The sequence below is a fragment of the Gallinula chloropus genome (genome assembly GCF_964237585.1).
Source record: "Gallinula chloropus genome assembly, chromosome: 16".
In the NCBI taxonomy this organism is placed as follows: Eukaryota; Metazoa; Chordata; class Aves; order Gruiformes; family Rallidae; genus Gallinula; species Gallinula chloropus.
The window spans coordinates 15,714,410-15,782,079 of record NC_140101.1 but is presented as its reverse complement, the minus strand read 5'-3'; the positions used below and the strand labels follow the sequence as shown (position 1 = coordinate 15,782,079).

The 67,670-nt window shown below is 58.1% G+C and overlaps 3 protein-coding genes across 3 annotated transcripts; 1 reads left to right on the top strand and 2 right to left on the bottom strand.

Moving 5' to 3' along the window:
• Positions 1-20,308: 20,308 nt before the first annotated feature.
• On the bottom strand, positions 20,309-39,351 carry GGT7 (gamma-glutamyltransferase 7; the record flags this gene model as incomplete). Its single annotated transcript, XM_084271634.1, has 15 exons — positions 39,164-39,351; positions 36,048-36,274; positions 34,954-35,105; positions 33,572-33,686; positions 32,999-33,066; positions 31,943-32,016; positions 31,320-31,513; positions 29,039-29,126; positions 28,217-28,344; positions 25,539-25,627; positions 24,683-24,835; positions 24,070-24,187; positions 22,982-23,119; positions 21,991-22,090; positions 20,309-20,472 (listed from the first exon to the last, which is right to left on the bottom strand). Exons 1-15 carry the CDS (start codon positions 39,342-39,344, stop codon positions 20,309-20,311), a joined length of 1,989 nt encoding a protein of 662 aa, XP_084127760.1. The 5' UTR covers positions 39,345-39,351.
• Positions 39,352-42,579: 3,228 nt separating this feature from the next.
• Positions 42,580-51,704, bottom strand: RAB5IF (RAB5 interacting factor). Its single transcript, XM_084271666.1, has 4 exons — positions 51,555-51,704; positions 47,689-47,792; positions 45,682-45,811; positions 42,580-44,297 (listed from the first exon to the last, which is right to left on the bottom strand). The coding sequence occupies exons 1-4, from the start codon at positions 51,684-51,686 to the stop codon at positions 44,256-44,258; spliced, it is 408 nt and encodes a 135-aa protein (XP_084127792.1). The 5' UTR covers positions 51,687-51,704; the 3' UTR covers positions 42,580-44,255.
• Positions 51,705-55,813: 4,109 nt separating this feature from the next.
• On the top strand, positions 55,814-64,433 carry MYL9 (myosin light chain 9). The gene is made up of 5 exons (XM_084271575.1): positions 55,814-55,888; positions 57,318-57,391; positions 62,175-62,378; positions 63,416-63,577; positions 63,759-64,433. The coding sequence occupies exons 3-5, from the start codon at positions 62,195-62,197 to the stop codon at positions 63,929-63,931; spliced, it is 519 nt and encodes a 172-aa protein (XP_084127701.1). The 5' UTR covers positions 55,814-55,888; positions 57,318-57,391; positions 62,175-62,194; the 3' UTR covers positions 63,932-64,433.
• Positions 64,434-67,670: the final 3,237 nt, after the last annotated feature.

Sequence of the window (67,670 nt, the reverse complement as noted above, 5' to 3'; positions counted from 1 at the left end):
TGAACCTCATCTGGTCTCTCCCTGCCCAGCTCTCCAGCCTGTCCAGGTCTCTCTGGATGGCAGCGCAGTGTCCTGCGTGTCAGCCACTCCTCCCAGCTCTGTACCATCGGGTACTTGCTGAGGGTGGATGCTATTTCAGCTGCTTACACACATTACAACCTGAAATTCGCTGCCAGCCTGTAACTCCCTGACACCCATGCCGAGCTCAGGCAAGGAGGGACCCAGCACAGCAAGCCACACAGCCCATGGGTTCACTTTATAAGGTGTCTAGACTTTGCAAGACATTTCACTTGACATTATGATCATCTAAGTTGTAACACATACAGAAGTACAACCTACAACAAGTTATCCTGACATCTTCAGTGAACACCACCAATGTTCATACACCTTCCCCTCCAGCACAAGAGACACAAGGGCTGCAGCACTAACTGCTCCAGGCAAGACCTCTATTCCCACACTCAGTGCTGTGCAAGCATCACTACATGATTAAAACCATCTACACCAACAGCCAAAGCTGATGTCAAAAGCTAAAAAAAAAAGGGCCCTGCTGCTGAGCACCACTGTCAAAACCAAATCAGTTCCACAGCCAGCACTGTCAAGACCTTGTAACTCCAGAGCTGTCGGTATTCGGCACGACCCACTCACAAGGTTTAGTGTGGGATGACATCCCCTTGAATGGGATCCAGATTGGGGTTCTGGCTGAGGTTCAAGTTCCCAACACAAATTAAAAGCACAACTCTGAGACTGAAGGTGAGCTGTGGACACCAGCCAGGAAGCAGCCCTTTTTAATAAAAAGCCCTAACTAGGTTAGCCAAGCTGACACTCAGCTCCACGCTGCTCTCCCCTGGCTGAAGGGACAGCATTCCAAAGGAAACAATACAGCCCCAAAGTACCCTGGGCTTCTGGTCAGGTCTCCACAGGCACACTACTCACTGTGGCTGCACAGAACGTTGGGGGGGGTCTCTCCCTTCCAGCCCCACACCAGGCAGGCTGCACAGCCCGATGGAAACCCCCCCTGGCTTACACAGCTCCCCTCTTCCCTCTGCAGCACCAGCCTTGGCTCCCAAACACACCCCAAACCTCAGGTTAGAAACAACACTACCTTTGTCTCACAAGCTCTTCAGCAGCCCTGCAACAGGACGCAGGTAAAAGCAGCTCTCAGTCACTGATCTAGCCCCACAGTGCTCTCAGAAGTTACTCACTGCCATGGGAATTCTGAAGATGAGGAATAGAGACAGAGATTTTAACTGGGTGAACACAGAGACAATGAAACCTTCTTCCCCCCCAGACTCCTCACCCCTCAGCCCTGTATCTGAATTACAGGTAGGAGTGTTTGGCCCCTCCATTAAGTTAAGCTGCACCTTCATGTCAGGTGCCCCAACACTGAGAAGGACAATTAATAAACATCCCTGAAAAGCAGGTTTAATTTAGTTTCACACATTATTTCTCAAACAGGGAAGGCCCTTACCAGAGCTGGCTTCACACCAGCCAGGAGAGGATTTCTTCTCCTTCTGTGACAGGACATCACTCATTGCACACACAGACTTCAGGGAGAAGGGAGCTGGGAGCCCCCACAACAGGTATTCTTACCAACCAAGCACAGCCACTCTGTGCACTGAGGTGAGCACCCAGTGAAGTGTAAGCACTACACTTGGAAGAAAATTACACTGAACATTATTTATCTGAAAATCTTGAGCATGTTTTTGAGGGAGAGAAAGCTCAGCTCAACATACTGGCTCCTTGGTGTTGAAAAAGCACAGTTACTTGGAGGGGATGGGGTGTTCCACCTGCAGCAAGAAACATGAGTGCTTCTGATAATCCCTGACAGCAGAGAGATAAAAAGTGCACTGCAGAACATCACTTCAAATCTTTTTTGGAATGGAAGTGCCTGAGGTGTTCACCTTCTCAGCCAAGGACTGCCTACCTGTGGGTTTAGAGACTTCATGAAAAGGCTGCAGCTTCGACCAGATTCACCAACCCCTCACCTCAAAGAGCCAGAATCTGAAGGGGTCTGTTGGAATTACAGCCCTTCAAGAACACTATTAAAACCAGAGTTTGCTCCACCCCAAAGGGCCACAAGCCTTGTTTCATCTGACTCAGAAAATCACAGGACCACAGGGAGAGTCTGAACCAAGAAAAACCCAAACCAACCCAGAACACAGGACTGAGTTTGAAATGTTACTTTCTGTACCTACAGCTCCCTTTGCATTTTTTTTTGCCCACATTATGCTCCTCAAGGATCTGTGCAACATCCATCTTCCCTCTCTGCCTCTCAGATGGAGTTTAATCTGTTCCTATATTCAGGTATAATTTATCTCTGGTATGACAGGAGGAAGTAATGATTTGGGAAATCTTCCTCTTCAGGCAGAGCACAGCATGCCATCCATCTCAGAACAAATGAATCCCAGCTGCATCCTTTGCCCTAACAAATTCTGTAATCTCCTGGTTACAGGGTTGACTTCCATAAATCAGGAGCCAGCACAAGCCCACCATTAGCTCAGCACTCTTCCACATAGCACAAAAAGCCTTTGGCATGAGGCTACACAGGTGAAACTGATCCCTCAATTCCTGTAACAGGATGAACTCCCAGCAGGCTACAGACAACTTAGATCCCTACCTGAACTCATCTGCATAATCCCCTAATCATCTCCCTAGCTCTCAACAAAGGGCTGTGAAGATGCTGAGGGGACTAGAATCTCTCTCTTAGGAACAGCACCTGTCTGGGAAATTGCTTATTCTCTCAGAGTAGGGCTCTGCATGGAGCTCCCTGTCCCCCAAACCTCTCTGTGCCCTAGGGGTTACTGGGGATAGTTCTGTGGGTGCATCTGTGACCTGATCTTCTCAGCAGCTCGGTTCTCCTGTCAGTGGTGACCTTTGGCAGGCCCAATGCCAAGTCTGCACCAGAGAATCTGACCCCCACATGAGCTCCTCTGCTCTGAGCAACCCCTTCTGCACAGAGAGCCTGGTGAAGATGCTGCTTTGTACCCCTTGCTCCAGCAGCACGAGGAACCTGACTGAATGGTCCTCTCTGGGGAGCCTGGACAGTCTCCTCCTTCCCCTGTGGCTCCCAGCAGGTCACTCTTGCTGGTGAGGGATGGGATCGTCCAGCTCTGGCACAGGCTGGGCAGGAGCAGCTCCCGGGGTGACCAGTCTCTGGTGGGGCTGGATTTCTGCTTGGTTCTTCCCTGGCTGCTGCAAAACTGAAGGATGCACTGGGCTGGGTCAAGAGAAGTGTCTCCAGCAGGTCAGGGAGGTTCTCCTGCCCCTCTGCTCTGCCCTGGTGGGGCCTCATCTGGAATGTTGTGTGTGGTGCTGGGCGCCCTGGTTTAAGGACAGGGAGCTACTGGAGAGGGGACAGAAAGGGGCTCTGGGGATGCTGAGGGGACCAGAACATCTCTCTTAGAAAGGACTTGGGACTGTTTAGCCCAGAGAAGACAAGACTGAGGGGGGATCTTATCAATGCCGATAAACCCTTGAGGGGTGGGGTCAGGAGGATGGGTCAGTCTGTGGTCAGGGGTGTCCAGGGACAGGACAAGGGGCTGTGGGCACAAACTGGAGCAGAGGAAAGTCCACCTAAGCCTGAGGAGGAACTTCTTTGCTGGGAGGGTGGCAGAGCCCTGGGCCAGGCTGCCCAGAGAGGTTGGGGAGTCTCCATCTCTGGAGACATCCCAACCCTGTGATCCTGGGCACTGTCCTGTGCAGCCTGCTCAAGGGGACCCTGCTCTGGGGGTGGGACTGGGTGGTCTCCAGAGGGCCCCCATCGTTCTGTGAATCAAAGCACATTTCCTGAACTTGAGCATCCATGCTCATGTGGCAGCACAAAAGGGTCTCTGAACACCCTCCTCCTTTCATAGAACACGTGTGGGGTCCCTCCTGCCCTGGATCCTGTTGATTTGAAGATTCCAACTGACTATTTCCTATTACATAATTGTTTCTGGAATCTCAGAGCCAGTCCCCAAACCACCTACCCACAACCATGGCCTGGGACAGGCTGCAGCAGCACAAGAAGTGTTAGGCCTGTTTATTATAAACTTGGTCTAATTACTAACTGGGGAGCAGCTGAACACCAGAGAGCGTGCAGGCTCTGGAGCACCTGCACCACCAGAGGGAAGTGCTGCTCAGGGGGTTAAACAAGAAGTGACCTGGGTTTGGCTACAATCAACACCCTTGGGGAATCCAGAACTGAGAGCAAAGAGAAAAACTCTTTGATAGCAGGAGCAGGGTAATTCCAAAAGGATCCAGAATCCTCCTTGTTCCTGTCCCCATTGAAAAATGGGTTTAAAGCATGTTACTGGGGGGAGAGGGGAAAGCATGTCTTGAAAAATGCACTTTTTATTGTTTCCTCTGCTTTAGGTGCCAGTGAGAAAAGATGTAAAGGGATTTACCACGACTTTCAGGATGGGGACAGAGGAGATTCAGCATTGCTAGAACGCTGCTGAGAAGACAGCTGTCTTTTAATACACACATGCAGCCACACAGACATGCTTTTACTGTGTACCACCTATAAAACCCAGACACACTCTGGCCATAGCACTGGTTTTGTTGCAGATTTGTTAATAAGAATGTACCACCTTCTTGTGACTGTTTCACCCAGTTTGCTGCACAGCATAGTGATCCTGGAGCTCCTTACATCCGACCCACGAATAAACCTACATGCACACAGCCATTCTGTGATACAAAGACTGAAATGACCTGGCTGTTTTGGGGGAAAACACACACACACATAAAAAATTTTAAAGATACTCCAGACAAGTGCCATACTGTTATATAAGGAGTTAAAATAAAGTGAAATAATCACTGTTATAACGTGGAAGAACAACTAAAAACAGAATAATAGAATCAAAGAATCGTCAAGGCTGGAAAAGACCCTCAAGATCATCAAGTCCAACTGTCAGCCCTTCACCACTGTAACCATTGAACCATCTCCCAAAGGCCCTCATCTGCCTGTTTTTTGAACATCCCCAGGGACAGCAACTCCACCCCTCCCTGGGCAGCCTGTTCTGATGTTTCACCACTCTTTCCATGAAGAAATCTTTCCTAAGCTCCAAACTGAACCTCCCACCTCCCCTGGTGCAGCTTGAACACATTCCCTCTTGTCCTATCACTAGTGACTAGGGAGAAGAGGCCAAGCCCACCTCACTACACCCTCCTTTCAGGCAGCTGTAGAGTGTGATCAGGTCTCCCTCAGCCTCCTCTTCTCCAGGCTGAGCAGCCCCTGCTTCCTCAGCCTCTCCTCATGTGACCTCTTCTCCAGACCCCCAACCAGCCTGGTTGTCCTTCTCCACACCTCGCTGGTCACTGCTCCTGACACAGGCCAGGACACTGCTGGCCTTCTTGGCTCCCCAGGCACACTGCTGGCTCGTGCTCAGCTGAGTGGCAACCAACCCCCCTCCCTCTCTGCTGGGCAGCTCTCCAGCCGCCCTGCCTCACGCCTGTAGCGCTGCCAGGGGGTGTTCCAGATGAAGTGCAGGACCCGGCACTTGGCCTTGATGAAACAGGTCCCTGGGCAGAGCCTCCCTGCCCTCAGGGATCCACAGTTCCATCCAGCTTAGTGTGGTCTGCACCCTTAGTAAGGGTGCACTCTATCCCCTCATCCTGATCTCCAATACAGATGTTAAACTGGAGCAGGCCCAGCACCAGTCCCTGGGCCACACCGCTCTGACCGGGTTGAACTCCATTAAACACAACAAACACAATGAAACATGCAGTAAAATCTCCTCTGAAACACCTGAGCCTCTTACAGGAATTGGCAACTTCAAACTTTGGCATTAAGAAGTGAGAACACCACAAAAACATCTCAACTCTCTTCTTTGGGAGGAAAGTCTGAGAACAGCTCCAAAGCCAACAGCAAACACCCGTAAGCCCCTACAGCAGCCTGGGCAGCGGGCTCTGGAGACAGCCCTTCACACAGGCACCAGAGACTGGGTCTTACTAGCTGGACAGCTAGGAGGAGTATATATAAGAACAAGAGATATTCAATCCACCATGTGTTTCTTTTACCTACCAAAACCAAACTCCACAACTTCAGTACCTCTTGGCGTGCATCAGGTCTTCAAGTCGTTCCAGACTGGCAAACATGGTAAAACAGCAACTGCCACAAACGTAATCCTGAAAGGAAACCATCACATCTCATCAGCTGGGAATGCAAAGGAGCAGAAATCCTGAACACAACAGTCTATGCCTCGATTTTTAACACAGAGTTTGGCACCAAATCCAAATCCCTCCTCCCTAATGTATAAAGCACACGTTACTGTGTTCCAATGTTGGCAGCAAAGCCCCAGGATCTGGAAAAACCAACTTTTCAATACAGGCACAACACTGGATACTCCCTTTGGCTGGAAAGAACATTTTATTCTTCTAAACAGAGCGAGTTTTATCTAGAAAATGTATTTATCTAAGATAAAATGTATTTATCTAAGTCTTCAAGATAAACTCTTCTTGATTAAGTCCATCTTCCCCCAAACTGGGGAAGCAGGGGAGGGCAGAGCAGTCAAAGACAAAGCAGCCAGTAGCTATCTTCTATCCAGACAACACAGTGAATAGCTTTCAAAGCCTCAGCATTGCACCACTGCCTTTGTGCTTCTGCCTGCACAGCAACTAGACAGAAAGGGAAGAGTTTTCACATTAAATCTGACCATACATGCCTGTAGTGCTCTTCAGGGTCACCTAACACTTTTCAACCTCCTCTTGTATTTCTAAATAAGCACTGTAACCCAAGAAGTGCTGTAGTACCATGGAGAAGACCTGAACAGCTAAATCTTAAGTGATAACTTTGCTGTTTCCAGCCTGAATACCAAGGCAGACACCAAGCCAACAGGCAAAACCAAATCCTGAAACAGGAATGTTAATATCATTGACAAAGCATAAGCCAAAACTAAACCCACTTTCCATGTTCTACAGCAGACAGCACAGGCATTCTATGGTTTCACCCTTTCTATGGAAGGATGTTCCATGGAGTCACGTAACAAACTGGCTTGTTATCTCCAAAGCCATGAAGGGACAGTCCTTCCTTGTGCAGCAGAAGCTGGTTTTAAGAAGGCCTCAAAGCTGGCAGAAGTCAGCCCCTGCTCAGGCTTGGCAAGGCTGGGCTAAGAGCTGACATTTGGCTGAACGGTGGCAAACTGGAGGGGAAATCATCTGAACTCTGGTGCAAGGGAATGGGGGGCTTTTTGTTCCTCCAATTTTCCCTTCCAAGGGGGAGGGTGACCCTCCCTCACCATGGGGGCAGAGTACCAGATGGTCTGCAGGCAGCCAAGTGCTCCAAAGAAGAGAGAGGGCTGGGAAAGATGGACTGTCCTAGCCAAGCTCCAGTAAGACACTGAGGATGGTCAGCCCCAGCTATGTGAAGAACAACAGTTAACTGCTGCTGTATGCACGAGGCAACACCAAATTCAGTTAAAGAAAATAACTAATCAACATCAGTTCCTTAACTCCAGGGCTTCCATTACAGTAAATTATCTGATAGAGACCTTGGAAATGCCATGGGACTGAACACAGTGAGGAATCCATGAAACCACCCTGTGAAGCAGGTCACCTACTCCAAGTTTGTTTAGAGCTTCTGCCTTCCCAAACGTCAAGGAAAAGCCACGAGTCAGGCTCAGCTCCCTCAGCCTGACACAGACCCATGGCCACCCTTCCTGCTGTTCTGCTGTGCTCCTGTGGCTCCTAAACCTGAGTGTTTCCCACAAGGAGAACATTACAGCTTGTTGTAACACACCACCTCATGCAGGGACTCCTTGGCAGCGGGTTTAACGCAACACTGCCCTGTTAAACTTTCATCCAGTTTGTTGTAACCCCACAGCTCATGCCAAGCTGCACTGGACACGTCTCAGCTGAGCCATTTGTCTTTATTTCAACACAGTCTGACTGTCAAGATCATCAGAGCTGCTTTAGAAAGCACGATGGGCACTCCAGCAGGAGTCTGGGCTGCAGCAGTTAGCCAGGCAGGAATTCCCACCCTCGGCAGCTGAGGCACCAGCACAAGGAAGGCAGCTGCCTCTCTCCTTCTCAGCCACATGTGAACTCAGAATCAGGGATTTTCTTGGAAGCTGAGGCCTACACAGAGCAATACTTATCAACCAGTTCCCATTACCTGAATTAGTGCTTTCACACAGGAAGGGTATTTCCACACAGAAACACACACAGAGCTGCGACAGAGCAGTGGTGGGACAGAGCTTCACACAGTGGAGTCTTCCACAAAGCCCCACCGACGCCACCAGCAAGAAGCACAGTGAGATGCTGTTTAAAATCAGAGGCATCTTGACAAGCCCCTACGCTTTATCTTGCCTCCCAAAGGCCAGGAGAAAACTCCTTGTCCAATCCCACTCTATCCATCGTTTGTGGTGTGAGAAGCTTTTTATTTCTGGTTGAATGTAGCTGCTACCAAACCTCTGCAGGCTGATGTGCCCCATGGGGACTCCTCTGTCACCAAACACTCACAGAGCTCCATGACTGCCAACATAAATAGTCCAGGTATTCCTGTGATTACCAGTCCTGAACTGAGGTTTGACTGAACAGCACACTGCTGGTTTCCTGCAATATTCTTCCTTATATAGCAGGAGTCTAGGAAGCTTGCAGGAGGAAATGGGCAGCTCCTTTTCAGTGACTGTGGGGACAGGACAAGGGGCAATGGCTGCAAGTTGGAGCACAGGAAGTTCCACACTAACATGGGGAAGAACTTTTCCCCAGTGAGGGTGAGGGAGCCCTGGGACAGGCTGCCCAGGGGGTGTGGAGTCTCCTTCTCTGGAGAGATTCCAGCCCCATCTGGACACCAACATGTGTGACCTGTCCCAGGGACCCTGCTTTGGCAGGGGATTGGATCCCATGGGCTCTGGAGGGCCCTTCCAACCCTTGTGATTCTATGAAACTTCACTCCAGTTTTTAAATTCTGAAATGTTACAGAATGTGACGAAAAGACTGAAGCTAAAACAACCAGCTTGCACCTAATTCCTTTACTGGGGGCACTCACTATGAAGGAGACTCTTCCCAGACTGAAAAAACCACACTACACATCTAACTTCACACAGAAGTAGGTGTAGTTTTTCTTAAAATCAAGATTGTTCTGGGAGTTTCCTGACTGTACAAAAACTTACAGCTTATTTTGTGCTGCCCTGGAACAGTCCCATTTCAAAGCGTTCTTCACTGTCACTTACTGCTATTAAGAACCACATTACACAGGGGTCAACTTAGCACCTTTGGTAAAACTAGGATGCAATTGGAGTAGAGAGCAACTTCCACGGATAGGAAGAGCACTCCATAAGCCCCTCAGAAGGAAGGAACACTTTCCCATGCTGCAACCAAAGGATGAGACACGATTTCTTGCCCTGTGCTCCTGTTAGCTGAGCTTCACTTCAAGAAACAAACCCAAACTGGCAATGGTTTTGCCTTGGGAGGTTCAGCTCCTACACCCACAGTCTCAACACTCACTAACTCCTCGACCCATCACCGATGGCAGAGGACACACTGGGCAGAAAGTGACCCCCAAAGGGCCAAGAAAAATCAGAATCACTCACTTTGACCCATTGGAGTGACCAGCACGAGCCTTGTATCACATCTCTGACACACTGTCCACTCACTGCCGGGGTGAAACAATGTTATTACAGACACCAAAACTTCCAAGTTTGTCAGGAACGAAGGTGGAAATAACTCCTCACATTTTCCTCATGTCATCCAGCAAGGAAGAAGGCTTGTGAGAGTCTACACCTACCCCAGCCACTAGAAGCACTACCCACGATGAGCAGCTCAGTCTCACACCGGCTGCACAGCCTTGCCAGGTCATTGAATTTTAAAAGAATAAAATTCATAACACTAAAATCCTCTGCAAAGGACTGAGAGAATTTACTAGCATGCTTCCTTTGGTGGGAAAGGCTAGCTGGCTCCCTTTCATAGATCAAACCTAACGTAGGGCTCAGGCTCCCACACGCGCGACGCGGCATCAGCAACTTCCTGTCCCACGTGAGGGGTTTACGTGATGACAAGTGAACTCAGATAGGGCATCACTTGTCTCCTGTACCCAATTTCCACACAAATCTGATCCAAACCCCTGGCTGTGCTTCAAGACTGTCATTCAAACTGGAGAAGCAGGCGACTGTTCTCTCAGCTGCAAAATGATGATGGCTCTCAGGAGCTGTGAGCCCCCCGTGCCCCCGCTCCCAAACCAGCTGCACCCTGCCATGCACCCCTTGCATGTTTCTCCCCACGTACATGAAGCAGGGTCATTTACTGCAGCTCAACCTCAAGGCCCCAGTAAATACACACCAGGACTCGTTTGTTGGTTCTGCTATTAATGACAACAAGAGCAAGTGTTGATGTGCAGGAGGCCACTCCACTGGCAGAGAACACGCTGGGCAGAAAGTGACCCCCAAAGGACTGAGAGACATCCCAGGCTCCTGGACCTCTGCAAAACTTCCACTACTACCCTTCTGTGCCATCCAAAGCTTAGGTGAACTTTCAACTCCAGCAGCATCAACAAAAAGACTTTTTTTCTTCCTCCTAATGAGCCAGGACACCAGACGCCCCGAGTCCCGCACGCCACCTTGAGCCAAACCTTTGGCTACCCCCATGTAACAACAAGGGGCACGCTGACTACATGGCTGAAGTGCTCTGTGCGTGGGTGTTTCCTCCTGAAGACCACCCATGACCCGCTCTGGAGGGGACAGCAGACTTCCTAACAGTGCCAAGGCGAAACACAAACCACCCCTGGCTTCCCTGTGCCATGGGGAGCTGCTCGCCTGGCTGATGGATGGAAAGTACCTCACCTGGAGTTCAACCACGCAATGTCCCTGCCCCCAGGATGACTTCTCCTTCCCTTTCCACCCTGTAACTCTTCCCAACCCTATGCCTTGCCTCCCATCACCTCCATTCCAGTCCAGAGCTAAGGAACATGCTTATGGCTGAGCACAGTTTGGAGCACTCAGGGCGAGCCGTGCTGTTCAGCGCTCTGTGTCCCAACGGGTCCTGCTCACCCCACAGCCTCTCCACACCACCACCACCACCACCACTGTATTTCTCACTAGAGACCACACTGTTTTGGAAGACGCCTCCATCACACCTTCTGCCCTTCAGAGGTCCACCAGCCACCTATAAAACTTCCTTACTCCCGCTGCAATCAAACTATTACAGCCGTGTTAGCTCTTTGGTATCTTCACCTGCACACCCTTCACGACTGCAAAGCTATGACATGTGTCCACATAGCTCAGCTGCACCTCCAGCTTCCACCCAAAAGCACTCAATATGGGATTGGGAAACAAAAATACACTGTGGAGGTTTAAGTTATCAGGCTGAAATACTTGGCAGCAATCTCTGGCAGCATCATGCAGAACGAAGAGTGGCATTAAAATGAAAATTTACCTCTACAACCCTGTATTGTCAAGTATTTAAGCCATTGAAAAATGACAGCAGGTGTAGTTTAGAGATGCAGGGCAGGGTTGGGTTTCTCAGGCATGCACACCTGCAGTTGCTTTTTAAGGAAGCACCAATTTTTCAACTAGAATAGCGTAGAATTCCCACAGCAGTTGGAAGCCTGTTGTAAAAACAGAATGAATCACAGAATGACAGGGGTTGGAAGGGACCTCTGGAGATCCTCCTCCCTCCAAGTCCCACAGAAGATCAGGCCTTCAGGAGGGATCGGCTGGAGAGCACTGGAAGCAGTCTCCCCAGCCAAAACCTGCGACCTGACAGAGGAATGCCCTTGCTGTAGGTTGCAAATATTAAGAAACACCATTTCCCAACAGAAGATCAGGTCTGTGTGCAGCCTCCTCCATTTTCCTTCTATTTTTTCCCTCACAGGCGCAGCAGGATACCCTGTTACTGGGGAAAATTTCCCAGTAAAGCCAGTTAACATTCAGAGGAAGCCACGTGGCTCAGGGAACATCTGAAGAAAGTCTGAATTTCTAGCAAACACCTTGCTGCAGGTCACACGTTTAGCCTGGCAGCTCTGGGACCTGGCTGTTTTGGATAGGTGCCTGCAGACCTTTGTTTCTCTCTCTCTCTCTCTCTCCAAGGTACATAGCCAGGAATGTTTGCTATAGCCAGGGAAAGAGCTGCTCCCTCCAAAGTTGAAGCCACCACACTCAGCAACCCGATTTGAAGCTACCAAATGAGTTCCCTGTGGCTTTCTCACCTGGGGAATAACTGAAACAGGCTGTAGGCAAAGAACCAGGCTCCAGCACAGGAGAATCACACAGATAAACACCAACAAGATGCACCCTCTTTCCTCTGGTGAAGTTCAGATGGTTCACCAGAGGTTTCGGTCCAGGGGAAGGGGCACAAATGTGCGTGTCCAGAGGCTGAGGGGTTACGAGGAGCCAAAGCTCACCAAGCCCCAGCCTCAGCCAGCCTGGGGAGCCAGGGCAGCGCCGTGGGCGACAGGAAGGCTCTCTGCTCCCCGTGCCCCGGGAAGGGGAAGGAATCAGAACCCTGAGCTTCCCAGAGACGTCCTAGGGGCTGATGAAATTCAGAGAAACGCAGAAATGAAGCCGAGGGCGTGAGGGGAGAAGCCTTTCTCCGAGGATGTTGAGCGGTTAGCGAGGAGCTCAAACAAAAGCTTGGGTTTCAAGAAGCGTCAGCGCATCCTCTCTGACATCCTAGGGAGACGTCAGCGCCCGCATGAGGTCAGGGCTGAGAAACTCAAACCAGAAACAACGTTCCCAAGCCGGGCAGCAGCTCCCGCGGCTGACAGCACCCCCCGGCCGCGCTCCGCGCCGGCTCCACACGCTCCCTGCCCCGGGCACCGGCATAAAGAGGGCGCAGCGCCGGGCCGCCGGCCGCTCGACTGCCCGGGGCCGCTCTCGGCGTTTCGCAGGTTGGATCGGAGCGCCGGGAGGAGAGGGTCCGGCCCTACACGCCGCCGGCGGAGCGAGGCACGGCAGGCCGCGGCCGAGCGGGCTGCCCCGGCGCCGGGGCGCCAGGCCGCGGCCCCTTCCCCCCCGCGGCACGCTGACAGGGCCCGGCAGAACACCCCCCACCCCCCCCCCGCCCCCTTCCTCCCGCGGCCTGCGCGGCCCGGCTCGGCGGGGCGCTCCCCCGGCGGCGGGACCGGGCCCGCCAGGCCCCGGCTGCCCCTTCCCGCCGCGCCGCCTGCCCCGCCCGCGCCCGCCGCGCCGCTTCCGCGGGCCCGGCGCGCTCCGCCGCCGCTTCCGCCCCGCCGCCTCTGTCACGCCCGCCGCCGCCGCCGGTCCCCGCGGGCGGCCGAGAGGCCCGGCCGAAGGGCCCGCCCCGCCCTCACCTGGCGCTGCCGCCGCTGGTGGCGGCCGCGGTGGCGTCGCCGCTGCCGCCTCCGCCACCACCGCCGCCGCGCCCGCGCGCAGGAGGGCGGGGGCCGCCTCGGCGAGCGGGGGCGGGGAAAGGGGTGGGGGGGAGGGGGAGGAGGGGGTCGCGCTGGGCCCGGGGACGCCCGGGACACCCCGCGCAAGGCCGGCGCCGCTCCGCCTCCCGCTGCCGCCGCGGCACGTGACCCGGCCCGCCCCGCGCGCGCCTGCGTCCGAGCGCGCGGAGCTGGGGCGGCGGGGGGGGAGCGGCGCCGGTGCGCGGGCGGGGCGTGTGTCGCCTGTGTCGTGTCGTGTCGTGAGCCGGGGCCGGGGCCTCCGCTCCTCCTCGGGGGAGGGGGGCCCGGCTCCGCTTCCGCGGGAGGCAGGAAGATCCCCGCCCCGAGCAGCCGCCGCTCCCGCGGGCACGTCGCGCCGGTCCGCCCTGCTCGGCCCCGCGGAAGCGGAGCCCTTGCCCGCCGCGGGGAGGCCGGGCCGGGTCCCCGGGGAGGGGGTCCCGGCGGCGGGAGCGCTCGAGGGAGCCCGCACTCGCGGGAGCGCCGGGGCCGGGCCGTGCCGCTGGAGCCCGCGGCGAGCGAGGCCCGTTTCCTCGGCCGGGAACTTCCCACCGGGAGGTTTCGCATCGTGACCCCAGCGAACGGCGCCTCGTCCCGCCGGGGAAGCGGCGAAGAGCCCGGAGCCGGGCGGCCCCGCGGCTGGGTTACCGGAGCGGAGCCCGGGGCGCCCGGAGAACCCCCGCGCGGTGCCGGGCCCGGTGCCTGAGCGGCGGCTGTTACCGGAACGGAACGGTGCTGGCGGCCGCACGGCGCCCGGGAGCCCTTAGCGGGGGGGGGGGGGGGGCAGGGCTCTGCCCCTGCCGCAGCCCGGCCGGGCTCCGCGGGGCTGCGCCGCGGGTCGGCCCCCCCGGGCCGGGGGGAGCGGGGAAACAGCCGGGTTGCGGTGCGGAACCTCTTCCCGACGGCAACCCCGCACCTCGCTGGGGCTCCCGGCACATGGAGAACGTGTTTAAACGGGCGGAAAACCGCCTTCTGTTACCCAAACCCCCCAAACGGCATCGTCAGTGTGTGACCTGGCACAGCGGTTGCTGTGGGTGCGTGGCAGGCGCAGGCCGAGGGCTTGTTCCCTCCGCTCCCGCCGGCACACACACACCCAGTGACTCCCAACGGAACTTCCCCGGGTTCTGGGGCAGGGACCCCACCCCCAGCACCTCCCCTGTGTGCTCCCTCAAGCCCCAGGGGATCCTCGGAGGTGTCAGAGGCGGAGATGGGGCATCAATCACAAGGAGCATCCGCTATGCCTGACTGCCGAGTGTCTGTCTGCGGCAGTGTGGATGTTTCCCCTGCTTTGCCTTCCTCTGCTCGGGCCTTTTGAGATGGGTGGGAAGCACGAGGAGCCTGTGAGAAGACACCCCAGCTCCTGAGGATTACCTCTCTTCCCTGCCTGGCTCTGTGCTTTCCTTTATCTCAGGAGTGGCTTCCTCACCCCAGCCCGTTTCACTCTTCCTCCTCCAGCTGGACCCCCCACCAAAGCCGAGTGTGTTTCCCACTCCAGCCCAGTTAGGTCAGCACAGTGCTTGTCCTGCCAGACTGTCCTCAGGGGGTTGTCTGAATCCTAGAATTCATAGAATCATAGAATGGTCTGGGTTGGAAGGGACCCCAAGGATCACAGAGCCCCCTGCCACAGGCAGGAACACCAACCTCCAGGCCTGGAGCTACACAATCTGCTTGGCCTTGTACATGTTTCCCGCACGGACAGGGGACACACCTCACACGCCACAGCCAACAAGGAGCTCGTGGTGTCCCAACCTGGGTTTTTGGGAAGCACGATGCTGAGGTATCTCGCCAAGACCTGCTCCAGCCGCCTGAGCGCTGTCACCTCCCCACTGGGTCTGGGGGGTCCCACACGGGTGATGTCCCTGTGCCTAATCGCACCTGGGGGGTGCAGACGAGCCCTTCCTTTGTGAGCAGCTTTGTAGCACCCTGGGGCACGCTCCTTCTGAGGGGTTTTCCACGTGTCTGCTCACAGCTGGGATGGGCCCGAGCTGGCACAGCTCTGTGTGATCAACATCAGCCGTCGCTCTCGCAAAGCAGCTTGGCCACAAGTGCAGGAAGTCAAGGGAAGGGAGAGCTGAGGGGACACCAGGGGGACAGGACAGGACCAAGGACTCTCCTGGGGCATCTTCGCTTCAGGGGGTGGTCGGGGGGGCCCTGGGTGGGTCTGCCATCCAGCACAGAGCAGCTAGTGAAAGGTGTGCGGCTCACTGGCCGCCGCCGTGTGCGGTGGGAGACTGACAGGCCCTTGGCAGCGCCGAATCGGGATGCAATGGCTGGGAGAGGAAGCAGTGCAGGACCACCACCCCAGGGAGATCTCCAGGGCTGAGGCCACTGCGCCGCCCGGATCCTCGTGGGGCAGCTTAACTCATCCCCTGCACACCATAACCAGGACAAGGAATTTTGGGGGGCTAGCTCTATCCTGAGGTCCTGTGTTTGTGGAGCCCCTCCATGAGCAGACCCTGTTTCAGTTTGGATTCTGCACATACTAAGGCAGCTTTGCCTGGGTTGGAGAGCTGCCTCAGCAGGCAGGGACAGCAGGGTGAGCTGCTTCATCATCTGCAAATGGAACAGAGGAACACACTGGAGACCACAACCACCAGAACTGGGGTTCTATTTACACCCACCTTCCTCTGGCAGCATTTCCAAAGGACAGGTATTACACTGAGGAAGTAGGAGGCTTGTGACCAGCTTCAGATTTTGCCAAACTTCAATGATGACTTGAGCAAAAGAATCTCTCCTCCAGACCTGGTGCGATGCTGGCTTAGGGAGAGGGACGGGAGACCAGCGGCGCTGCAGCCGCTGTCACTTGTCCTGGGGAATTTTGTTCAATGTGGCAAGGAGGAGAGAGGTGGGAAATGGGCTGCAGGAGCCATCCTCTCTCTCCTCCTTGGCCCCAGAGAGATCTCAAGGTGTGAGCTGGTGGTGGGGAGCCCCAGACAGTCCTGAGGGGGACAGGTCACGGCTGCCCAGTGCCTGTGGCCTGATGGGATGTTCTCCCGGCAGCAGGGTTGTCTCTGCCAGCACAACCTGAACCTCAGACGTGCTGCAGCACTGGAGAGCCCTTCTTGGGCAGCCTGGTGCAGCGCTGGGATGCTCTGCCCTCCACACAGATATGTTTCCTGCCCCTCAGAGAGCCTGCCCTGCCCCTCAGAGTTCCCCGTTCCCTGGCTACTGCGACCGTGTCTGTCCCTGAAGAGTGGAACATCTTTCCAAAACCTCTGTGAAGAAAACACGTGGGGGCTGCCAGAGTTCCTCCCACTCCATCAGATTCTTTCCCAAACCTTGCAAAATCTTCAGTGAGCAGGATTCATCTCCTGGTGTTCACCAGGGCCAGAAGTCAGTGTCTGGGGTCAGCCCATGGAAGCCACTCAGGATGTGTAGTGCTGGGAGGGGGCTCTGAGATGCTCCAGCCAGAGGGAACCCACAGCCACCCGAGGGTTCAGCTCCCCGCTGGAGCCAGCCTCTGGCTGACACTGAACAGGCACCTTTGGACTTGCTGTCCCAGTGGAAGGATGCCTCAGAGAGACACCAGGATTGCTGGAGCAGCGCTGTAGGACATTGTTTGTCATCCCCAGATGCTGGGGCCTGTGCTCGCTGCCCTGGCAGCGGCTGTGCTCTGCCCTCACCTGCCCCTGGCAGCCCTGGTGCCCTGAGGCATGGAGGGAGGCACGCTGCTGGAGCTGCTGCTGCAGTGCAGAAACACACGGTGTGGCCAGGGCCGCCCTTTGGCTGATGTCACACATGTGCCCAGGGACAGAAGGGGACTCCCAGCCCTTCCTGTGCCAGGTGCTGTGCTGAGCCATGCCGGCAGCGTGGCTCTAACCACCCCAGCAGTGGGGACAGGGCAGCCTGCAGCCCCTCGGTGTCTGTGCGCTGAGCGGGACACTGGTGGGCACAAAGTGCCAGACACGCAGGCCAGAGCATCCTCGTCCCCAGGCGCAGAGTGGCAGCGCCAAAGTCCTCCTCTCCCCCCCTGAGGCGTTCCTACTTGGTGACCAATGCTCAGCACAATGCTGCTCGTTCCCTGTGCTCACCCACACATTGAGCCTGTGGAGAAATGCTGGAGTGAGGGAGGACAGAGCCCATCTCTGGCTCACCCCAGTGTCCAAACCCGCGTACGGTGATGGGGAGCGCTGGTGGGCAGAGACCAGCCGACCGTGTTCCAGATCCCAACAGTCCCATTTGGCAAAGGCCTCTTTTGTTTTTCATTCGTTTGGGCTGAGTTTGTTCCTTCCGAGTGTCTCTTGTTTTTCTCAGCCACTTGGTATTTCGTGACCTGAGCTCCTCACTGACACTTTCCCGACGGGGAGAGCGTTGGGACAGCTTCTGCCTCAGGGCTGTCAGATGTCCGTAAGAGCGGGGCTGTAAGCAGTGCAGCTGCTCTGCACCCCCCTGTGCAGAATGCGGCCCTTCGGTTCGCAGGCCTCGCTCAGCCGCGCAGGAGGAAACACCAGCTGTTTCTCGGTACCTCACGCTGAACTCATCAGGTCTCACCGGGACAGACAGACTCTCAGAGGTGCTGGGCCGATCGGCAGGCCAGAGGTTTCCATCCTCAATGTGTCTGGGCCGTAGTGGTGCCATTTTTAAACAGGGAAAATGGGAACTGCCTCACCAGGCCTTTACTTCTCGTAGCCCTGGCTGAGGGGCCCGAGGCCCAGCTCCCACTTGTTTAAAGTTGTCTCTTTTCTTGCAACAGAGGCCAGGATCCAGCAGAGCACTGAAGAACATGCTTTATTTGAAGATTTTTCAGTAATTGCTGTGAAATTGTACCTTGGGGCGTGTGAGTGCCCTTTTGAATCCAGACCAGAGTCTCTAACTCCCAAACGAACACACAGCTCCCAGCATCAGAAGCGAGTCGGTGAATTCAGTCAATAAGGAGGACATTTTATCCTTCAGAGTGTTTTGTGATACCCCATGCAGAGTACTGAAGCGACAATGGCTTGACCACTTATTCTGTGCACAGTAAAACCGCCACTCCCGAGAGACGGATCACTGCTGTCCCACCCCCTAAAACCCCAGAGTTCCACCAGCGAGACTCAACACTCAGGCTGGCACCCTTCCCCTTCCCCCTCCCCTTCCCCTTCCCCCTCCCCTTCCCCTTCCCCCTCCCCTTCCCTCCCCCCTTCCCCTTCCCTTTCCCCTTCCCCTTCCTTTTCCCCTTCCCCTTCCTTTTCTCCTTCCCTTTCCCCTTTCCCCTTCCCACGAGACCTGAGGAGGTTTGCTCCAAGACACAAAGTTTTATGGATGCTTTGACTTTGGGCAGTGACTGACTCCAGTGCTGATGACAGAAAAAGAGATAGCTTTGCTGCTGCTGCGGTGAAGAATGTCTCTTCTTGTGCCATGGGCAGTGTGATGGTCCAGAAGACAACTTCCCAAAGACAACGCTGTGCTTCCTGTCTCAGCTGAGGCTGCTGATGCATTTGTAACAGAAAACACCACTCCTGTTCCCATCTGCTCGGTAGCTTGGTCTCCTCATGGGTGGCTGTGCCTCAGCAGAGCATAAAGGCATCTCTGTCCTTCTTGGTGCAGCCTGGAATGCTTCATGTAAGGTGCTTTGAGATCCTCAGCTGGTGGGTTGCAGGAACTGTTGGTCCGATCAGCTGCCGCAGCGCCCTGACCCCCCCAGAGCAACCAAACAGATGGGAGTTAGGGGGTCCCTCGGGAGCGAGGGTAGGGGTCACCGGTGTAACTGTCACATGAAAGCCCCAGACACTGGTCAGCAGACACAGATGTAAGATGTACAGTGGCCATGGGTGCCCTGGCACCACGAAGGAGATCGTGCCCTTCCAGACCGCAGCCAGTGATCCCATTTCCACAGTGTTCAGTGCCGGGTCTCAGCCTGACCTGGGTGTGGACCAGGCAGAGGCAGCGGGGGCTGGCAGAGCGGCGCCTGCCGGGGCAGCCTCTCTGCTCCACTCAGGAGAGATGCAGCTGTATCCTCTCATTGTAAGCTGGGCAGGAGGTTCTCTCAGCAGCACCGGGTCTGGTTTGTGCACCTCTTCTCTCACTCTCTTCAGCCTTTCTGACAGAGCCCCCACCATCAGAACACAGGGCAGCAGCACCGCCGTGGATTCAGGACGCAGGAAATCCCAAAGCTCCCCAGGGGTGGCAGGGCTTTTGGAGCAGACTGGGCTGAGGCAGCGTGAGGAAAGTCCTGGACCTACCCATATGCTGTGTGGTTTTCCATCCATGGTCTGTGGATTTTCACAAGTCTGTGGAGCACTCTCCAAAAGAGCAGCAAAGACAGTTACACCCACCACCACCAAGCTCAGATTCACCACAGAGGAGGCTGAACCTCTGTAAGAAAAATATCAGGGGGGTCCATGAGTTGTCCCAAGTTGAAAACTGTTGCTCCAGTTGCAAAATCAGAGCGCTGGGGAACCTGTGCAGTGACTTGACTCAAATATTTGCTCCCAGATCCAAGGTGTGTGTGAAGAGGAACTAACACAAGAGGCTGCACCATGGGAGAAGCCAGCTGGCCCACGTGGAGGACTCCCCGATACTCCGGCCACAGGCTCCTCTGAACACTGTGTCAGGCTGTGTTAATGACTGGTTTGCACAAGAGGCAAAGAATGAACTTGGGAAAAACCAGGAAAGAAGATGACAGCAGCAGCAGCAGCTGCTGTTGTCCTCAGTGAGGTTCCTGCTCACTAAAGTGAAGATGCTGCCTAGAGCTGGGCTGCTGAACTGACCGGAATCGTGAGCAAGACTCTGCTGGAAGCTCCCTGTGCTCCTGCAACAGGCCTGAGCCCCCTGCAGTTCACATGGCTTAAAACTCAAATAAATTAGAAAAACCTAAACCAGAGTGCTGGGTGCAGGTGGTGCCGAGCGCTCCGGTGCCGCCAGGGGTGAGGAACGTGGGGAGTCTACTCAGCGGTGCGTACGCGGGGCGCCCGCCCCGGGGATGGAGAAGGGGCCACATCAGAACATGCACGTCACTGGGGTTGGTCTCTCTACGTCTCGCTCAGTGAACAGGGCGTCTGGGGGGTGCTACAAGATCGTGGCTCCGGCAGCGTCCGCGCTCCTGGGGTCCTTCACACCAATGATGAAACTGTTGGTTCTCCTGGCTCCGTGAACCACAGACACCACTTGGACTTTGTCCACTTGATGGCCCCTGGTGACGAGAAGCTCAACGTCCTCCTCAGGGAACTCACCTGTGGGGATTGCAAAGGAAGAGCCCGTGACCCAAAACTGAGCCACCTTGGGTGCAAAACTCCCTCCTGACCCTGCCAGGACCTGCCCTGTGGAGGGAACTGCCCTCAGCCTCCTTGGAAGGGCGAGCCCAGTGCTTGGGGTCTGGCTCAGCGCCCGGCACCAAGGGCTCTCCCAAGCTGGGCAGCGCTCTGCTGCTGGGGAAACGAGGGGATCCCAAAGACCACCGAAAGGTGGGGAAGAGCCTCCTCTTTGGGAAAGGGGGAAAACGGTGTGGGCACCCTGTGGCAGTTGTTGCAGAGCACGGGGCTGTCCCTGCCTGAGTTGGTCAGCTGTGAGCTGTGGCACAGGTACCAGTACTAACGGCTCTCAGTCAAAACAGATGCAAAGCAGCTCAGAACAAGCTATAGGAAAAAGAAGTTGCCAGGCAATAAATTTGGGCTCCCAGCAATGTTTCTTGCTCTTCCAGCCAGCCACCTTAGGTTGGCTGTTCTTCTGCTTTGATTTTGTTCCTCTGATGTGTGTGATTTCTGTGTGAAGAAGCGCGTGTGTGCCAGGGCTGGGGGTGCAGCTGGGCAGGCCCAGAGGGTGCAGGGAGCCCCTTGCAGTTGTTTCAGCTACGTACATCCCAGATGTGGCTGAACACACAGTGTGTGATGGCAAATGTCCAAACCCACAGACTGGGACCTTCTGAAGCTTTGGATTTCTTTTAATTACATTCCAGTTCCCAAGTCTGCAGGTCACACGCCACAGACAGTTTTAGATTCTCCTCTGGACTGGGAGGGAACTTTGAACTGGAAACTGTGGCTACTTTGTGAGACATGAGAACGAGAGGTCACTTCTGGTTCACTCTGGTAGGGTTTGGGGCTTTGGGAAAAACACCAAACAGACCACAGCTTGTAATAACAAGGGCAGGAGCTGGCAATAGAGTCTCCTCAGTGTAAGCATTGGGGCTACCTTCCCAGCACTGCCAAGCAATGAGCTTTGCCATAGTCCTTCTGCTGGTGGAGTTAAGGGACATGCACTGGGAACTGGAAGAGTATCGTTTATGGTAGTGGCACTAAAGTGCAGGAAGCTCCACTGGCTTTGGGGACCTGTCCAGGTGAAGCTGTGGTCGTTGTCTTGTTTATCTGGTATCAATGGTATCAATGATACCATGGTATCAATGGTATCAATGGTATCAGATCCCCAAAAGGTTTTAAGGACAGGACAAGCCTGCTACCAGGGGGTGTGCTGGGGCAGAGCCTGGGGAGAAGCACCTCAAGGAGTTTGGACAGGTGGTATTGGAGGGCCAAGAGAGAGGGATGAGGGAGAGGGGCTCAGCAAGGGCTCCAAGCTTTGGCAAAGCGAGGGTGCCACTCTTAGTCTTCCCCAAAACCCTCCACACCCCCTGGGGACCCTAAAACCCACTGAGCTGTGTTCTGGGCTGTTGCACCTCCACGTGGTGTGCCAGGAAAGCCCCGCTCCTCCTCCCAGCCTGCAAGATCCGTGGCTGCAGCACAGCCTGTGCTCATACTCACTGTCGACCTGCAAGGTGTTGGACTGAAGCTGTGGGTGAAGTCGGCCAAGTGACAAACTTTCACTCAGATTCTTGTTAAAAGTCAAAACGTTTACCAGGACCTGCATTAGAACAGAAGATCCTCAATAATTACAAAACCCCCAACTGACCAACCAAAACCCAAAACAATGAGAAAGAGGAGAAGCACCTTCCTGAGCATCCCCCTATTTGGTGGCTCCAACATCTGCAGGCAAAGTGAATTCTGAACCATTGACCAAACTGAGTGACCCAATGCAGGGTGCTGGGCACACAAAGGGGCCCTTGAAACACGGCTGGTACATTGCTGGTGGAAAAGTGGTACCTGCTCAGGACTGCATGGGCTTTCTGTCACACAGCTCCTGCGAAATGAGGAGAGGCTGTGTCTGGGACATGAGGTAATCTCTAAATACATGTTGGCCACACATGTAAATTCAGGATGGGACTTCTCCAACAAAGCATTAGGAAGCAATCACAGAGTCCCAGAATCACCAGGTTGGAAAAGCCCTTTAAGCCCATCGAGTCCAACCGTCCCTGTCCTGTGCTGACCCAGATCCCTGAGCACCTCATCTCCCCTCTGTTAAACACACCCAGGGGTGGGGACTCAGCCCCTCCCTGGGCAGCCTGTGCCACAGCCCCACAACTCTGCCAGGGAAGAACTTCTCCCTCCCATCTGCTCTGACCCTGCCCTGGCACAGCTTGAGCCCATTGCCCCTTGTCCCATCTCCTGCCACATGGGCAAAGGGACCAACCCCCCACCTCTCTGCACCTTCCCTTAAGGCAGCTGTAGGTGATGATACATTTAGCACAGGACAGGGACGGTTGGACTCAATGGTCTTTAAAGGGCTTTTCCAACCTGGCGATTCTGGGATTCTGGGACATTAGGAAGGGAGTGTCTGTGCTGCAGGAGAAGACCCTACTCAGTATTGAGCTCAACAGCTGCTCTGAGGGGGAGGATGCTGGGATGCTGCACTGACCTGGACGATGCCGCTCAGGGCTCTGTCCCCGTGGTCTGCTCCCAGACACAGGTACGTCCCGCACAGCCCCTCCGAGGGCCTCACGATCGTGGGCAGTAGGAAAGACAGGGGTCGTTTCCGAGGCTGAATCAGATTTTCCTGCAGTTGAAGACACACCAACACATTGCACTGAGCTGGAGGAAGCTCTGTGGCTGCCCCAGTCGCACAGGTTCACTTCCCACTTGTTTTGCTCCAGCCAGAGATCGCAGCTGTGCAGGCTGATGGGGCTGACGTGTGATCACGCTGTCTGATGCTAACAGGAGCCATCCCATCCCATGCTGTGGCTCCCTTATGGAAAGAACACAGAGCCATTCACCCACTGAAGGCCACCCCAGCAAAGTGGGATGTTTTTCCAACACAGAATCACAGAATCATAGGGGTTGGAAGGGACCTTGAGAGCTCATTGGGTCCAACCCCCCTGCCAGAGCAGCTCCCCAGCTCATACTGCACAGACAGGCATCCAGACGGGGCTGGAATCTCTCCAGAGAAGGAGACTCCACACCCCCTGGGCAGCCTGTCCCAGGGCTCCCTCACCCTCACTGGGGAAAAGTTCTTCCCCATGTTGGTGTGGAACTCCCTGTGCTCCAACTTGCAGCCACTGCCCCTTGTCGTGTCCCCACAGACACTGAGAAGGGGCTGGCCAATTCCCCCTGCATTCCATGCTGAAGATACTTATAGACATGAGCAGAGGAAGCGACATGGGAGCACTGGGAGCCACCCGCCCTGCTCTGTAACTGTTTCTTTCTGAGACCCAAAGAGTTGTTTCTCTGCTGTGACTTCCAGACCCACCAAGCAGCCCTGGATATGACAAGAGACCCTGACCCCTGACACTTGAAAGCATCTGGACTGCGGCGACTCACGCAGCCATCGGTAACCCGCATCATCACGGTAACCTTGAAGGTAAGGAAAAACCCAGGAGCTTTCTACAGGCTGCTGTTGCTCAGGTATTAACAAGGTTTTACAGAGCCTCCCTGTTGTGTAGGAGAGAACAAAACTGTAGAGAATGGTACAGGCAGCTGGAATGAAGACTTTGTCACGTCATTCCTTACCGGCCTGGGAATGGAGTGGTTCATTGTTTTATTCTGCCAGGAGAAGTCCAACATCTGGCTGTTCAGGAGGACTCCAGAGGGTGTCATTATTCCACTGCCAAAGGGACGGTTCAAAGAACTGAAAAGAAACGTGAGGAAATCTCATGAAAGTCCCCCCAGGGATTTCTGTACACCTTGAGGCTTTCAGGGCTTCAACTTTCCATCCTGTCTTAGTTTGACAGAGAATTCATGGTGGTTCTTTAGTGCTGGTAAGGCACAAGGAGTGAAAGGCTCCATGAACTCAGGAGCAGCAACCCTGTGGGTAATAGCAGCCCTGTCCCTCCCTATGTTTAAAGGCTCCTCTCCAGGTGACCCAGGTCTTCATACCCCCACCAGACCTCAAATCTGGCCATCACCTCTTCTCCACAGAGCAGATTCAGGCCAATCCAGACACGTTTTACTGCCAGGGTGCTGTAGGACCACACAGGGCAGAGCAGCACCAGCTCACACACCTCCACCCAGTCTCCCCCTTCCTCCTGTGCAGGACTAAGTGGGACAGAGCAGCCCAAAGTGCCTTTGTCTCTCTGCTCCCACACTCTGAGTACATCTTGGAGGGAAGCACTAAATCCTTTACCTTACAACTGCAACAATGAAGTCATCAGGTCCCATGACCAGGACCTGGCTGGCAGCGGGTCCGCTCTCCACGGAGAAATGGGGCATGGGGAGCTCAGAGGAGAAGGACTGGGAGTCATTGATCAGCTGGCGCAGGGAATTGGCTTCGGATTTACTTCAGTGATGAGGGAAAGAGGAAAGAAAGCAGTGAGCAGCCTGGGGAGTGGAGCACTGCTGGGTGTACACCTCTGGGGGGGTACACCTAATGCAGCTACAGCGGTGTCTCCTGAGCAGCAGGCACTGGGGACAGGGAGCTGCTTCAGGTCACCCAAGGGAAGGAGATGAGATGGCTCAGTCTGCACAGAGAGGCAGCACTGTGGGGGGACCCCCAGCTCTGTCTGCCCATCCCAGGGACAAGGGATGGCACCACCCAGCTGGACACCAGCCCCCCAGCTGGCAAGTCAGGGCCAGCTCTGGCCACCGACCGTGGCTAAACCCAGCTTGGAGGTGGGAGGCTGGGCTGAGACCCCAGGCTAGGCTGCTCCCACCCAGCTGGGTGCTCTGCCAAGGTGGGGACAGGAAAGACAGACATGACACATGTGGTCAGGACCACGTGGACAGCCCTTTGTCCCACCTGCTGAGAAGGGATATTTAGAGGGGTGAGAAAGAGGGAGGAACCTGCCAGATCAAGCTGGCTCCAGGCAACCCCTGGGTGAGGACATCCCAGGACCCATCTCAGAGCCCCGTGGTTGCTCGAGGACTGACCTCAGTAAAACAGAGGTACCTAAACCCCTGGTTCCCCTGTGCACTGAGAGAGGGAATGCAGGGAAGAAATCCAACCACACACCTGTCACCACACCTGTCAGCCTCAGACCTACCTCACCATGCCTTCTGCTGCACGAGTGACAGACACATCATCGGACGGGTCTCCCAGGCTGCTAGCCAGGCTCAGGGCTATTTTCAATGTCTACATTGAACAAAGAGAGAAAGGAAGAGTTAGCCAGCCCTGGAAAGGCAACTTCTGACACTCCAAATGGGAACAGGTATCTGCTCTCCTGACATGTTGGCTAAAACCTATGAAGGAAATGTCTGGAAGCCTGGTCCTGGGACTACCCCAGCATGAGGGGCTGCCACACATGGGTGTGAAGACCAAAGGGCATTGCAAACTGTGTGCTGGGGAGCTGAGCACATCCAGCAGTGTTTGCACAAGGTGGAACACACCTGGCAGGAGCTGGGCAGCTGGCTCAGCCCAGCTCAGCAGCACAGCTGCACTGCTGGTGGCAGAGAGGGTCACCAGGATGCCACTTAATCTGTGTTCCCGTTCCCAAGCGGTCCTAACAGCAGAGAACACGCTGAATCCCAGTGGGACAGTGGGTCTGGGGCTCACCATTGCCTCTGGATGGCAGCTCCACTGGCACAGCACCTCTGCCAAGCAGAAGTGAGCTATGCCACCCACCAGCAGCTACCCACAGCCCCAGCTGTAAGTCATCCAGACAGAAAGCATCAGTCCCAGCACATCTCAGGGAACGATGGTGTCAGGAGAAGAAGGGATCTGGTCTCTTGCACATGAACCCTGCCTAAGCCATCCATCAAAATGGGAAGAAGCAATGTCAGAAGACACTGTTCATCCAGTTTCACAGTGCTGAACCAGAGGAGAGCCACAGGGAGAAAGCTGCTCTTCCATCCCACCAGCCTGTGCCCAGCAGCACACCAGACATCCCACTCTCAGGTCATGCCAATTTAACCCCAGGTTCAAGAGTGCAGGCAGACATCTAGGCCTGGCTTCTCTTCCAATACACACCACACTTCAACATCTCCTGGAGTGCCACCCCAGTCTCCTGATGCACAGTGTAGAACACAACTGACTTGTGAAACAAGAGGACCACATCCACCCCACTGGCACAGTCTGGGGACGGCTGTAGCAGGGCTGGACTATCCGGTGCTGACCTGGTGCTGAATCTCAGCCACAGGCTCAGCTGTGTGATGCCAAGTTATGAGGGTTACACACCTTCTGAAGCCCTTTCCCTGGAGGCTGCTGCTCCTCAGAGCTGGGACCCGATCACCAACAGGTGAAACTCCTGGGCTGGTGCAAGCACAGAGCAAACAGCTTCTCCCAAAGCCTCCTGAAGAGAGCTCAAAAGTACCTCCAGTGAGTCAGGCTCTCTGCCTCTGCACAGGCCTGGCAATGAGTTTACACCTCCAGTTGTTGCACTTCTGCTGAGAGGCCACAACTTCCAAGCACCCACTGCCCTGTGGTTACATCCTTGTTTGGAGCTCCAGCTGGTGAGACCCAGCTCTGGTTCTGTTACACAGCCAAGAAGAGAACTGCTTATGGAGCAGGAAACAGAGCACTTGTTTGGCTTCCTGGGCAGCTGCAATGTTTTGGTAGGGCTGTCAGCACTAGATACTGGAAGAGTCATGATCTGGACCACTGAAATCACGAGATGGGCTAAACTGGTGGATGAGAAACTCCCCATGAGCCAGCAGTGGCTCTTGCAGCTCGGAAGGTTAATGGTATCCTGGGCTCTATCAGCAGAGGGGTGGCAGCAGGGACAGGGAGGGGATTGTCCCTCTCTGCTCTGCCCTCGTGAGGCCCCAGCTGGTGTCCTGTGTCCAGAGCTGGGGCCCCAGTACAAGGAAGATGTGGGGCTGTTGGAAAGGGGTCAGAGGAGCCACGGAGATGATCAGAGGGCTGGAGCAGCTCCCCTATGAAGAGAGGCTGAGGGAGCTGGGCTGGTTCAGCCTGGAGAAGAGAAGGCTGTGGGGGGAACCTCACTGCGGCCTTCCAGTACCTGAAGGGAGCTTATAAGCAGGAGGGGATTCAACTTTTTCAAAGGATAGACAATAGCAGGACAAGGGGGAATGGATTAAAACTAAAGGAAGGAATGTTTAGATTAGACATTAGGGGAAAGTTTTTTACAGAAAGAGTGGTGAGGGGCTGGAACAGGCTGCCCAGAGAGGGGGTGAATGCCCCATCCCTGGGGGTGTTCAAGGCCAGGTTGGATGGGGCCCTGGGCAACCTTGTGTAGCTCCAGGCCTGGAGGTTGGTGTCCCTGCCTGTGGCAGGGGGTTGGAACTCTGTGATCCTTGGGGTCCTTTCCAACCCATGCCATTCTATGATTCTATGAAAATGTAAAGATTTAAAAAGTCTATAAAGCATGGGGTCAGTTTTCCTTCTCACCCCCATGCACAGGGCTTTGCTTGCAGCATCCCACTGCTGACTCCCCATGCAGTGACCCAGCAGCACTCTAGTATGGCTGGAGCCACTGGAGCTGGAGGGAGCAGATGGGACCACCCTCAGCTGCTGGAGAGCATTCTGAAGAGACAATCAAGTATGAGAAAGGGGCAAACCCCACAGGCTGTTCTTCTGAAAAAGCTCTGCCTAAGCAAGAGAAAGCTCAGCTGAGCAGGAGGCTCCAGCACCTGCACCTACCTGAGGCAGCAGCAGAGCTCAGACTTACACCTTAGCAGTGTATTTGCTCATTCTCCTCTGGGAATGAACCACAAACATCCCTGTAGCAGCAGAAATCCAGCCAAAGGTGAAACCTCCTCTTACCTCTGCCATCCAGTGCAGGATATTCCCCCTGGGTGCTTGACTCGTGATGTTGAAGCCCTCGAGGATGTTGAGCGCTGTGAGCAGCGCGGGACCCGCGTGCGGCGGCGGGGGACTGAACACAAGGTGACCTGGGAAAGGCAGAGGGGAGGAATGAAGCTGCTTTGGTCAGAAACTGTCCAGTTATAAGACTTGCCCCTAAGGAGGGAAACCTTCCAGATTTGAGGGAAATAATGGAAAGCAAGATGATGTGAGGAGGATCTCCCAAAAGGCTCCTGTTGTTTCTCTCTGTTTGTTTATGGGGGGGTGAAGGGAGCCCAAAGGGGGATGGGTTTTTACACCCCAAATTCTGTTCTTGTTGGTTGGCTGGTTGGTCTCTGGGCCACAGGAGGAATGGAGATAAAATGGGTTTGCAACATGACAGCTGTTAGGGAGAGTGAACACAGGGATTTCTGGAAAAGAATGACATTTCAGAAACCTTCTGCAGAGAGTAAGGTGTTGTCCCTTGTAGGTCAGCTCTGGGAGCTGTGCTCAGATGTAGAAACTAGCCCATGGACCAGCTTCCATCCAACATCATCATGCAATCTTGCTGCATCTTTCCACTCTAACACCATCAAAACACCCCTGCTCACCACCCAGGCCACCACTTCAAAGTGCTGAGAGCCTCCTGAGCTGCCTGTGAAGTGCCAGTGCCAGCAGGCAGCACTGGGAAGCTCCTGGAGGGCTCTTCTGCAGACACCTCAGTGCAGCTCCAACACTGACTCCTGGTAAACGCTGCCAGCACCTCTTGCCAGATGAAGCAGACCTGTGAGGGGTCAGGTTTACCTCGATACACCGTGTGGACAGGATCCTCCACTGTGACGCTGTAATTGCTGAAGTCTTCCTCCACCAGGACTCCTCCATGGTTGTGAACCTGTGTAGGGGAGAGATGTGGCACACACAGATAAAGCTGGGTCAAGGCTTTTGGTGTTCCTGGTGCTGGCCTGGGTGGACACGCTGTCAGGTGACACTGGAATTCCTGAGCTAAGTGCCAGGTTCCTTGGGATCCCCTGAAAATCCATGCTCTCCTGGCCTTGGAATCACAAGGCTGGAAAAGACCCTCAAGATCATCAAGTCCAACTGCCAGCCCTTCACCACTGTAACCACTGAACCATCTCCCAAAGGCCCTCGTCTGCCTGTTTTTTGAACATCCCCAGGGACAGCAACTCCACCCCTCCCTGGGCAGCCTGTTCTGATGCTTCACCAGTCTTTCCATGAAGAAATTTTTCCTAAGGTCCAATCTGAACCTCCCTTGGTGCAACTTGAACCCGTTCCCTCTTGTCCTATCACTAGTGACTAGGGAGAAGAGGCCAAGCCCACCTCACTACACCCTCCTTTCAGGCAGCTGTAGAGTGTGGTCAGGTCTCCCTCAGCCTCCTCTTCTCCAGGCTGAGCAGCCCCAGCTCCCTCAGCCTCTCCACTACATGTCTTCCACCACTGGGACTTGATGGAGATAAGGTAAGAGCATCATAACTGCACTCTGCTGATCTTAAAATCCCCTGCAGTAGGTAATGCTCTCAGGCAGCACACAGGCATGACTGTGCTCATGGGCCAAATCTTCCCTTCCACGCAGGAGAAGCCACACAACCTAGTGAGAGGTTCTGCTGGGTGAACTGCTGCTACCAGTGCCTCTGGTTCTCCATCCAAAACTGGGCAAGGACGTATAGTGTGCTCTGATTTCTACCCCAGCCAGCTGACTTGGCATGAAAAACCCTTCTCTGGCAGAATTGGATGAATGGCTGGAGCACACTGAGGGGGGAAGCACACCAAGCCTCCCCAGAGCTGCAAGAGGTGATGTGTCCCCTGCTTGGGATCCCTGCTGCCTTCCCAAAGCAGTCCCAGGCCAGGTTGAACCCAGTGGCTGCGATGAGCAGGCAGGTGCCTGTGCCAGGGCTCCCTGGAGCCCAGCCAGTGGAAAGTCCCAGCGAAGCAGCGGGGAGGGGACAGGAGCTCGATGTCCCCGAAGGGGACAGCCCTGGCCAGCCACACACTGTGGGCACCGTCTCAAATTCCCCAGAGAGCACCTTGTGCCCCCATGCCTCCCCCCGCCAGGGGATGGAAACAAAGGGCAGGGTGTTTGGAGCTCTGCTGGATTTCCCCATATCCATGTCCTCCTGGTGCTGGACAATACCCTGGGTGTGGGAAGCCAGCGCTTCGCCCTGCAACCAGAGCCGGAATTGCGCACTCCGCCCCGGAGCCTGCCAGGGTCGCTGGTGTTGCAACCCTGGGCCTTGCTCCACCACCGAGTTCATCCTGCCCTGTGCAGCCTTGGGTCAGGGTGATAAAAGCAGGGTTTGGGCTTGGAGATGCACCACAACCTTGGGACTTCTCCTGTTCCTCGTTCTCCAGCTCTGCTGTGGCCCAGGTGAGCTGCAGGAGAAGATCTCCGAGCGCAGAGCTCACACGTGGCAAAGGCCTGAGCTGAAGGAACCCACTCCAGATTGCTGGTGGCTTGTTCAATGAGCATCACTTGAACCACCACGGTAGGGAAAACCAGTGCTACCAACCACCCTGACTGCAGCTACACAGGTGTAAGGGTTGTTGGGGGGTTGTAGCAGAATAATTCCTTTGCTTGTTGCTGCTACCTTTTCCAGAGCACCTCTAGCAACAGGACTCAAACTAGGGGAACCCTGGGTGGGACCAAGCTTGTCTGATGCTCTGCTCACAAGGCTCAAGGATTTATTTTTAAATCATCTTCCTGGAATCTCTATCTTGTGGTCCCATTAACACCAGAAATTGGCTTCTTAACAGTGGGGCAGCTCTCACTGTGGGGCAAAAGGGGGTGACACAGCCCAGAGGGGTCTTCTAATTGGGATTTTTTGTTTCCTTCAAAAAGCCAGTCTGTTCTGGTTATAGAAGACATGGAGATTCCCATGGGCTGTGGAAGTCACAGCGTGCCACTTACAGCCCTCTGGTGACAGGGACTGGAAAGAAAAAGGAGGCTCCAGGCACTCGTCCCCATCTGCTGACACCTGGCTACAGGTCATCTCCAGCCCATCACCAGGCAGGTGGGAGCCCAGCCTGGGCTGTGTGGTCTGGGGCAGGGACACAGGCAGGCATGGCTCACCTCAGAGATCATCTCCTGGGTCAGGTTCCCAGTGTAGAAAGCTGATGCCCCTTCTGCCCCCACCAGCTCCAGGACGGCCGCAAGGTCCGGGCGCCTGACGAACATGCCAGGCAGCAAGGGCTGCCCCTCCGGCAGGAAGACCTCCCGAAATCTGTCTGAGTAGTTCAGGTCCTTCAGCTCACTTATGGCTTTGGCTGTGGGAGAGAAGGGGAAGGGCATCCAGAAGAGCCGTGGCACAGGGACACGCGGGGGACCTGGAGCCACTGTGCGCCTGATGGGGATGTTGGAGATCGGCTGCTGCCTCTCCCGCTGCTTCAAAACCCGGGGGAGGCTGGATCACACACCCCTTAGGGCTGGGAGGGACACCCAGAGAAACCCCAGTGCTCCTCCCTTTCTGCCCAGCACAGGCTGCTCTGCCCTGTCCCTCACCAGCCCTGGGAAAGGGCTCCAGTTTCGCTGCCACCACGCTCTCCCCTCCCAGACCGCAGCTCAGTGTCCAACACCATCCCTCTCCAGGTCCAAAGAGCCTTAATTCCCCATGGATGCCCATCCACATCCCCAGCTGCCCTGCACCCGAGTGCCCCTGCACGCTGAGCAGCCCTGGTTCCCCATCACCTACTCACCCAGGTCATGCGTGACGTTGAACCCGTCCTGGGCGACACCGGCCGCGAGACCCAGCAGCTCAGACCATGGGAGTCTACCCAAGGAGAAAGGACAAGGAGAAACGTGCTTTGGAGGGGTGCAGCAGGGCAGAGAGACATGCTTTGGAGGGGTGCAGCAGGGCAGGGGTGTGGGGAGCGAGCGCAGGGCTCAGCCCCGTGGGCAGGGGGACCTGGCTGTGTGGTCAGTGGTGGCCAAAAGGAGCACTGAGCTTGCAGTGGGTTGTTTCTTTTTAACAGGGTCACCTCAGTGCCCCACGCTGTGCACCAGAGCCCAGTGTCAGTGCAAGGACGGGCAAGGGGCTTCTCTGGAGTGAAAATCCCAAGCCAGGCCCCGTCCCTGAACACATCACTCTGATCCCTCCCTCCTGTCCCAACGGGGCACACAGGACAGCCACACTTCCCAGGGTCCAGCTACAGAGAAACTGAAAACACACAGATGTACATGGAAACATCAGGCACCTGCTTCTAAGAGTTCACTGTCTGTCTTGATACAGAATCACAGAGCTGCAGGGTCGGAAGGGACCTCCAGAGCTCATCAGGTCCAACCCCCTGCCAAAGCAGCTCCCTAGGACAGACAGGGCACACAGGTCGGTGTCCAGATGGGGCTGGAATATCTCCAGAGAAGGAGACTCCACACCCCCTGGGCAGCCTGTCCCAGGGCTCCCTCACCCTCACTGGGAAGAAGTTCTACCCCAGATTGGTGTGGAACTCCCTGTGCTCCAACTTGAGCCCATCACCCCTTGTCCTGTCCCCACAGACACTGAGAAGAGGCTGGCCATACCCCAAATTTTGCTTTCCAGAAAAGCCAAATCAGCTGAATTCTCTGTTAACTCAACTACCAAAACCTGAGCATTTTTCCACACAAGCCCCTGAGTACCCCACAGCTGCTGGTTTAATGGTTTCCAGGGATGGCTGAGAATGTGCTCTGATGGGAAGAGCTCACGTGGTCCCCGCAGGAACCCAGGGCAGGGCCCGTGCAGCAGGAGCACAGCCCGTGGGTGCCAGCCTGAGCCTTACCTCCCGTGCAACTGGTGCGCCTGCTGCATTCCCCGTATCGTGCCGGGCACCCCCACGAGCAGGCCGGGCTGTAAAACAGGAAGGACAGCAAGCTGCAGTAGTCCCCTTCCTATGAGGACACAGGACACAGTCCCCAGCTGCAAGTCAATGTGTTCACGTGGGAAGTGCCCATGCTCTCTTTAGGAGGGGGAAGGGCTCTGTAGCAGGGAATGAGGGGCTTTGGAAGGAAAGAAGCTGATTTAATCCTGGTCTCAACTCAGTTTCCTCAGGAGAAATAACTCAGGAGCAACACAGGATTGTGCTCCTTGCTGGGACTCCTGCTCTTCTGGCTCCCCACTGCCAGAGGGACATGCCTCGTTGTTCCCCCCTGCTGCTGTTGTGGGGCTGCCTAAGAAGTGTTTTCCCTGTGCTGCCCATGTCCACAGGGCTCGGGACCACCCACGGAGGGAGAAGCCTCTGTCACTTCCCCAGGCATCCCCCCCCCTCAGCCCCAGTGTTGTGGAGAGGGGGAGAGCTGGAGACACCAGCCAGCTACAGCCCTGGAGGGGTCAGCCGTGGGACGCTGGTCCTCACCTTGGAGTGCTTCTGCAGGTCCCCTTCCAGCGGGATGCCCAGAGGAGCCACCTCACGGAAGTCGATCACCCAGCTCCTGTTCTTGCGGATGTCGTGGACCAGCATCACCCCACCCCTGCAGGGAGACAGGGTGACGGCACGGTGCGGCTGTCCCTGCAACAGCCCGCTGCCGGACCGCCAACACGGAGAGCGCGGTTGCCACTGGGGCTGGGACCAGTCCTGGTGTGATGGGGCCATCGTAGGATGTCACCAGCCTCAGCAGCGCCCCAGGGCTGGCCCTTGGGGCAGGGAAATGCTGCTGCCCTTCCCCAGAGAGCAGCTGGGGACCAGGGAGGCAGGGCCTGGTCAGGGGCTGGGTCAGGGGGATGCTGGCTGTGTTCCCATGCCGGGGTGGGACTATCTGGGATCTTCTTTCTAATCCCAGCAGTGTTGTAACAACGCAGGGGGTTGCTTTCAGCAGCGGTGGTGGCACAGCCTGCTGAAGCTATCAGGTGGCGGTGGTTTATGCAACACTCCTGAGACCTCCTGCAGCGCCCAGAGCCCCAGGCTCACGTGGATGCCACCCAGGGGTGGGTGGCAGGGCCACCCCTCACTGCCATGCGTCCTTTAGCTGCTGCCTGGAGCTGGGCTGGGAGCTCAGCCTCCTGCCACAGCAGAGCTTACAGAGGGAAGTGCTCTGTGTCTGAAAGCACCGGGACTGAGCTCAGGGGCTCCAAGCTCCCAGCACACCCGCAGGGGCGTCCAGCAGTCCTGTGGTCACTTTTGCCCCTCTCCCAAGCCTCAAGCTTGGAAATCCCCTTTCCAAGGGGGGACCTCGGCCTTCCAGTCCCTGAAGGCTGCTTATAAACAGGAGGGGAATTGGCTTATAAAGGGCTGAGACTGGCAGGACAAGGGGGATGGAGTGAAGCTGAAGGAGGGAAGGGGGAGATGGGATATTAGGGGGAAGTTTTTTTACAGAAAGAATGGTGAGGTGCTGGAACAGGCTGCCCAGAGAGGGGGTGGGTGCCCCATCCCTGGGGGTGTTCAAGGCCAGGCTGGATGGGGCCCTGGGCAACCTTATGTAGCTCCAGACCTGGAGGTTGGTGTCCCTGCCTGTGGCAGGGGGGTTGGAGCTCTGTGATCCTTGGGGTCCCTCGCAACCCAGACCAGTCTGGGACTCTATGATTCTATGAATTCCCTGGCAGCCACACCTTCTCCCTCCCTGGGGATGTCTGCCCTTCAGTGCCAGCCCAGAGCACAGGAAGGGTGTCTGTCCCCTGGCCACAGAAACATCTACCACCCGAAGTCAGAGACCTGGGACTCGTGCCGCCGCGAAGGCACAGCTCAGCTGGTGGGGACACAGCCGCGGGTGGCAGCACGGGGGCCGCGCGCTCCACACCTACCCGCCGATGCCCGAGCTGTGGGGGTGGACAATTCCAGCGCAGAGGGTGGAGGCGATGGCCGCATCCACCGAGGAGCCCTGCTTGTTGAGCACCCCGATGCCCAGCGCCGTGCAGCGGGCAGCGTCCGTGACCACGGCACCGCGGTGGAAGATCTGCCGGGAGAGGAGAGCTGTTGTGGGGCTGCCCACACCTCCACCCAGCCCCGTGGGATCTCAAGCCTGAGGTCAGTGCCAAGGTTGTGGCTGATCTGCATTTTCAGGTGCCTCCTAATGCCAGTGGGAATAACACGTCCCTTGGCAGGTCCCTGTGCCGGGGCAGCTGTGGCTGCTCCGCATGTACCCACGGCCACCAGCTCAGCCCACAGACATGCTAAGCTGGTGGGCCACATCACCCCCCATCTTCCACATCCCCTGTGGTACAAACACGAGCCAGAGAGTCCTGGACAGCAATGAACTCAAACAGAAAAGCAAATCTCATAGGTCAGGCAGCCTACAGAGAGGATGATGGTGACAACTGGCCCTTGGCCTCCCTCGGGCTGCGGTCCTTGGCAGATGTTCTGCAGGAAGGTCTGACCCCATGGCCAGGCTGCCTCTACTGCTCAGTTCAGCGCTGGTCTGAGGGACAGGTTACCAGGAGGTTCAGCTCTGGTTTTAGCTATTCCCCTGCTTGATCCTGGACGGATCCTTCCAGAGGTGAGCCTGGGCACACAGATCCATGAAGCTCTCCAAGTGGAGACGGATGAAGGAGGATTGCTTTCTGAAAGCATTCACACCTGGCTCAAACCACAGCTGGAGACACAGCAGCAGGGCTGCCTGTTTCCCCCCAGCAGCACCCCAAAACTGGCCAGGCAGAGCCACCTACACCCCAGCCGTGGGGCAGGTGCCAAGAGCCCAGCTCTCCTGAGCACAACCCCCAGACACAAGAAAAAGCTTTTTTGGGGGGGACTCAGAGAGAGAGACTCAGAACCCAGGGTCTCACTGACACTGGCTGGGGCTCACCAGCTCTCACCCCACTAAACTTCTAGCAAAGAGAAAATTTAGGGAGCTTCTCCTGTTTTCAGAGCTGAAGCCTGACTGCGAAGCCACTCATCTTACCTGTGGGTCCCCAAAATAGATCTGCATGATCAGGGCCACCGTGACCCCCGTGGCGAAGGTCAGGCAGGCAGTGATGATGACAGTCAGCCCGTCCTGCCGGCAGCTGCAGTCTCCAGAGAAAGGGTCCTTGCTGGTCTCCTGGAGTGGGGACACGTCCTGGCTTCCCATCTCGGAGGAGGACGAGGGCAGGCGCTGGAGGCGCGCAGACTTCAGGAAGGAGTCTGGGTCTTTGTGGGCAGCAGGGGGAAAACAAGTGTTAGTTATTGAGCAACACGGGGCTCTTATTGCAGTGTTTACCCAGCACTAATTACATTACACCGTGCCCCTTCAGCAAGGCTATTACCTTCCCTATTGATCCCAGCTCTCAAGAGACTTGCTGGCTCAGATGCTGCTTTAGGTCTTTTTACTGATCCCTTCCTTTAGCTCTAGTTACTGCAAACTGACCTCTCTGGAGATTAAGAGGGGCAGAAAAACCTGAATTTTGCTCCATTTCAGTCCATTCATCAGTCTTCAGTGGTGGGCCCACAGTTACTGCTCCATTTGGAGGGGTTCTTAACACAGCACTGACTTGCAAACAGGTCTCTGAAATGCAGCAGGACTGAAGAAGAGGAAATGAAGAGACTTTAAAAAAGAAAACCAACCCCAAAGCAGCCTTATTTGGACCTAAGCTTGTGCTAAAGCATCTGAGCAAAACAGAGGCAAAGCAGAACGTGTGGCCTGGGCACAGGAAACCCCTCTACAGAAGCATGGCAAAGTGAGGGCAGACAGGAGCAAACCTGCTCACCGGAGGGCCTTGGGGCATCCACCTGCTCTGACGCAGCAAAGGATCTGCTTTTAACTCCTCAGTTCCTCTGATGAAGCTCACTGGGAGGAGAAGCCGCTCGCCAGACACCCAGCTCCGTGGTGGCAAACGCAGCGGGGCAGGGTTTGGCTGGGCACCCACCAGACAGCAACCGATGCTCAGCGGGGTGGGAAAGTCTCTTCTTGCTCTGGAAGAGACACCTCGAGTCTCTGCTTGTGTCTGCTGCTGCCTCTGTGGTGGGAGGGCGCTGGCTGAGCGTGCCCTGCCCATGCACGGGCGCTGCCGGGCACACGGAGCTGCTGGTGCAGCCGTGGGGACGTGCCCGTCTCTGCCAGGCACCAAACAGGACCAAGCAGCTCAGGGCATCATCCAGAGTCACTTGGCTCCATCCAGAGCCATTCCTCCTCCACGAATGTTTCTGGAGGCTGCCGCAAGCCAGCGGGGGCTACAGTGCCCCACGTTGTCTGTGGTGGGAAGAAGAGGAGCACGGCATGGAAAATACAAGCAGCTTGTCCCTCCACACAGGAGATGTTGCCCAGGCTTGGGGCAGCAACCAGACAACCCCACAGCCCCCAGCCCCCCACCTCCGTGGGCTCTGGCAGGCAGCACCCCGCTGGGGACTGCCAGCCCTGGTCTTCCTTTTAGAAGACCTCCTGGGTGCAGCTCCTGGGGCCAGGAGAGGAGTGAGTTTTTGTTTCGGTGATGCTGCAACCAGAAGTAAAGCCCCTGCAGCTCACTCATGGTGCAGTGATTGAGGACTGTGACAGGCTCAGCCTTCCCAGCCTGCGCCTCAGCACACACCGAGCCCCTCACCAGCACCTCTGGTCTGAGCAAGCTGGGCCTGCAGCACGTGGGCAAAGCAGGAGGCCTGGCCAGGGGTGGGGGGCAGTGGGCTGGGATGCCTCTGGTGCAGGGGTGCTGGCTGGCCCGGCAGAGGATGCCCCTGGGGAGGGACTTCATGTACAGCACCTGGCACCCCCATGGGGAAACAGCGAGGAGTGGGCTGGGTCCTCTGCCTGACCCCAGTGCTCTGCTCTGGGTGCCAGCCCAGCATGAGGGGACAGGAACTTCCAGGGAGCAGCCACGGAGAGGACAGGCCACGGCCCTCCAGGGTGGCCTCTCCCACTCAGGCACAAGTCCCTTCATTCTCTGCCACACACATCCCGTATGGCCTTGGGCAAGTCACAGTCTGAGACCAGCAATGGGGACAACGGGGTCATGGCTCAGGGACAGGGGGTCAGTCGGGAGCACAGGGGGCAAGGAGCAGCCTGGGAGGACAAGGCACAGGTGCCATCCCTCCACCAGCATCCAGGTGTGGAAGAGAAACCACCAAACCCTACTTGGCTTCAGAGGGGGCTGTGAAGGAGATGCGGCTTCACCAGGGAAGCAGCACTGTGGGGACCCAGGGCCACCTCAGTGCTGGAGCCGCTGCAGAGGGGACAGCAGAGACGGGAGCCGCTCACAGCTCCGGCAGGTGCTGCGACGTGGGACCTGTCAGTCCTTTGGGGGGGTCTGTCCCCAGCACCGACAGCACCACAGGGGCTTCTTCCTTCCAGCTGAGATCTTCTGAGCAGTAAAACCCACCAGCTGGGGTTCCCTTCCTGAGGGTTTGGTGGATCACGAGGCATGGAGGAGCACAGGCGGCTTTGGCATCGCACACGCCGGGGCAGGAGAGCAGCAGCTCCTCCAGCCACCCCACGCACGGGGACCCGGGGACACCAAGACCCCACTCCCGGCAGGGGGGTGGCACAGCCAGACCCACACAGCACCCTGCTCGTGCTCTGCACCCAGGCGAGAGGCCCTGGGCTCTCGGAGGGGCTGCTCCTGCCAACACTGGCTCCAGCCCCACAGCACAGGCCGGCGAGAAGGGGCAGTGGGAACGTCACCCGGCAGGACAGGGGGCACGCAGGGCGGCTCAGACACGGGCCTGGAGGTTTTGGGGTGCAGGGGGCAGCCTGCGGGCTGTGGGGCAGCCCCGGGGCTGGGGATGCTTTGCTCGGGGAAACATGGCAGGCGGGGGAAATACCCGTTCCTCTGAAGGGATTCTCGGTTACAAAGAGGCAGAGGGTGCGCTAGGGACCACCCGGCTTTATTACGGGGCGGGAGGCAGCCCCGCCTGTCTTCCCTGCCCACGGATCCCGCGGGGGAAGCGACGGGCCGGGGAACGCGGGGCCGCGGGGGCCGGCGAGCCCCAGTTTCCCGCGGGGGGGCCGGGGGAGAGAGGGACCCCCCCGGGCCTGGCCTGCGGAGCGGGGGCCCGGGGGAGGGCCGGGGGCATGCGGGGCCGCGGGCGGGCTCGGCCGCCGCCCCTCACCCGTGTCCTGCTCGCCCAGGAACGCGTCCTCCTCCTTCCGGGCGCGGAGGCCGCCCTCGGCCGCGCCGCCCGCCTCCTCCTCGGGCAGCCGGGGGAAGCTGGTGATGCTCATGTAGTCCACGGGCGAACCGGCGGCCAAGGCCCGCTGCCGGCCTCCTCCCGCCTCCGCCGGCACCGCCATCGCCGCCGCTGAGCCGCCGGAAGGGGCCGGGCCGGGGCGGCCCCGCGGCTCCTCCCCGCGGCGGGGGGCCGAGGGGAGCGGCCGGCGGCGGGCGCTTGGGGCCGGGGCTGGAGCCGGGCCGGCGGCCCGGGCGCTGAGGGGGCGGCGGTGCTCGGGGGCCGGGCTGAAGCCGGATGACCACAGCGAGTCGGAGCTCCCCTCGGCCCGGCCCGACGCGCTGGGTATCAGCCTCTCAGGCCGGCCGCGCCTCCCGCCCGGGCCAGACCTCCGGGGCAGCTCGGTGCCGTCTCCGGGAGGCTGGAGGGTTCCCCCAGGGGACTTCGTGCCGGTGCCTGGTGCCCTCGCGTATTGAAACAGACACTCACACGGCGCCCCGATGGCCAGGGGCGCCCCAGCCCCGGTGCGATGCCATCGGCACCAGGCACCGTGACACTGCCCGGGGGCAGCGCAGCCTGGTCCCTCTCGGCCCGCTCGGCCTTCCAGGACAGGCCTGTCCCGCATGACGCCTGGGGACGAAAGCTGCCGGCCCCGGTCCTCCCCACAGCACAGCACAGCACAGCACAGCACAGCACAGCACAGCAGGCTCTGGTGGGTGTCTGCAGGTGGAGCTGGGGCCGGGCTTTGCCCTGGAGCCCACACTGGGGCCAGGGAACCAGCGGGGCTGCGGTTACCAGCAGCTCCCCTTTGGCAGAGCTTTGATCCTGGTTTGCACAGGCATTTCTGAAATCAAACTGGCTGGAACATCTTATTCCCGCCCCCACTCCTGCTTCTTTCCAAGGCTGATGTGTAAAACACCAGTGAAATCACTTCCATGGTGTGGAAGAGGTTGTTTCGCTCTGGGCTGAGTAAAACGCTTCAGGTCTGTGTGAGTTCCGTCCCCCGCAGCACCCCCAGCCTTCCCCTCAGCTTGGCACGGCTGCTTGGCTGTTGGGCTGCCAGAACTGCAAAATCCACCCTCTGCCCTGGTCTGTCCCAGGCATCTGTCGTTCTGGGAGATGGAGCATGTTGAACGCTGGGCTCTTTGGCTCTGGGGAAGTCACCAGAGAGGTACGTGTCCCACTTTCTCATCCTACAACAAGCCAGCTAATACTCCCTGCTCTTCCCTGCAGGAGCAGCTCCACTCACTCCCTCTTCCTTAACACAGGCCAGGTTTCACTATTGCCCTCCAGCAGCCTGAGGGTACAATGGGCATTGCCAATTATTAACTAACTACTCATGGGAGGCCAGTTTGGCTTCTGCAAGCCAGTCCCAGCCTGCTCTGTTTTCAGCCATCTCCCCAGCCTTCCCCCTACCAGCAGCTGGAGGTGATCCCTTCCCCACCACAGCAGCTCCAAGCCCAGGAGCTTTGTGCACGCTGGGTCCTGCTCTACCCATTTGCCTGGAGGAATATTAACACATCCTTAAAATGAAAGAGCCCAGGAAGTGTGGGCAGAGCCCCTGCTGTCCCAGAAGGTCTCAGCAAACCCTCCCGTTGTCTGACAGACGTGTGACAGTGCCTCAAGACAAAGGTCTACTTCCCGCTCCATGGGGCTTTGATCCCCTGCTCACCCCAGCCCAGCCCCTGCTACCTTTGTGTCCCTGACAAACCCAAACCCAAACCAGCTCTGTCTGCAGCTGGCAGCTGAACCCAGCGACCACGAGCACCTCAGCAGGCTTGGAAGTCAAGCTGAGGAAGCACAGAGATGGCAGCACAGGGGCCAGGCTCCTCAGTGGTGTGCTCCCAGCCCCAGCAGGCGTGGCTGGCTCCAAGCACATCCCAAGCTCTGCTAAAGACAAGTGATGTTGACAGTGTTCCCTTGCTGGACCACAGGTGACACACTCACATCGTGCTGCGCGCCGCAGAGCTGCTCTGCGCTGGGCTGGAGCTGGTTTTGCTGGGGTCTGACAACCAGAGGTTGCCAAGGTACAGGGGGTCCAGCTGCACAGCCACCTCTCAGCACCCATCAGTGTATCTCTGCTCCCAATGCCATTTTCCCCTTTAACACCAAAATAACTTGGATTCCAGTTTTAATGGACGTTATGCTCGGAGCCCAAGAAAGCCCACAAGAACCTTCCTGTCAGTTCCACGCCAGAACACACTTGCTCCTCTCCTCAAGGAGGTCAGGCCAGGGAATATCTCGCTCTCCTTCCCACCAGGGACCAGCTTCTTTCTGCTGAAAGCCACAGTGATGTGCTGGCAGCAAGCTTCACAGAGCCTGCAGGCAGCACAGCCTTTTCCCTGCACACCTCATAAGACACAGCCTCTCACAGCTCAGCTTTCCAGCCAGGAGAGACCTTTTTCACCCTGAGTCACTGCTCCACAGCAGTGCAGACCTCACACCAGCCATTGGTTTAGTCCCCCAACCTCCAAGGAGAGGAGAGCACAGAGGGAAGCGTGCTCGTGGTGCCCAGGGACTGAGGACAGAGCACTGCCCAGGCCAGTTCCCCCCACTGCAGCCACTACTCCTCCTGTCTGAGCACTCAGCTTCACGCTCTCAGACAGACCATCCCTGTGTCAGTCTCTCCAGTCTCTGCAACCCTCCCCCTTGTTTCTACTGTGCTCCCCACCACAAGCACTCAGCCCCCCTCTACAGGCTGCCACATCCCCCTGAGCTTCTGAAAATTAACCTTGGTTCTTTGGGGGCAGATGCCACAGCTTTAGGTCTCTTGGTGACCCACTCTGGGAACATCTGCCTCAAGGGACAGAACAGAAACCTGAAGAGATTAAAAGCTTGCAGCTCAGCAACCCTAACTGCTGATTTACTGCCTAGAGACCCCTTTCCTTCCACATGGTCACAATCCCCCTCAACTCAGGTTCCACCTCAGCTTCCAGCCACTGGAACTGCAGAGGACTGGTGGTGGGGCTACAGGCCAGAAGGATCAAAGCAAAGGGGCCAGTGAGCACCTCTCCTGCTCTGCACTTGTTCTGCACGTTACAGTGGTGCTGGAAGCCCAGCTCTGGGCTCTCTGGCAGGGACAGGTGCTGAAGGAGCAGCACACTGGAGACACAGGCAACACCTGGCTTAACCCATTTAATCACCTATTAAAGGCTGGGCCCAAGCATTAGCTGCTACTTCCACTACAAACACTTCTGGGCCCTTTGAAAAGTGCAGGACTCCAGCCTGCATCACCAGAGACCTGAGAATCCCAAAGAGCTGCTGGCTCAGATATTTACCAAAACTCCTACAGGAATTCCCCCTCCTCCCCCCAGTTTTACAGAGCAAAGACCAGAGGACACAGAACCTGCACAGTGGATTATCCAGGCGACATTTATTAGAGCATTTCAAGTATGCAATGATTTCACTGATGGCTGTGAGCAGCTAAGATGCAAACAGATGCCAGTAGGAGGGTGATCTAGAACTAGCAGGTTATGCGATCCCTGTGGGCAATGAATGCCTTCAGCTGAAAGGGGGGTGTGGGGGGAAGTACCAGACTAAAAGATTGAGAGTCTTGGGGGATGGGGAAGAGAAAATATTATTTGAGATCAATTATTTCAATTGGCAACTGACAAGTGGCAGCAGCTGTCTGCTATTGCACTCTTCCCTTGGCATCCCAAGGGCCTAAAGTAGCCAGGTGGGGGTTTTTTCCACCAAGAACAGACAGCTTTTTCCCTGGTGAGGGTGGAGGCTGGCACTACTGGGCCATTTGGGAGCCCAAGCTCAGCACTCAGAGGATTAGACCCCAGCTCTGCACAGGTAAGAGCCGGGCTGCTGGACTTCCCCAGGCGAGGAAGCGGCGCAGGGGCACGCTCCAGCTATCAGCTCCTCCCTGGAAGGCAGCTTTAGGTCAGGACTCTTTGTGGGTGCCTGAGCTGTTGTTTAGAAAAGCAAGGACCACATGGCAACAAGACTACAAGGCCCTCTGACAAGAGCAAGGGCTGTGCCTGTTTCTCAAGAGCTATTTCTGAAAGACACGTCCTTAAAAAGACCTTAAAGCAGAGACCCCCTCCCATTGATGCACAACAAGGGCACAGCTAGGGAGGAACTGAGCTGTGATGTGATCAACTCCTAAAAAGCACCTCACAAGCCAGAGGCTCTGGACTTTGCCTGATTTACAAGTTAGTATTTCTGCACTGAAGGTAATAGCTGCCTTGGTTGTGTGTCTCCTGTGTTTATTAACAAGGACCAGTTGAATTCAAGAGCATTAAAAAAAAGAAAGAGAACTTAAATGCTTAACATTTAAAAGGTTATCTCCAGAGCAACTGTCCTGCAAGACCACCAAACTCTGAGGTATGTGATGGCAACTTAGTAGTCAGGCTAGCAGAATGCAGCAGGGTTTCTAAGCCTCCTGAACACCTTCATTAACCAAACGAATCGCAAGTCTTGCCAGGAAAATTGCTTAAAAATTTGTTTTCAGCAATGACCATTTAAAAAAAATCTGGTCACCAACTGATTTGCAAGTAAACAAAAACTATTAGAAATGGTATCAGCAGTCAGTTTAACCAAATCAGACCCAATTACTACAAAAAACACACTAAGCACAGCCACTCGACTCGTGTCCTGGGCGCTGCAGTGCCTTCCTCACACGTACCCAACAGCTGCTCTTTGAACAATGGAAGACAAGTCAGGCTTTAATGACAGGTTTCAGACAGAGGGGCATACACACATTAAATTAAGAGATTCAACCCTCAGCACACAGGAGGTCAGCAGAGTTACTGGCTAGAGTCACAGCGAGTCCCAAATTTGAACAGTCTTGAACCGCTTCCAGGAATTCCAATGGCTTTTGAAGAGTTCCAACAATTAAGGGGTATATAAAATGGAGACAGGCTTCTCCAGCAGAAGAGTTGAGGCTCTTCTTGGCTAATCAGCCCCCTGGTACAGAAGGGAGTTGGTTGGACTTCCCCCACCTTCCCACCAGTCCACTAGAGACTATGATTCGTTAAAACCTCAATTTGCTGACCACTGGTTTGCCAGGCAGGAGCTGCAGACTGTGTCAATCGTAGTGGATGGCAGTATAGAAGATTATCCAGACAACCTGTGGGGATGGAAGGAAGGGAAGGTGATTTGGATGCCTCTGTAGGTGGTTCAGACACAGACAACAAGGGCCCTGCCTCGCTCTCAGTAGAGGACCAAGGACTGAACTGCAGCTTTGAGAGTCTCAGGGAGATGCTCAGATCCCCATGTGCCACCAATGATGGCATTCAAGTTGCTTGTTTTCTGGAGAGACTGGCCTCTCCACATTAAAACCCCACCACAGGCTCTCCAGTGATGCAGAAATACCACCAAATCAAGTGTGGAGGGTGACCAGAGCAATTCAGAGCCTGGATTCGGGTGATCCCCAGCACAACGACAGGCTGGGGGGAGAATGGATGGAGAGCAGTCCTGAGGAGATGGACCTAGGGGTGTTGGGGGGATGAGAAGCTCAACACAACCCAGCACTGTGCACTGGCAGCCCAGCCAGCCCCCTGTGCCCTGGGCTGCACCCCCAGCAGGGCTGGGAAGGGGGGATCCTGCCCCTCTGCTCTGGGACACAGACCCCCTGGCAGCGCTGCCTCCAGCTCGGGGGGCCCCAGGACAAGGGGGACACGGAGCTGTGGGAGCCAGTCCCCAGCAGCCATGGAGATGATGGGAGGGCTGGAGCCCCTCTGCTCTGGAGCCAGGCTGGGAGAGCTGGGCTGGCTCAGCCCAGAGGAGAGAAGGCTGCTCCTGGGGAGAGCTCCCAGCCCCTTCCCGGCCCTCGAGGGGCTCCAGGAGAGCTGGAGAGGGGCTGGTGCCCAGGGCAGGGAGGGCCAGGCCCAGGGGAATGGCCTTCAGCTGCAGGAGGGGGATGGAGAGGGGCTGGGAGGCAGAAATCCTTCCTGGAGAGGGGGGAGGCCCTGGCACAGGGTGCCCAGAGAAGCTGGGGCTGCCCCGGGATCCCTGGCAGGGTTCAGGGCCAGGTTGGATGGGACTTGGGGCACCCTGGGCTGGGGGTTGTCCCTGCCCGTGTCAGGGGTGGCACTGGGGGGCTCTGTGAGCCCTTCCCACCCAAACCACTCTGGGGCTCTGTGACTTGGGGGAGAGGAGTAACAAAAAAACCAAAGACAGCCAAGCCACCAGTTTGGGTGTAACTAGTTGTAGCTGAAACTGCACCAGGAGATCTGGAGCAGACGATGGAAAGACACAGAAGTTCAGTGGCAGAGGCAGGTGTGCAGCTGCCTGTCCCAACATGCTTTCCTACAGAGAAGTCCCAGCCATTAATACTGTATTTCATAGCCAGGAGATGCAGGGACTTTCTTTCCCAATCAAGTCCACTTACTAAATGACATTAACACCCCCCTCTCCTATCAGTGCACCTCACCTGGTGTTCTTCCAGGTCTTTTTCCTCTGTTGTCCCAACACAATTCCCTAATAAACTTAGAGAAAGCAAGAGGCTTTACCAGAAACAGTGCAAAAGATGTCATGAATCCTTCCTTCGTTAGCTCCCATGTCCCACCATACTCCTCCTCATCTATCTGCTGGAAGCTGCTGAAGTAGAGGTACAGAACACCAGCATTGATCAGGCAGAATCTGGAAGAAGGAGATTAGGAACCATCATTTTGGTGACAGGGGGTCAGGCACCCAACATGTCACACAGCAGAGAGGAACAGGAGGGGTGCTGCTCCTGCAGTGCTTCCCAGGCAGCTGGGTCACTGCCTTCAAAGAGCATCTCTGGGCCACAGCACACCAGGTTTGGATGAAGGTCACCTTAACAATCTTCTCCTAGTAGGGCTCAGCAGCCAGTAGTCAAAAGCTGGAACCATCAGCAGATCTGCACACCCTGCAAGCTTTCCTGTCCTGCAGACCAATGGCAGGGCCTGCTCCCACACAGAACACACCTTCTTTGCATGTGCTACTTCATTTGAGGCTGCTAAGGGGAAGTTTGTAGGGCTCCATGCTCAGTGTCTGATCCCTCTTAGTGCCCCATAACCAAATGACTTAGAGATGAGAGCAGGAGAAGACTGGTTAGCACCCTCAGAGCACTGGGGTTCAACTCCAGACAGCTCTTGGGGCTCTCTAGTCTCTGCCAACAGTTACACTGCAGTGGAGAGAACAAACACCACCTCCTGCTTGTCCTTGGGCAATTCTGGCTTTACACAGCCCAGCTCAGGGCTGGGGCAGCCTGGGAAGTGACAGGTATGTTTCCTGGGAAGAAGGCTGTGTAGGAAGGACAATGCAGGAAGATGGGCACACAGGGTCAGTGGCTGCAGCATGCTGTGAGCAGCTCTGAGACCACCTGCCATGGAGAAACCACACAGCCAGGGCTGGAAGCCTTTTGTTCCCCACTGTCCTCCACATCACCTCTACTCCTGATGAACATTTAGCACAGGAATTGGCCTAAGTGCCTCAGGGTGCCTTGTGAATTGACAGAGGAAGCAGTAAGAATGACCCTTCTCAGCTACTCCACATGTCACTGGGAGCACTTTGGATTTAACCATGGGCATGCAGCTATCCTGTTGGGGCATCACTGCTTTACAGCCCCCTTTACACCCCCCTTAGAGACACCTGCTGTTACTCACTCCACTTCCCTGCCACAGCCAGGACACTCAGTGCAAGGGACAGATGACAAGACAATTTACCCTAGGTGTGGCTGTGATCTTGGCAAAGAGAGCTGGACCAGACAGAGACACCTGCAAATGGAGACTCCCCAGAGCATCCTCCCACAGCTGGTGCTGGGAACAGGGCTGTGTTCCCACTCCAGGAGCCTTCAGGAACATGCCAGGGCCAAATTTTCATCTTGTAACCCAGGGTGCTCACTGCAGCCTTCAGAGAGGAGCTGACTCCCAGCTCTCAGCAGGGATCTGATGCCTACACACCCTACTAGGCACTGCCTTCCCCTCACACACACCACGGCCAACAACTCCAGCAAGCTGGGAGCGCTGCCAGCGGTGCCGCTCTGCCTGCCTGTTACCTGCAGTCTTTGGTGGTGTGAAGAAACCTCTTTCCTTTCAGTGAGAAGCTGCCCCTCTTGTCTACCAAGAGAACCTCCCCTCTGAGGGCTCCTGACCCAAGGAGAAGGGCTCCTGACCCAAGGAGAAGGGCCACCACGCCCTCCTCTCCACAGTGGCCACCCAAGGCACCATCCTCAGCCCCTTCTCATAGGTGTAGGAACAGGTCATTTCACAAAGTCACTGGAACTTGCTGTTCCCTTTTTCCACCTCTGCCCCCTCTAACAGTAATACTAGAGAAAAGCATTCATCAGGCTGAGGGAAAGAGGCCAGTGCAGACAGGCTGTGATGGGTGTGAGTTCAGTGACCAACCACAGCCTGGCACACAGCGCTGGCTGAGGCACGTGGCAGGAGACGGTGTCTGGGCAGCCCCTTGTTTACAGCACAGCTTTAACCAGGCTCCAAGGAAAGTCCAAATGTGGGAACATAACAGCAGACAGGAAAGGGAATGAGCCTTACACTGCTATTCCCACGAAGCCCTTCAGTGGAACCACTCCCCAGATGATGCCCAGAATAACTGCGATGATCTGCCGGAACCAGTAGATCACATCTAAAAACTCGTCCTGGGGAGACAAAGCACAAGGAAGAGTTTGTCATTCACTGTGTCTCCACTTTTGAAGCCTCATACAATGAGCAGGTGGAAACTGAACACACCAAACCCTCAGTTTCCCACTCAAAGTGTCAGATATTGTGCTCAGAGCAGGTGACAGCAGCTTCTGGCACCACACACCCTGAGCTTCTCTGCTCCCAAATTAAATACACACTTTGTCACCCTACAGGCTATCTGCAGAGGTGAACAAGGACCCAGCCCCTTGTTTAGTAGGGTCAATTCTACAAAAAAATTCACTGGAATAAAAGTTTAAAGAACCACCTGTACTTCAGAGAGTTACAGCCACCCTCAGTGCCCCAGGCCCTCCCCTGCACAGGAACAACCCTGGCTCCCAGCTGCACACCATAATGCAGAGCCCCAGACTGGGTGGGCTGGCAGGGACCTCTGGAGATCACCAGCTAAAGCAGGGTCACCTCGAGCAGGTCACACAGGACAGTGTCCAGGGGGGTGGGATCCCCCTGGAGAAGGAGACTCCCCACCCTCTCTGGGCAGCCTGGCCCAGGGCTCGGGCACCCGCAGAGGGAAGGAGTTTCTCCTCCTGTTGGGATGGACCTTCCCCTGTTCCAGTTTGTGCCCACTGCCCCCTGTCCTGTCACTGGGCACCACTGAGAAGAGTCTGGCCCCGTCCTCTGAACACCCCCCTTTGGATACTGATCAGATCCCCTCTCAGTCTTCTCCTCTCCAGGCTAACCAGCCCCGGCTCTCTCAGCTTCCCTCACACCAGAGATGCTCCAGCCCCTCCTCATCCTCATACCCTCCCTGGCCTCTCTCCAGCAGCTCCCTGTCTGTCCTGAACTGGGAGCCCAGCACTGGACACCCAACTCCAGCTGTGGCTCAGCAGGGCTGAGCAGAGGGGAGGAGAACAGAACCTCCCTGGACCCGCTGGCCACACTCTGCTCAGGGCCCATCGGCCTCTCAGCCACGAGGCCACACTGCTGGGCATGGAGAGCTTGTTGTCACCAGCACTCCCAGGTCCTTCTCTGCAGCACTGCTTCCCAGCAGGTCACCCCCACCTGTACTGGTGCCTGGGGCCGTTCCTCACTGGGGCAGGACCCTACACTTGCCCTTGCTGGGCTTCACTCGGCCTGCCCAGGCCTGGCTGAGCGGCACCGCAGCCTTCTGGTGTGTCGGCCACTCCTCCCGCTTTGGTATCGTCAGCAGCCTGGCTGGGGGTATGCCCTGCCCCCTGTCCAGGTCACTGATGGGTATGTTGAACAAGACCAGCCCCAGCACTGACCCCTGGGGCACAGCACTGGCTACAGGCCTCCAACTGGGCCCTGAGCCACTGAGCTGTGCTCTGGGCTCTGCTGTCAGCCAGTTCTCATCCCACCTCACTGCCCACTCACCCGACCCACACCTCTACGCTTGTCTATGAGGGTGGCACAGGAGACAACACCAAAACCCACCTCACACCTGCTACAAACACACCCACACTCAGAGCAGCAGAGAAGCAGTCAGTCCTGCCTGTCCATAGGGCTAACACAACCGTAAATATTGGGGCTGGACAATGCTGACTCACACTTCAAATAAAATTCACCCTGCTCACATCTTTATTCTGTCCTCCCCGGGATGGGGCTGCCCCAGCACACCCTCAAAACCAGCTGCCTTCGTGATTTCACTGTAGCATGCACAGATTGGGTTTTGACTGCACGTGGGAGACTGGAGTCCCTGTCAGACACTGTCACTCCTCTGTCACTACACGACTGAAACGCTGGCACAGCCTGTCATCACTCCCCGTGCTAACTCTGGAAGTCCTGCCCACCTCGCAGAGGTCAAGGGCAGGAGAGCCCCACCGGTTCCATGAGCAGCAGCAACTGATAAGCAAAAGGCAACAGAGGTTTATGCCTGTTCCCCAAGGAAAACCAGGACATACACTGCACCTTCTCCACACTGAAAGGCAAAGCCAGCAAACGGGGCAGCAGACATCCCATTCTGTGCACACAGCTGTGTGCCAGGGGTAGGGCAGGAGCTCAGAGCTCCTATGGGTGTGCTGCTGGGGCAGCAGCTGGGAGCAGCACTGGCCAGGAGCATTACAGCACCCAGGAGCTGTGCCCAGGAGAAGGGGCTTTGCTAGCTAGAAAGACCTGCAGAATGTGCAAGCCAAGCACGTGTGTGAAATTGTGTAGAAATTTCTTTTTAGAATCACAGAATCCCAGCCTGGTCTGGGTTGGGAGGGACCCCAAGGATCACAGAGCTCCAACCCCCTGCCACAGGCAGGGACACCAACCTCCAGGCCTGGAGCTGCACAAGGGTGCCCAGGGCCCCATCCAACCTGGCCTTGAACACCCCCAGGGACGGGGAATCTACTACCTCTCTGGGCAGCCTGTTCCAGCCCCTCACCACTCTTTCTGTAAAAAACTTCCCCCTAAGATCTAATCTAAACCTTCCCTCCTTCAGCTTTAGTCCATTCCCCCTTGTCCTGCCATTATCTGCTCTTTTAAAAAGTTGAATCCCCTCCTGCCTATAAGCTCCCTTCAGGTACTGGAAGGCTGCCCATCAGATCATAGAATCCCAGCTTGGTCTGAGTTGGAAGGGACCCCGAGGATCACAGAGCTCCAACCCCACTGCCACAGGCAGGGCCACCAACCTCCAGGCTTGGAGCTACACGAGATAATGAGGCCAGGAACTGTGGGTCAGAGTGCAACCAGCTGCACTGACTGCCCTGGGGTTACTCTGCTGCAAGAGCACACCTGGTGCCAGGACACTGCACCAGAGCAACTCCCAAGCCTGCTCCTGCCACTGCCCCGTCCCTTCAGGCCTGGTGGGTGGCTGGATTTGCTAACAGGTTATTCCCCAAGCCTCTTAAAGGTGGTCACGTCTCTAGTTTTCATTTACTTGCACAAATGTCCTTGCTCAGCCTAGAAAAGCTTAAGCCAAAGGCCAAATGTCACCGGGGTCTCTTAACAGAAGGGCAACCGGCATTGTCCCCCCGCTCCACACTGCTGCGGCAGGGAGAGCCGGGCCGGCAGCAGACACTGCGGGTGTGACATCCCGGCCCTCAGGCGGCACCTACAGGGCCGGTTCTCTGCGAGGGGAAGGGCTCGCACCCCTCGTTCGCAGCCCAGACGCTGGGGAAGCCGGGGCCGGCTCAGCCCAGAGCGCTTCGGTGCCCGGGCAGGCCGCCGGCCCTGGGCAGAGGCGGCTGGAGCGGGACAAGCCACGCAGCGCGGCCAGGAGGGCTGGGGAGGGGACTGTGCCCCTGGACTGGGCACTGGCGAGGCTGCACCTCCAGTGCTGGGTCCGGTTCTGGGCTCCTCACCAGCGGCGCTGCAAGGGGCACCCACAGCCCCGCTCAGCTCCCAAACTCGCCTCCTTCTCCCCCTCCCGCTGACACCGGAGCCTTCGCCTGAGGACCGGGGCAGGCCGCGGGCTCTCGGGACGGCGCAGCGGCCCCGACACGGGCGGCACAAGCCAGGCAGAAGCGGCTGGAGCGGGACAAGCCAGGCAGGCGTCCCGCGCAGGGCACCCAGCGGCGCTGCAAGGGGCACCCGCAGCCCCGCTCAGCTCCCAAACCCGCCTCCTTCTCCCCCTCCCCAGCGCTGCCCAGCCCCTGAGGACCGCCTGAGGACCGGGGCAGGCCGCGGGCTGTCGGGACGGCCAAAGCGCAGAGCCCCTCCGCGCTCCCCCACCCTCCCGCAGGCGTGTGAGGGGGGCCAGGCCGGCCCCGCCGCTGCCGGCAGCCCCCCGGGCCGGGCCGTGCCCGCGGCCCCCGCACCTTGTCGGCCCAGGCGGAGTCGCTGCGCAGGGCCTTGCCCCACACCGAGGCGCGCGCGGCCGCCCCGCCGTTGGCCACCGCGTGCTGCTGCGCGTGCGGCGGCGGCTCCTCCCTGCGCCGCGCGCCGCTCATCGTCCGCTGGTCCCGGTCCCGCCGCCGGCCCGGAAGCGGCCACAGCACGTCATCACCCGCCCGCGCGCCCAACCCCCCCCCTCCCCTCCCGCCGCCTCTCCGCCAATCGCGGCGCAACGCCGCTCCCCTCCGCTTACGGAGCGGGAGAGGGGACAAAATGCTGCGCTCGTTAGAGGAGGGGATGGGGGAAGGGGGTTACCGGTGCTCCCCGATTCATCCTGAGGGGGTTCCCGCGGCGGGGGCAGCGGGGGGAGCCGTTGCTGTCACACGGTCGCAGGGTCACACAGTCACTGGGGGGTTGGGGTTGGGAGGGACCTCGAAGGCCACCCAGTCCAGCATCCCCCTGCCAGAGCGGGGCCACCCGGGATAAATCGCCCAGGAACGTGTCCAGACGGGTCTGAATGTCTCCAGAGGAGATTCCACAGCCTCTGCGGGCAGCCTGACACTGAATCCCAGAATCCCAGGGTTGGAAAAGCCCTTTAAGCCCATCGAGTCCAACCGTCCCTGTCCTGTGCTGACCCAGATCCCTGAGCACCTCATCTCCCCTCTGTTAAACACACCCAGGGCTGGGGACTCAGCCCCCTCCCTGGGCAGCCTGTGCCACAGCCCCACAACTCTGCCAGGGAAGAACTTTGCCCTCCCAGCTGAGCTGACCCTGCCCTGGGGCAGCTTGAGCCCATTGCCCCTTGTCCCATCTCCTGTCCCCTGGCTGAAGAGACCATCGCCCACCTCTCTGCACCCTCCTGGCAGGTCAGTGGAGGTGGGGAGAAGGTCTCCCCTCAGCCTCCTCTTCTCCAGGCTGAACACCCCCAGCTCCCTCAGCTGCTCCTCAGAGGATTCACCCTCCAGCCCCTTCCCCAGCCTGGCTGCCCTTCTCTGGTCTCGCTCCAGGACCTCAACGTCCTTGTAGTGAGGGGCCCAGAACTGGACCCAGCACTGGAGGTGCAGCCTCACCAGTGCCCAGTCCAGGGGCACAATCCCCTCCCCAGACCTACTGGCCACACTGTATCTGACACAAGCCAGGACGCCATTGGCTTTCCTGGCCACCTGGGCACACTGCTGGCTCATATTCAGTCGGCAGTCTCCCAACACCCCCAGGTCCCTCTCTGCCTGACAGCTGTCTAGCTGTCCTACCTCAAGCCTGTACCACAGCATGGGGTTGTCATGTCCAACACTCCAGCAGTTACTGCTACCGTAACGCGTCACCGTTCCCATAGCACGTTCCCTCTGTTGTTGGAGCTGCTGTTACGGCAGCCAAACATGGCGTCCTCAGATGTGGCACTCTTGGAAGCGTGTACGTGGAGAAAACAACCACCGTGGTGGAGGCCCAAAGATCTGACCAGGGTTTTTCATACTCCTTGCTTTGCAGGAGCGACACTACTCAACTCCAAGGAGTTGTGACCCTCATGACAAAACACATCTGGAATTGTGGGGCGAGCGGGGGGTTGGCTGGGATTGATTCACTGCTTCCTCCTGCGTGTGCTTCTTTGGGCAGATGGGGCAACAAGGGATTGTGACAACAAGCAATGGAGGTTCCCACACACGTGGTTGTGGGTCTAGAAGACTCTGGGCACACGACACAATGAGTGGCTCAGCCTTGTGGTGCTGAGGCCCCTCAGCATTGCTGCCAGACAGCGATCCTGCAATGGCGGTGAGGCCTGAGCCCCGTGCAGGCCCCGCGCGTGCAGCCGCTCCTTCCTCGCGTCCCACGGGCGCTGAGGCGCCATGAGGCCGCCGTTCGGTTTCCCCCTGGACAAAGCCCAGGCCCGAGGTCCCGCCTTCCTTTCTGTGGCACCAAGGAGCGGATGAGTCTGCCCAGCGTGCTGGGAGCCCGGCTGTTGTGGCAGCCGTGCTGAGGGCTGTGGGGGCAGCCACCTCGCTGTTGATTTCAGCAGGAGCCAGGAGCATCCCAGCTGAGTGAGGTTTTCCCGGTGGGAGCAGCGAGTCCAGACCTCTGACCACTCCCAGCTGAGGCCTTGAGATTCAAACATGGATACTCTTGAACTTCAAAAGGATCTTGCCCTGCTCCAGCAATCAGGCTCCTGAGCACATGTCTGCCTCTTGGGCCACAAGCCCAAGGCCGGTCTGAGTCAAGGGACCCATGTTAGCCCAAAGGGGACATGCAGTGCGGGGGTCATCGCTGTATCTCCAGCAGGACCTTTGCCTCTGTCACCCCTCATGACAGGGCCTTTCACTGAGGGGCCAGGTCTCCCCCCGGCTCCAGCCTCACTCTGTGAACACTTGGGGCATGACAGCCCCCTCCTGCTCTCCACCCTCTGCTCTGTGATGAACACAGTCTCTGGGACCCCAGGGCTGATCTCTTCTGGGACTTGAGGCTGTGTCCTGGGCACAGGAGGAGTCTCAGTGTCCCCAGCTCCATGGTCCTGCCCCAAGGTCTTTTGCAGGGGTGGAAGCACCAGCACAGTGATGAGAAAGCTGGAGCAGGGACCTGATCATGAATTCACCTGCTAACAATACCCCAGGCTTGTTTTACTCCACTGACCAGTGAGAGAAGCACATTTAATTTGGGCTTGAAAGAACAAGGAGGGGGCAGAAGAGGTGCCAGAGGATGACACGGGGGGGCAAACAGGCCAGGGTATGTGGAAGAAGGGGAGAAGAATTGCATGGGGAGCCCTGGGCACAGGCAGGGGAAGGTGGGAAGAGCTGGATGGGGTTCAAGTGAGAGCCTGAGGGGCTGTGTGAGGAGGCTGAGGCTGCCACATCCATATCGCCCCTCTGCACCAGCTGCCCCACCCCGGGGCACAGCCTGACACCTGCCCAGTGGCAATGAACTGGGGCTTGGTGGGTCAAAGCCCAGAGTGGCCAGAAAGGAGGGGAGGCCTCCTACCAGGCTCCCAGGGATCACTGGGACATGACTCTCCCCTTCTGCCAGCACAGAAAAACCTGGGACCAGCTGCAGGGCACACCGTGGGCTGCCTGACTACTGGGATCCCATTCCCTTCCCTTTCTATTACAAGTGCAAACCTCCTTGGGACTGCCTGGGCAGATCATGGGCCAGCAAAGGCTCTGCACTCTCTCAGGCTCCCCTGTGCCCCCTCCAGCACTGGCAGGGTTCCCAATCCCATCTCTGTGTTTGGCCCCTTTCCTCCCCAGCACAGGGAAGACTGGATGACTTCTGTGGCTTTCCCCCTCCCTGAAGGAGGCAAAGCCCTGGCAGACTTTGTCTGAGCAACATGGGATCATGATTAGGATGTCCCTGAGTCTGGCAGGCCATCCTGCTCATCAGCCTGCTCCAGGGCTGGCTGAATCCCTCTCAGAGACACTCCTGGCATCTCCCTCTCCCACTGGCTTTGCTCCTCTGCGGGTTGAATTCTGGCTCCAGTGTTGTGGGGTCCTGCAAAACCCCTGCGATGATGTCTGGGGGAACATTCCCCTCCCAAGTGGGGTGGCTGCAGGACTGGAAGCTCCTCTTGGTGACTGCAGGACTGGGATGCAGCACAGGGCTGCTGGTGGAGCAGCAAGACCTGCTGCTCTGGAGAGGTGTCCCAGGCCCTGGGGCCTGTCCTACCCCGGGGGGTGGGCAGGGGGTCCCCATGCCTGCGCTTGCAGGCCCCACACTGCAGCTCAGGGACGGGGCAGGCACCTCCTCTGAGCTCTCTGCTGCAGGGTGCTGCTGGGGGCCCGCAGCCCGGGGCAGAGGCAGGGCTGGGGGCTGGTGGGCTGGTCCTTCTGGCCACCATTCCCTTCGCAGCGCGTCCCACCGGACCAGTGACAGAGGCTTCCAGCAGCCTGCGGGTGCCCTCAAGGCTTCTCCCTGTATCCCCACGAAGCCGCCGCTCCCCAGGCAGCCCCACGCCGGCTGGCAGGGACTTGCCCTGGCCGTGCTACCGCAGCCACAGCTGCTCGTCACCCGTGGGTGCCACAGCTCCGCGGAGGACGCTGTCTCCGTGCCACCGGGCAGGGACCCGCCGGTGCCCAGCCCCGGGCTGCGCATCTCCCCGCGGGGAAGCGGACACGCGTGGGCCGCCCCCGGCGTCCTCTCGTCTATATAAGGCCGGGCCCGCCGCCCCGGTCCGCCGCATTCTTCTGCCTTGTATGGGCCGAGCCGGGACGGGCGGGACGGGGCGGGCCGGGCCGGGCGGCACCGCCCCGGGGCCCCGCTCACCCCCTAGGGCCGCGCCGCGGGACGGGCCCCGCCAGAGCAGCTCTGGTCGCCCCGCAGCTCCCCCGCTCCGGTCCAGGTGAGGCGGCTCCGCCCGGGTCCCGGCCCCGCCGTTCCCCGTCCCACCGGACGCGACGGGTGCTGGGCGGCCACGGGGAGCGACCGGCACGGGAGGGAGCGCACAGCCCCGGTGGGGCGGGGAGGCCGGGAGGGATGGGGCAGGAGCAGCCCCGAGGGGCCGGATGGGATGGGGCAGGAGCAGCCCCGGGGGGGCGGGCGGGATGGAGCCGGGGACAGCCCCGAGATACCGGGCGGGATGGAGCCGGGGGCAGCCCCGAGGGACCGGGCGGATGGGACCGGGAGCAGCCCCGAGGGACCGGGCGGGATGGAGCCGGGGGCAGCCCCGAGATACCGGGCGGATGGGACCGGGAGCAGCCCCGAGGAACCGGGCGGGATGGAGCCGGGGGCAGCCCCGAGGGACCGGGCGGGATGAAGCCGGGGGCAGCCCCGAGGGACCGGGCGGGATGGAGCCGGGGACAGCCCCGAGGGACCGGGCGGGATGGAGCCGGGGGCAGCCCCGAGGGACCGGGCGGGATGAAGCCGGGGGCAGCCTCGAGATACCGGGCGGGATGGAGCCGGGGGCAGCCCCGAGAGACCGGGCGGATGGCGCCGGGAGCAGCCCCGAGGGACCGGGCGGGATGGAGCCAGGATTGGCTCGGAGGGAAGCGGCAGGATGGGAGGGGACGGGTGCCCAGGGAATGCGGGACGGAGCAGCCCCCGGCCGCCCCGCCACTGCTGCCGTGCTGGAGCTGGGGTCAGCCCTGGGGAGGAGGCGGCACAGCGGTGGGAGAGGCCCCGGTGCGGTCCTGCCAGGCTGCGGGCAGGTGGGGAGAGCCGCTCTCCGGGGCCCGGCAGGGATGTCCCGGCTGGGGAGATGAGAATCGCTCTGGAGCAAAGCCTGCAGCGCCTTGGGGCTGGGAGATCCCGGCTTCCCCGGGATGGCAGTCCCGCAGGAGCAGATCCTGCCGCCTGTGGCTTCACCCGCCGCTGGTCTGTGAGAGCTGTTCCTGTCTGGAACATCTGCTTTTCCCCAAGTTTTTTTACTGATGGCCAGAGCCAAGATCCAGATGCGAGTGTGATGCTCCAGAGATCTCCCCAGCGCCCTGTGAGCAACCTCAGGCAGTAAACTGTTGCAAGGCAGAATAGCTTTATTTAGCTCCCTTCCCTCAGCCTTAACCACGGAGGATCCCTGGGCTTTGTTTAGCTTTGCCCGTGGAAACTCCAGGTCCTCCTGGCTTTCCTCTCCACATGCCCTTTGGGTACCAAGCATTGTGACTGTGATAAAAGCCAGGGAGGCTCTCAAACATGGATGTGTAGGAGACAGAGACAGCAGAGGCAGAATTCTTTGGAGTGGAACATCCCCAAGTGTCAACAACCGCCTCTGCTGACCAAAGATGGTTGGGTTTCTTCAGTCACTTGATTTTTTTTTCCCCTCTGGTCCCTGGCAGGCTCTGTGCGGCTGGAGGAGGAGTTTGCGGTCACCTCCCCCTCTGAGGCGCTGCGGCCACATTTCCCTGCCGAGGTGAGCTCCTGGGAAAACAGCAAACCCCATCCAGGGCACGTTATGGCCCAAAGCCATGAAGAATTTCTGCCTCGTGGTCCTCCTTCCCAGCCTTGCTGGGAATCAGAAGGGTGCCAGGTGCTGGGTCTTTTGCATGGTGATGGTGTCTGTTGTGGTGGCCCCAGAAGCTGTGCTTTGGAAGGGTTTGGCACACCATGGGCACGGTGAGGTCCTTATCTCCTCAATGTGCTGGGAAGGAACTAGCCCAGTCTCTCTGCTGAACTTGCAGCCCCACAGCTGCACATGGGCCCGTCCAGGTCCTCGGTGTGTGGTGGGAGCTGGAGGAGGGCTGGGATGAGCTCCCTCCCAGGGTCATGGCACACTGATTGATCTCCAGTCCCATGGTGCTGAGCAGGATGGGACTTCTGCAGCTCTCTGCCTCTGGCCAGCAGTGCGGCTTCCCCAGCACCCCATGGGCATGGGGATGGAGCTGAGCAGTGCTGCACCCCAAGGGCACCCTGAGCAGGGCTGTGCTGGAGGGAAGGGATGCTTTAGCAACAAGTTAGGCAGGGAAAATGAGCTGCTCCCTGCTCACTCCTCCAGTGTACAACAGCCTGGTCTGTGTGTCCCACTGGCTCCAGAGGTGGAATGTCCGCTCCTGGATAGTCCTGGTGCTGGGAGAGGGGCCTGGCAGACAGCAGAGCTTTACTGGTGGGAGGATGTGCTGGCTGCAGTACTGCCCTGCAGCCCCCTGTGTCCCTGTGCAGAGAGGGGCTGTGGCTGGCCGTGCACTGCCAAGGGCCACAAGCATGGCTGCTGTTGTGGCTCACTGCTACACACAGCTCATTTTGGGAAGGGCCATGGGGCAGAAATTTAACAAGAGTCCCCTGAGGGGCCTCCTGCACCCCGCAGTGGTGTCTGGGACAGCCCAGGCTGCTTGAATCGCTCTTTCCCTACTCTGCCTGAGAGCATCCAGCAGCGGCACAGCGTGCTGCCAGGATCTCGTGGCAGAGAGGAGCTGGCTGGGAGCAGAGGTGAGGTGCCTCTGCGCTGGGCTGGAGGCTGCAGGGCAGCCCCACACCGTGCTGGAGCCTCCTGGTGCTGTTGAAGGTGGTCCCTGCAGGAGATGGGCTCTGAGGAGCCGCCCTTGGGAAGCCCTCGGCAGCATATCCCAGGTGATGGGAGCTCCTGAGCGTGCAGGAACATCCTGGGGCCTGGGGACAGGCTGCCACCATGGCAAGGAGAGCTGCCCTGTCCCCTCCTTGGCACCAGCCAGGCCTGACACGAGCCTGCTTGTCCCTCTGGCCCATCAGTGGCTGCCCCACGGATGAGTTCTCAGCTGAGATAGTGAGCTGGAGCAGCACGGGGGAAGAGGTGGGGTGGGGAAGGGTGGAAGTGGGCTGGAGGGAGTACAGGGCTGGGATGGGGCCACCTGCCCTGGCAGTCCCTTTGGTTTATCCCAGCCTCCCCAGCACGGCCAGGAAGCAGCACCAGGGTAGAGCTGCTGGTTTGCTTTGTACCAAGGAGGGAACATGCAGAGGTTTATTTTTCTGATAACCACAGGGCTTTGATCTTTCTCTTTAAAACTGAACTCTTCTTTACTAACTTAGGAGCTTTTAAATCCCCTCTTGGGCCTGACTCTCTGGTGGGGAAAGCAGAAGCCCGGTGGTGCAGGAGGCAGGGAGATGGTCAGGGCAGGAGCAGGGCTGGATGAGGGCAGCCAGGGATGGGGCAGTGTGGGGACCAGCCCTTTCATGCCAGCACTAACCTGAGACCAGCAGCTCCTGGGCTAGAGCAGCGCTGGGATGGGGCTTTCACTGGGGGTGGCAGGACCAGTCTCAGTCTCCATGGGCTTCCTTCTTGCCAAGAAGGAAGCCAGGGGTTTGGTGGCTGCACTGACTGGCTCAACTGAGTCCCCCCCAGCGTGCAGGGTGCTGTGGCCAGTCTTTCCCCAAAGAGATCTGGGCTCTGGGTTTTTGGGAATCCTATAAAGTCTGGGCTCAAGGGCCACACTCCCCGAGTCCAGCCCTCCCCGAGTCCAGCCAGCCCCGGCAGGGCTCACAGCAGCAGCGGAGCAACTAGGAGGTGACCAGGCTGAGCTGGACCTTGGGACCAAACATCTTCCCAGGGCATATTTGGGATCAAACAGCAAAACCATGTGCTGTCAAAATCACACTTAATCCCCCTAACGAGAACCATCTCTCTGGAGAGGGTGCCAAGCCGCGCTGCTGCTGCCGGTCACAGCTGGGGCAGGGTAAATATTTGGATAATGCTAATTCATGCAGGGAGAGCACAGCTCCTGCTTGGTTCTCCAGTCTTCTGCTCATCATCCTGCTAATAATTCAGCGTGTTTTGAAAGCTGAGCCTGGGGCCGTGGGGCAGTGGCAGCTCTTATTGCTGTTGTGGGGTTCGGCTGAGCGTCCCCACGCCGCTGCCTGTGGGGTGGTGACGGGTGGGCAGTGCTTGTGGGTGCCTGGCAGGGTGCACAGAATCCCAGAATCACCAGGTTGGAAAAGCCCTTTAAGCCCATCGAGTCCAACCATCCCTGTCCTGTGCTGACCCAGATCCCTGAGCACCTCATCTACCCTTTTTTAAACACACCCAGGGAAGGTGACTCAGCCCCTCCCTGGGCAGCCTGTGCCACAGCCCCACAACTCTGCCAGGGAAGAACTTTTCCCTCCCACCTGCTCTGACCCTGCCCTGGGGCAGCTTGAGCCCATTGCCCCTTGTCCCATCTCCTGTCCCCTGGCTGAAGAGATCATCGCCCACCTCTCTGCACCCTCCTGGCAGGGCAGTGGAGGTGGTGATAAGGTCTCCCCTCAGCCTCCTCTTCTCCAGGCTGAACACCCCCAGCTCCCTCAGCTGCTCCTCAGAGGATTTGCCCTCCAGCCCCTTCCCCAGCCTGGTTGCCCTTCTCTGCACTCACTCCAGGACCTCAATGTCCTTCTTATGGTGAGGGGCCCAGAACTGGACCCAGCACTGGAGGTGCAGCCTCACCAATGCTGAGGAGAAGGGACTGGCCCAGCACAGAGCTGTGTGGTGCAGCAGTGCTGGATGAAGCAGCAGCACGAGATGGGCTGTGGGTGAGACCTGCTCCCTGCCCAGCATGGGCATGGCTGGGCTCCTGGCTCCTGCCCTGCCAGGGCTCTCTGCAGCCGGCTGGGGACAAATGTCTCTTTGCTGTGGGAGAGGACAGAGTGTTTGGGGGATGGCAGGGTGGGTTGGAGACTGCTGGAAGGTGCGGGCAGCTCAGGGCAGCACGGTTTCCATCCCAGTGTCTGCAGCCAGTGAGGCTCACGGGGGGCCAAGGGGGTTGTCTCCTGGGGGGCGTGGAGCCTGTCCCCAGAAGATGAAGGGCCCAGCAGTGCATATGAATTTATGCACTGGAGGGAGTTGCTCTCCCTCCTCCCTGCACCCCCACATCCCATGCAGGGCTCTGACCCAGATAGGGAAACTGAGGCCCACGTGTGAGGGAGCAGTGGCTGCAGTAGATCCAGGAGGGCTCCGAGCAGCATCTCTCCTCTGCACTGGCCAAGCCCCTGGCTTTCTTGCAGGGCTGTGCTGATCTCGTAGCCAACATCACCCCTCTGCCAGGGGGGCTTTGCTGGCATCTCGCTGAGGTCTGAGCATCCTCTTCTCAGACAACGCTGGGGGGAGCCGAGCACCCCATGTGGGTCCTGTTTGGGTGCTCAGCACCCTTAGTGCAGGCTCTTTTAAATAGTGACAGCATCCCTCAGCCTGGCAGCATGGGGGGATCCCTCTGAGCCCCTGCCTGGAGGCTCTGACGAGGTTTTGGTGCTATATTGGAGTGGTGGAGGGGGGCTCTCTGCTCCAGCCCTGCTCTGCTGGGAGGTCACTGGTGTGGACTGGGGGCAGGACACCCCTTTGAGAGCAGGTTTTCCTCCCTTGGCCCTGCCTCCATTGTGTTTGGGGTCCACATGGTCCCTTTGCCATTCCCTGTGGGACACGTGTGGCCCCAGCTGTGTCCCCCAAGGTGTGCCCACCCCACTGCTGTGCCCCCCTGGGGCTGTTCCCTTCTCCTGCCATCCATTACCTGCAGCAACAGCAGCAGTCCTCAGCGTCACCCGATGCCAGCTGCTCCTCTCCTCCCCGCAGGGGCTCTGCAGCCCCCCAGAAGCCCCCCAGCCCTCTCTCCCCTCCGCGCTGGCCGGGCAGAGCAGGAGGGAGGCAGTGAGTGGCCTTTGGCCGGCCAGGCCTTGTGTTGGCGGGAGGTGGGATGGATGGAGCCAGGATGGAGGGGGAGGGGAGGCTGTGGTATGTGAGGAATGCGTCCGGAGCAGATAACCCCTTCCCGCTGGGTGCTGGGTGCTGCGCCCAGCCCACCTCCCGGGGCCAGGGCCGGAGCGTGGCTGGGGGCTGCTTTGGATGGTGCCAGGGAGAGCCATCTCCCACAGCTGGGCTGGGGAGGACCCTTCTGGGGGAGAAGGAGGAGGAGGCCTGGGGGGCACCTGTCCCCTGTGGCCCCTCTGGGACTGAGGGCAGCGGGGGGATGCTGGGTGCCAGGCCTGGCATCTCCCCTGTGCCTGGGGTGCAAAGTGGCGGGTGGGTTTGGGGCTTTGGGGGCCCTGCCTGCAGCACTGGGACAGCCCTGGGGAAGGGGTAGCAGCGAGTGCTGCTGGCTCTTCTGCCTTCCTGGGGACCATTTGTCCCCTTGTCTGGCCTTGTGGCTGCCTTATCTCACTGCTGCCAGACCGAGTGGCAGTCAGGGAAACTGAGGCACGGGACTCTGTCAGTGCCTCTGCTCTGCCGGTGCCCAGCCCTTCTGACACCGCTCTGCTCCTAGGTACCCCCCCAGCTGCCAAGATGTCCAGCAAACGTGCCAAAGCCAAGACCACCAAGAAGCGCCCACAGCGCGCCACCTCCAACGTCTTCGCCATGTTCGACCAGTCGCAGATCCAGGAGTTCAAGGAGGCCTTCAACATGATCGACCAGAACCGCGACGGCTTCATCGACAAGGAGGATCTGCACGACATGCTGGCCTCCCTCGGTGAGGACATCCTGCCCTCACACCCTCCTCAGCAAGTGGGGATGGCTGCGGGGGGCACCTCACACCCACCACTGAATCCCTGCTGTGGTGGGATGCCACTGGGGTGCAGCCCTCCCTGCTGCCTTGGGGGGCAGCCTGATGCTGGATCCAAAACCAGGGCAGGGGGGTGGGGGGTAGGATGTCTCTGCTTGGCAACAGTTGACTGTAGAAGGTTCATCTGTGGTGGCACCTGAGGGCAGCAGCTTGGTGTGTTGCTCTTACCACCGTGCTCACTAGAAGGAAAGAGACCCTTGGGGCTGGAGAAGCTCTGCCCAGCCACAGCCACTGAGTCCCTGAAGCCCCATCCCAGAATAGCGCCTGGGGTCATCCCGCTGCTCCCAGCCTGGCTGGGGTCGGTCCCTGTGCTGATTTGATACCTCAGCCTGTTGAGACTCGCAGGTCTTGGCCCCACTTCCCACCCAGAGCCCATTCTTTGCTGTAGGCCACAGACCCCCCTCCTGCTCCCCACCACACCTCCACGGCCCGGAGGGGTCTGTCAATTATTGACCTAGCAGCCAAACCTGTTCTGGAGGTCCTGCCTGGCCAGGGAGGGACACCTCCCTCCTCCCCTGTACCCACAGAGGGGCCAGGTGCTGGGGCACACAGACCTCAGCAGAGGAGGTTGAACCATCCCTGGTGCATCCATAGTAGGGGCAGCACGAGGGAGCACCCTGTTCCTCAGGTGGTGGGGTGCTGGCTGCCAGGATGATGAGGAACAGCCATGGGATTTGGCCCAGTAACCACCAGCTGAATTCCTGCATCTCCCTTGGGGCTGAGCTTGATCACAGAGGGCTCCAGTAGGGATTAAAGCATGGGGAGATGCCTGGGGGGAGCACTGCCACTGCAGAAACACCCTTCCCTTCACTGGGGGGGAGGGAATGTGCTCCAGCAAAGAGAAAGGTGCAGGTGACTGGGTGGGTGGGTGACTGGGTGGGTGGGCTGCCCTCGGGGATGGGCACAGCACCCTGCACCCACACCCCCTGCTGCTGTGTCCACAGGGAAGAACCCCACCGATGAGTACCTGGAGGGCATGATGAGCGAGGCGCCAGGGCCCATCAACTTCACCATGTTCCTCACCATGTTCGGGGAGAAGCTGAACGGCACCGACCCCGAGGACGTCATCCGCAACGCCTTCGCCTGCTTCGACGAGGAGGCATCAGGTACCGGCACTGCCCGCCCGGCCCCGTGCTGCCTGCCCCAGCGCGGGGGGCGAGTCCTCGGGCGCCGTCCCCAGGCAGCTCCAGGGTGGGAGAGCTGGGCAGGGTTGTCTTCTGGAGCGGTGGGGAGGGTGTTGTCCCCGCAGTGTCCCCTGCTAACGCCGTCCCCTGCCGGCCCCTGCAGGCTTCATTCATGAGGACCACCTGCGTGAGCTGCTGACCACCATGGGAGACAGGTTCACCGATGAGGAGGTGGATGAGATGTACCGGGAGGCGCCCATTGACAAGAAGGGCAACTTCAACTACGTGGAGTTCACCCGCATCCTGAAGCACGGGGCCAAGGACAAGGACGATTAGAGCCCGAGGCCACTTACTTACCCCCTTCTGCGTCCTCCCACACATGCCCCCTGCCCCTCGGCCTCCTTGCTGCCCCACAGCAGGCCCTCCCCATGGAAGACACCTCCCAGGACCAGCACCCCACATCAAGTCACGCTTGGAGAGGAAGCGCTCCCATCACCGCCTCGCTGTGTGCCCACCCATCAGCCCCAGACCTCTCCCCTCCCATTGCCTCCTGCACCCACAGGCTCACCCTGCTGGGACCCCCAGCCTGGCTGGGACCACCCCCACTACCCCAAGCACCCTTAAAGCCACCGTGCTGCTGGTCCCTGGGGCCGGGGCGAGCATCCCGGGTGAGCGCTGCTCTGTGGGGAGGAAGCAGCTCCTCTCTCCTCCCGCTCTCCCTGCCTTCCTGACAGCAACCCCCACCCCCCCTCTGCCTCCCCCTGCTCCCGTGTGGCTCCAGGCCTGTGGTGTGAGGGGGTCGGGCGCCGGTGCGGCGGATAAAGCCTGGCGGGTGTGACACGGAGCTGTGCGGTGTGTGGCTGCCTCGCCGAGCGGCGCCGTGCCGCCCCACGCCGCCCGCGGCTTTCGGGCACCCTGTGCTGCTTTCTTCCCCTGTGGCTGCCACTCCAGCCAGGGCAGCCTGTTCTCCAAGCCAAATCCTTCCCAACCCCTGTAAAATCAGCTCGAGGGTCGCTGCCCATCTTGGCTGATGGGATGAGGGTCCCACAGCTCTGCCCCCCACCCCCCCCCACCCCGTGTTGGGGTGGGACGAGGTGCACTTGGCGACCTGCTGGTCACACTCCCCTCATCAGCAGGTTTGGGGTCCCCCAGGGCTCAGCCACCTTTTTGTGGCATGCTGAGTGGGCAGGGGTGGGGGTGAGAGACCCAGGGGCTAAGAAATGGGGAGAGGGGTTGTCCTCTTGGTTTGGTTATTTATCCCCCATGGGAGGTGGGGAGGCTCCTGTCTGGAGCCCCCTGTAGAGCTACTGTCTGGAGTCAGCCCATCTCCCTGGCCTGGCAGGATGAGCTTCCTGCTTCTTTTTTCTTTAAAATGGGGGGAAATGGGACTAGAAACCCACAGAGCCTGGGAAGGGCCCAGCATGTGCCAGGGATGCTCCCAGCACACTGGGAAGACTTGGACAGGGTCTGTGGGAGCTCCATGAGCACACGCTGCTGGGATCAGAGGGGTCAGCACCCCAGGCAATGCTCAGGGACCTACCAGGCTCCAGGAGATGCTCCCACCTGGGATGTGACCCACAGTTCTATAGCTGTTCCTCAGTTCCTGGTGAATATTCCCCAGGTTCTGCAACATGAGGAGATGAACTAAATGAGGAGAGACGTGAAGGACTGGAGATGTGCTCTGCCAGCGAGCTGCCCAGGGCCATGGCTCTGCTGCAGCAGCCCCACACCAGCCCACCTCCAGGCCTGCAGGCACCAAGCTCCTTCCCTAACTCCTTGCTGCACCAGGGACAAAAAAACACCCCCCCATTTCTCCCACTTCCAGAGCAAAGCCCAGGGCCTGGAGGCTGCAGGGGGCAGGATGCTTTTTAAAGCCCCTGAGAGAGAATGAGCATCCCACAGGTGTCACTTTGGGGGGGTTGATGCTGGAGATAAACCCAGTGGTGTGGGAAAGGGCCTCCAGCTCCTGCAAGGCCTCTGCACGCAGCAGGCAGATTGTCTTCTGGAGGCAGCTGCATCCAGGAGCAGTGTTCAGCCCCACTGTCCCCAGTGGATCAGCCTGTGTGGCCAGCCCAGCTGCTGGCAGCGCTGGGACTGGGATGGACTTGGTGGCTGGCCACCACCAGCTGTGGGCACAGCTGTCCCTGGGCAGGGGGCTGCCAGAGGCTCTGGTCTGGGGGCTTCCAGAAGCACCAGCTCAAGGAGCTGCCCCCTGATGCAGGAGAGGCCATCCCTGGTGCCAGCAAAGCAGAGGAACCCTGTTACTGGACACCAGGAAGAGTAAATACAGCCCCTGCAGAAGGTCCTGCTGCCCCCACCTCCTGGGGCTCTTTGCAGGTGGATCAGGAAGTTATTTGGGAAGCACAGGTGGGGCTGTCCCAGGGGCTGGGTGAAGAGCATCCAAACGCAGGTGCGGTCCTGGGTGGGCTGATGGGAAGTGAAGCACGTGGGGAAGGTGGGTCCTGAGTTCAGAGGGGAGACAGCAGGATCCAGGTGCCCCAAGACAGCCCCAGGGAGGTCAGTGCTCAGCACCTGCCAAGCAAGGGAAATGGAGAAAGAAAATCATGTGCTGGGAGTTACTGGGAGGAGGAAGGAGGCTGAAAGGGAGATCAGTGTCCTGCCACTGCCTGGGCCCACACCTGGAACACAAAAAAGAGATGGAGCCAAAGTGGAAGCATCCTGAGCAGAGCACAGAGCAGCCTCTGCCCAAGGAGGGGATGTGGGAGTGGGGGCTGCAGGGGCAGGGTGCTGCTTCCCACCCCTCCTTGGGGTGATGCACCCAGCGTCACCGGACACGCAGGAGCCACGTCTGGCTCAGGGTACCTCTGGCCAGGAGCCCCTCTCCAACGGGCTCTGTTCTCACCCTCTTTCAGCACCTGCTTCTCACTGTGGTGGCAGACAGGACCCCAGGAGACATGCCCCTCCACTCAGCAACGCTCAGAGCACTTTCTATGCTTCCTTATTTTTTCCCAGCCTGGTTTTCCCCAGCTTTTGGCTTCCTGGCTCTCCCAGCACTGGGAGGCCAGAGGGCAGCCTGTCTGATCACACTGGATCATGTTGTCCATCAGCTGATGCTCTTGGGAGGCCCCTGGTGCCACCAGCACAAGCAGATGGGGTTCTCCCATGCTCTGTATTCCCCAAAAACACCTCGTCCACTTTGCTCAACCACGTGCCCCAAAGGGAGAGGAAGGAACACCAGCAGCCCCCAAACCACCTGCACCCACCTGAACCTCATGAAGTTCAGCAATCCCCAGGGATTTATACCCCCCACATGCTCTGCTCCAGGCTGAGCAGTCCCAGCTCTCTCAGTCTCTCTTTGTAGCAGAGATGCTCCAGTCCCTCCATCACCTTCATGACCCTTCACTGGGCTCTGTCTCTCTTGTACTGGGGATACCAGTGCTGGGCCCAGCACTCCAGGGGTGGTCTCAGCAGTGCTGAGCAGAGGGGAAGGGTCACCTCCCTCCCCCAGCTGTGACACTTCTCCTAATGCAGCCCACTAGGTCACCACCATCAGCCACCTTGCCACACGGGCACAGTTCTGGCCATGGTTAACCCAGTGGGCACCAGGACCCCCAGGCCATTCCCACAGCGCTGCTTTCCAGTTGGATGGCCCTTGGCCCATCCTGGTGCCTGGAGCTGATCTTCCCAATGGTCAGAACTTCTCCTCAACAAACTTCACGAGGTTCCTGCTGGCTTGTTTCTTCAGGTCCTGCTCCTGGGTGTAGCCCTGGGTGCTCTGGGTGGCAGATCCTGTCGTGTGGGCTCTCTCCCTGGGGCAGGAACAAGAGCTGGCTATGCATCCCAGGGAGCCTTCTTCCAAACCCTGTCCCAAAAGCATCTCTCTCCAGCATGTTGAGCTCCATCCTAATGCCTCCAGAGCACCGCAGCTCCTCTTTCCACATCCAGTACAGCAACACTCACTGAGAGAGGGTCTACCCTGCCCTGCAGCCTCTGGGAAAGACAGCAGCGATGGCAGACTGCCCCACAGGAAGGGGCAGGAGGAGATGGAGGGGCCATGGTGGAGGGCTCTGGGGGTGCCAGAGCCAGCGCTGGGGGTGGTGAAGCAGATCCTGCT

Excerpts from the sequence above, each read along its gene's own strand:
- RAB5IF (XM_084271666.1), bottom strand. The coding sequence starts at position 51,686 with ATGAGCGGCGCGCGGCGCAGGGAGGAGCCGCCGCCGCACGCGCAGCAG. Across the intron at positions 45,812-47,688 it reads GGCTTCGTGGGAATAGCAGT|ATTCTGCCTGATCAATGCTG; the intron begins GTAAGGCTCATT and ends TCCTTCTTCCAG. Across the intron at positions 44,298-45,681 it reads CATCTTTTGCACTGTTTCTG|GTTGTCTGGATAATCTTCTA; the intron begins GTAAAGCCTCTT and ends CCATCCCCACAG.
- MYL9 (XM_084271575.1), top strand. The coding sequence starts at position 62,195 with ATGTCCAGCAAACGTGCCAAAGCCAAGACCACCAAGAAGCGCCCACAG. Across the intron at positions 62,379-63,415 it reads CGACATGCTGGCCTCCCTCG|GGAAGAACCCCACCGATGAG; the intron begins GTGAGGACATCC and ends CTGTGTCCACAG. Across the intron at positions 63,578-63,758 it reads CTTCGACGAGGAGGCATCAG|GCTTCATTCATGAGGACCAC; the intron begins GTACCGGCACTG and ends CGGCCCCTGCAG.